Source organism: Magnolia sinica, chromosome 13 (genome assembly GCF_029962835.1).
Source record: "Magnolia sinica isolate HGM2019 chromosome 13, MsV1, whole genome shotgun sequence".
NCBI classification, from domain to species: Eukaryota; Viridiplantae; Streptophyta; class Magnoliopsida; order Magnoliales; family Magnoliaceae; genus Magnolia; species Magnolia sinica.
Window position 1 is genome coordinate 55,061,300 of NC_080585.1, and position 72,089 is coordinate 55,133,388.

Sequence of the window (72,089 nt, forward strand, 5' to 3'; positions counted from 1 at the left end):
TAGTCAAAATTCGACCACTGAAGAGAGAGTTATGAAGGTTACTATTGGACTAGGAGATGATGAAAAAATTTAGGACAGACGACTGCGATCCCACTTACAAATGAGCAAATGGTCTCGGAATACGACGACTCAAGTCAGCAATGAAAGAGCACTAAAGTACCTTTCAGATGACCCAAAATTGCCCCAATCAAGCGAGGAGTTATGAGCATCTCTAGTTGGATCGTGATTTGGAAAGAGGTTAACAATCCAAATTGCAAAATGTCGATCGAAAAGTTCCAACGTGCTTTTGGGATATCGAAAGGTCTCAGAAATTCTTGTCCTATTTGGATGCTTGTCGAGTTACCATTCCAATGAGCTCAAAATAGTCTAAATTCGACCTGAAGAGAGTTATGAAGGTTACTATTGGACAAGGAGATGAAGGAAAAATTCAGGCGGCGCGATCCTACTTACGGATGCGCAAATGGTCTCGAAATACGACGATTCAAGTCGGGAATGAAAGAGCACTAAAGTACCTTTATGATGACCAAAAATTGACCCAATCGGACATCAAAAGGGAGTTATGAGCATCTCCCTTGGATCGCGCGATTTGGAAAGATTTAACAATCCAAATTGCAAAATGGCTATTGGAGAGTTCCAACGTGCTTTTGGGATATCGAGCGGTCTCTGAATTAGGCATTTGGAAGTTTGTCGAGTTACCATTCCAATGAGCTCAAAATAGTCTAAATTCGACCACTGAAGAGAGAGTTATGAAGTTTACTATTTGATAAGGAGATGAAGGAAAAATTCAGGACCGACGACTGCGATCGCACTTACAGATGCGCAAATGGTCTCGGAATATGACGATTCAAGTCAGGAATGAAAGAGCACTAAAGTACCTTTCAGATGACTAAAAATCCACCCAATCCGACATCAATTGAGTTATTTATGAGCATCTCCATTGGATCAGGCGATTTGGAAAGATTAACAATCCAAATTACAAAACGACAATCAAAGAGTTCCAACGGGCTTTTGGGATACCGAACGGTCTCAGAATTAGACAATTCTTGTCCCATTTGAAAGCTTGTCGAGTTACCATGCCAATGAGTTCAAAATTTTCTAAATTTGACCACGGAAGAAAGAGTTATGAAGGTTACTATTAGACAAGGAGATGATGGAAAAATTCAGGACAGACGATGGCGATCCCACTTATAGATGCTCAAATGGTCTCAGAATACGATGATTCAAGTCAGGAATGAAATAGCACTAAAGTACCTTTCAGATGACCTAAAATCGCCCAAATCTGACCTCAAACAAGGGAGTTATGAGCATCTCCGTTGGATCACGCGATTTGAAAAGTTTAACAATCCAATTTGCAAAATGACGATCGAAGAGTTCCAACGGGCTTTTGGGATACCGAACGGTCTCAGAATTAGGCAATTCTAGTCTGATTTGGATGCTTGTCGAGTTACCATTCCAATGAGCTCAAAATAGTCTAAATACGACCACTAAAGAGAGAGTTATGAGGGTTACTATTGGACAAGGAGATGATGGAAAAATTCAGGATAGACGACTGTGATCCCACTTACGGATGCGCAAATGGTCTCGGAATACGATGATTTAATTCAGGAATGAAAGAACACTAAAGTAACTTTATGATGACCAAAAATAGCCCCAATCCGACATCAACGAGGGCATTATGAGCATCTCCGTTGGATCGCACGATTTGGAAAGGTTAACAATCCGAATTGCAAAATGACAATCGACAAGTTCCAACGGGCTTTTGGGATACCAAACGGTCTCAGAATTAGGCAATTCCGGTCCTATTTGGATGCTTGTCGAGTTACCATTCCAATGAGCTCAAAATAGTCTATATTCAACCACTGAAGAGAGAGTTATGAAGGTTACTATTGGAAAAGGAGATGAGGGAAAAATTCAGGACCCACGATTGCGATCCCACTTACAGATGCGCAAATGGGCTTGGAATACGACTATTCAATTCAGGAATGAAAGAGCACTAGAGTACCTTTCAGATGACCAAAAATGTCCCCAATCCAACATCAAACGAGGGAGTTATGAGCATCTCCGTTGGATCGCGCGATTTGGAAAGATTAACAATCCAAATTGCAAAATGACGATCGAAGAGTTCCAACGGGCTTTTGGGATACCAAACGATTTTAGAATTAGGCAATTCTGTCCGTTTTGGATGCTTGTTGAGTTAATAGTCTATATTTGACCACTGAAGAGAGAGCTAAGAAGGTTACTATTGGAAAAGGAGATAAGGGAAAAATTCAGGACCGACGACAGCGATCCCACTTACAGATGCGCAAATGGGCTCGGAATACAGCGATTCAAGTCAGGAATGAAAGAACACTAAAGTACCTTTCAGATGACCAAAAATAGCCCTAATCTGACATCAAACAAGGGAGTTAAGAGCATCTCCTATGGATCGCATGATTTGAAAAGATTAACAATTCAAATTGCAAAATGATTGTCGAATAGTTCCAACGGGCTTGTGGGATACCGAACGGTCTGAGAATTTGGTAATTTTGGATGCTTGTCGAGTTACCATTCCAATGAGCTCAAAATAGTCAAAATTCGACCACTGAAGAGAGAGTTATGAAGGTTACTATTGGACTAGGAGATGAGGGAAAAATTCATGACCAACAACTACGATCCCACTTACGGATGCGCAAATGGTCTCGAAATACGACGATTTAAGTCCGGAAACAAGGAGCACTAAAGTACCTTTATGATGACCAAAAATTGACCCAATCCGACATCAAATGAGGGAGTTATGAGCATCTTAGTTGGATCGCGTGATTTGGAAAGGTTAACAATCCGAATTGCAAAATGACAATCGACAAGTTCCAACGTGCTTTTGGGATACCGAACGATCTCAAAATTAGGCATTTCTAGTTCGATTTGGATGCTTGTTGGTTACCATTCCAATGAGGTCAAAATAGTCTAAATTGGACCAGTGAATAGAGAGTTAAGAAGGTTAGTATTGGACAAGGAGATGAAGGAAAAATTCAGGACCGACAACTGCGATCCCACTTACGGATGTGCAAATGAGCTCAGAATATGACGATTCAAGTCAGGAATGAGAGAGCGTTAAAGTAACTTCAATTGACCAAAAATTGCCCCAATCTGACATCAAACAAGGGAGTTATGACCATCTCCATTGGATCGCGTGATTTGGGAAGATTAACAATCCAAATTGCAAAATGACAATTGAAGAGTTCCAACGGGCTTTTGAGGTACCGAACGGTCTCAAAATTAGGCAATTCTGGTCCGATTTGGATACTTGTCGAGTTACCATTCCAATGAGCTCTAAATAGTCTAAATTTGACCACTAAAGAGAGAGTTATGAAGGTTACTATTGGACAAGGAGATCAGGGAAAAATTTAGGACCGACGATTGCAATCCTACTTACGGATGCGCAAATGGTCTCGGAATACGATGATTTGAGTTAGGAAAGAAAGAGCACTAAAGTACCTTTATGATGACCAAAAATCGACCCAATCCGACATCAAACGAGGGAGATATGAGCATCTCCGTTGGATCGCGCGATTTGGAAAGGTTAACAATCCAAATTGTAAAATGATGATTGAAGAGTTCCAACGGGCTTTTGGGATACCGAACGGTCTTAGAATTAGGCAATTCTGGTCCGATTTGGATGCTTGTCGAGTTACCATTCCAATGAGCTCTAAATAGTCTAAATTCGACCACTGAAGAAAGAGTTATGAAGGTTACTATTGGAAAAGGAGATGAGGGAAAAATTCAGGACCGACGATTACGAACCCACTTACGGATGCGCAAATGGGCTCGGAATACGACGATTCAAGTCAGGAATGAAAGAGCACTAAAGTACCCTTCAGATAACCAAAAATCGACCCAATCCGACAACAAACGAGGGAGTTATGAGCATTTCCGTTGGAGCGCGCAATTTGGAAATATTTACTGTCCAAATTGTAAAATGGCTAAATTCGACCACTTATGCGATTTGGAAAGATTAACAATCCAAATTGTAAAATGATGATTGAAGAGTTTCAACGGACTTTTGGGATACCGAACGGTCTTAGAATTAGGCAATTCTGGTCCGATTTGGATGCTTGTCGAGTTACCATTCCAATGAGCTCTAAATAGTCTAAATTCGACCACTGAAGAAAGAGTTATGAAGGTTACTATTGGAAAAGGAGATGAGGGAAAAATTTCAGGACCGACGACTGCGAACCCACTTACGGTTGCGCAAATGGGCTCGGAATACGACGATTCAAGTCAGGAATGAAAGAGCACTAAAGTACCTTTTAGATGACCAAAAACAGACCCAATCCAACATCAAACAAGGGAGTTATGAGCATCTCCTATGGATCGCACTATTTGGAAAGATTAACAATCCAAATTGTAAAATGGCGAATGAACAATTCCAACGGGCTTGTGGGATACTGAACGGTCTCAGAATTAGGCAATTCTGGTCTGATTTGGATGCTTGTCGAGTTACCATTCCAATGAGCTCAAAATAGTCAAAATTTGACAACTGAAGAGAGAGTTATGAAGGGTACTATTGGACTAGGAGATGAGGGAAAAATTCATGACCGACGACTGCGATCCCACTTACGGATGCGCAAATGGTCATGGAATATGATGACTCAAGTCAGGAATGAAAGATCACTAAAGTACCTTTCAAATAACCTAAAATCACCCCAATCCGACATCAAATGAGGGAGTTATGAGCATCTCTGTTGGATCGGGCAATTTGAAAAGATTAACAATCCAATTTGCAAAATGACGATCGAAGAGTTCCAACGGGCTTTTGGGATACCGAACGGTCTCAGAATTAGGCAATTCTAGTCCGATTTGGATGCTTGTCGAGTTACCATTCAAATGAGCTCAAAATAGTCTAAATTTGACCACTGAAGAGAGTGTTATGAAGGTTACTATTGGACAAGCAGATCAGGGAAAAATTCAGGACCGATGACTGCGATCCTACTTTTAGATGCGCAAATGGTCTCGGAATACGACGATTTAAGTCAGGAATAAAAGAGCACTAAAGTACCTTTATGATGACCAAAAATTGACCCAATCCAACATCAAACGAGGGAGTTATGACCATTTCCCTTGGATCGCGGAATTTGCAAATATTTACAATCCAAAGTGCAAAATCGCTATTTGAAGAGTTCAGACGTGCTTTTCGGATTTCGAACAGTCTCAGAATTAGCCAATTCATGTCCCATTTGGAAGCTTGTCGAGTTACCATTCCAATGAGCTCAAAATGGTCTAAAATTGAACACTGAAGAGAGAGTTACGAAGGTTACTATTGGACAAGGAGAAGAAGGAAAAATTCAGCACGGATGACTGCAATCCCACTTATGGATGCGCAAATGATCTCGGAATACGACGGTTCAAGTCAGGAATGAAAGAGCACTAAAGTGCCCTTCAGAGGACTAAAAATCAACTAAATCCGACATCAAACGATGGGGTTAAGAGCATCTCCGTTGGATCGCGCGATTTGGAAAGATTAACAATCCAAATTGCAAAATGACGATCAAAGAGCTTAGACGTGCATTTGGGATATCGAATGGTCTCAGAATTAGCCAATTTTAGTCCCATATGAAAGCTTGTCGAGTTTACATGCCAATGAGCTCAAAATTTTCTAAATTTGACCACAAAAGAAAGAGTTATGAAGGTTACTATTGGACAAGGAGAGGATGGAAAAATTCAGGACAAACGACTGCGATCCCACTTACGGATGCACAAATGGTCTCGGAATACGATGACTGAAGTCAAGAATGAAAGAGCACTAAAGTACCTTTCAGATGACTCAAAATCACCCCAATCCGACATCAAACGACGGACTTATGAGCATCTCCGTTGGATCACGTGATTTGGAAAGATTAACAATCCAAATTGCAAAATGACGATTGAAGAGTTCCAACAGGCTTTTGGGATACCCAACGGTCTTAGAATTAGGCAATTCTGGTCCGATTTGGATGCTTGTCGAGTTACCATTCCAATGAGCTCAAAATAGTCTAAATTCGACCATTGAAGAGAGAGTTATGAAGGTTACTATTGGAAAAGGAGATGAGGGAAAAATTTAGGACCGACGACTGCGATCCCACTTACGGATGCGCAAATGGGCTCGGAATATGACGATTCAAGTCAGGAATGAAAGAGCACTAAAGTACCTTTCAGATGACCAAAAATAGACCCAATCTGACATCAAACAAGGGAGTTATGAGCATCTCCTATGGATCGCACAATTTGGAAAGATTAACAATCCAAATTGCAAAATGACGGTCGAACAGTTCCAACGGGCTTGTGAGATACTGAACGGTCTCGGAATTAGGCAATTCTGGTCCGATTTGGATGCTTGTCGAGTTACCATTCCAATGAGCTCAAAATATTCTAAATTCAACCGCTGAAGAGAGAGTTATGAAGGTTACTATTGGAAAAGGAGATGAGGGAAAAATTCAGGACCGACGACTGCGATCCCACTTATAGCTGCGCAAATGGACTCGGAATATGACGATCAAGTCAGGAATGAAAGAGCACTAAAGTACCTTTATGATGACCAAAAATTGACCCAATCCGACATCAAATGAGGGAGTAATGAGCATCTCAGTTGGATCGCGCGATTTGGAAAGGTTAACAATCCGAATTACAAAATGTCGATCAAAGAGTTCCAATGGGCTTTTGGGATACCGAACGGTCTCAGAATTAGGCAATTCTCATCCGAATTGGATGCTTATCCAGTTACCATTCCAATGAGCTCAAAATAGTCTAAATTCAACCACTAAAGAGAGAGTTATGAAGGTTACTATTGGAAAAGGAGATGAGGGAAAAATTCAGGACCGACGACTACAATCCCACTTACAGATGCGCAAATGGGCTCGGAATACGACGATTCAAGTCAGGAATGAAAGAGCACTAAAGTACCTTTAAGATGACCTAAAATCGCCCCAATCCGACATCAAACGAGGAAGTTTTGAGCATCTCCATTGGATCGCGTGATTTGGAAAGATTAACAATCCAATTTGCAAAATGACGATCGAAGAGTTCCAACAGGCTTTTGGGATATTGAACCTTCTCTGAAATAGGTAATTCTGGTCCGATTTGGATGCTTGTCGAGTTACCATTCCAATGAGCTCAAAATAGTCTAAATTGGACCACTGAAGAGAGAGTTATGAAGGTTACTATTGGAGAAGGAGATGATGGAAAAATTCAGGACCGACGACTGCGATCCCAATTACGGATGCGCAAATGGTCTCGGAATACGATGATTTAATTCAAGAATGAAAGAGCACTCTGTTGAATTCGACAAAAATGAGGGCGTTATGAGCATCTCTGTTGGATCGAATTCGACATCAAATGAGGGCGTTATGAGTATCTCTGTTGGATCGCACGATTTGGAAAGGTTAACAATCCAAATTGCAAAATGACAATCGACAAGTTCCAACGGGCTTTTGGGATACCAAACGGTGTCAGAATTAGGCAATTCTAGTCCGATTTGGATGCTTATCGAGTTACCATTCCAATGAGCTCAAAATAGTCAATATTCAACTACTGAAGAGAGAGTTATGAAGGTTACTATTGGAAAAGGAGATGAGGGAAAAATTCAGGACCGACTACTACAATCCTACTTACAGATGCATAAATGGGCTTGAAATATGACGATTCAAGTCAGGAATGAAAGAGCACTAAAGTACCTTTCAAATGACCAAAAATAGCCCCAATCCGACATCAAACGAGGGAGTTATGAGCATCTCCGTTGGATCACGCGATTTGGAAAGATTAACAATCCAAATTGTAAAATGATGATCGAAGAGTTCCAACGGGCTTTTGGGATACCGAACGGTCTTTTGAATTAGGCAATTCTGGTCTGATTTGGATGCTTGTCGAGTTACCATTCCAATGAGCTCAAAATAGTCTAAATTCGACCACTGAAGAGAGAGTTAAGAAGGTTACTATTGGAAAAGGAGATGACTGTGATCCCACTTACAGATGAGCAAATGGTCTCGGAGTATGACGATTCAAGTCAGGAATGAAAGAGCACTAAAGTACCTTTCAGAAGACCAAAAATAGCCCCAATCCGACATCAAACAAGGGAATTAAGAGCATCTCCTATGGATCGTATGTTTTGGAAAGATTAACAATCCAAATTGCAAAATGATGATCGAACAGTTCAACGGGCATATGGGATACCGAACGGCCTCAGAATTAGGCAATTCTGGTCCGATTTGGATGCTTTTCGAGTTACCATTTCAATGAAGTCAAAATAGTCTAAATTCGGTCACTGAAGAGTGAGTTATGAAGGTTACTATTGGACAAGGAGATGAAGGAAAAATTCAGGATCGACGACTGCAATCCCACTTACGGATGCGCAAATGGTCTCGGAATACGACGATTTAATTACGGAATCAAAGAGCAAAAATTGACCCAATCCGACATCAAATGAGGGAGTTATGAGCATCTTAGTTGGATCGCGCAATTTAGAAAGGTTAACAATTTGAATTACAAAATGACGATCGAAAAGTTTCAACGTGCTTTTGGGATACCGAAAGGTCTCAGAATTAGGCAATTCTATTCCGATTTGGATGCTTGTCGAGTTACCATTCCAATGAGGTCAAAATAGACTAAATTGGACCAGTGAAGAGAGAGTTATGAAGGTTAGTATTGGACAAGGAGATGAAGGAAAAATTCAGGACCGACAACTGCGATCCCACTTACAGATGCGCAAATGGTCTCAAAATTCAACGATTCAAGTCAGGAATGAAAGAGCTCTAAAGTTACCTTTCAGGTGACCAAAAATCGACCCAATCCAACATCAAACGAGGGAGTTGAGCATCTTCGTTGGATCACGCAATTTGGAAGGATTAACAATCCAAATTGTAAAATGACAATCGAAGAGATCCAACGGGCTTTTGAGGTACCGAACGGTCTTAGAATTAGGCAATTCTGGTCTGATTTGGATGCTTGTCGAGTTACCATTCCAATGAACTCTAAATAGTCTAAATTTGACCACTAAAGAGAGAGTTATGAAGGTTACTATTGGACAAGGAGATCAGGGAAAAATTCAGGACCGACGACTGCGATCCTACTTACGGATGTGCAAATGGTCTCGGAATACGACGATTAGAGTCAAGAAAGAAAGAGCACTAAAGTACCTTTATGATGACCAAAAATTGACCCAATCCGACATCAAACGAGGGAGTTATGAGCATCTCCATTGGATCGCGTGATTTAGAAAGATTAACAATCCAAATTGCAAAATGACAATCAAAAAGTTCCAACGAGCTTTTTGGGATACCGAACTGTCTTAGAATTAGGCAATTCTGGTCCGATTTGGATGCTTGTCGAGTTACCATTCCAATGAGCTCAAAATAGTCTAAATTCGACCACTGAAGAGAGAGTTAAGAAGGTTACTATTGGAAAAAGGAGATGAGGGAAAAATTCTGGACCGACGACTGCGATCCCACTTGCAGTTGTGCAAATGGGCTCGGAATACGATGATTCAAGTCAGGAATGAAAGAGCACTAAATTACCTTTCAGATGACGAAAAATAGCCCAATCCGACATCAAACAAGGGAGTTATGAGCATTTCCTATGGATCGCACGATTTGGAAAGATTAACAATCCAAATTGTAAAATGACGATCGAACAGTTCCAACGTGCTTTTGGGATACCGAACGGTCTTAGAATTAGGCAATTCTAGTCCGATTTGGATGCTTGTCGAGTTACCATTCCAATGAGGTCAAAATAGTCTAAATTGGGCCACTGAAGAGCGAGTTATGAAGGTTACTATTGGACAAGGAGATGAAGGAAAAATTCAGGACCGACAACTGCGATCCCACTTATGGATGCGCAAATGGTCTCGAAATACAACGATTCAAGTCAGGAATGAAAGAGCTCTAAAGTACCTTTCAGATGACCAAAAATCGACCCAATCCGACATCAATTCTAAGACCGTTCCGTATTCCACAAGTCCGTTGGAACTCTTCGATCGTCATTTTGCAATTTGGATTGTTAATCTTTCCAAATCGCGCGATCCAACGGAGATGCTCATAACTCCCTCGTTTCATGTCAGATTGGGGCAATTTTGGGTCATCCGTTGGTACTTTAGTGCTCTTTCATTGCTAACTTGAGTTGTCGTATTCTGAGACCATTTGCTCATCCGTAAGTGGGATCGCAGTCGTCTGTCCTAAATTTTTCCATCATCTCCTTGTCCAATAATAACCTTTATAACTCTTTCTTCCATTGTCAAATTTAAACTATTTTGAGATCATTGGAATGGTAACTCGACAAGCTTTCAAATGGGACCAGAATTGGCTAATTCTAAGACCATTCGATATCCCAAAAGCACGTCTGAGCTCTTCGATCATCATTTTGCAATTTGGATTGTTAATCTTTCCAAATCGCGCGATCCAACGGAGATGCTCATAACTCCATCGTTTGATGTCGGATTGGGTCAATTTTTAGTCCTCTGAAGGGCACTTTAGTGCTCCTTCATTCCTGACTTGAACCGTCATATTACGAGATCATCTGCGCATCCATAAGTGGGATTACAGTCATCAGTGCTGAATTTTTCCTTCTTCTCCTTGTCCATAAGTAACCATCGTAACTCTCTCCACAGACCGATTTTAAATTATTTTGAGCTCATTGAAATGGTAACTCGACAAGCTTCGAAATGGGTCCCAAATTGGGAAATTCTAAGACTGTTCGATATCCCAAAATCACCTCTGAACTCTTCAATAGTCATTTTACAATTTGGATTGTAAATATTTCCAAATTGCACGATCCAACGGAAATTCTCATAACTCCCTTGTTTGATGTCGGATTGGGTTGATTTTGGGTCATCTAAAAGGAACTTTAGTGCTCTTTCATTCCTGAATTGAATCATCGTATTCCGCAACCATTCGCACATCCGTAAGTGGGATCGCAATCGTCTGTCCTAAATTTTTACTTTATCTACTTGTCCAATAATAACCTTCATAACTCTTTCTTCTGAGCTTGAATTTAGACTATTTTGAGCTATTGGAATGGTAACTCGACAAGCATCCAAATCAGACCAGAATTGCCTAATTTTGACACCGTTCGGTATCCAAAAAGCCTGTTGGAACTCTTCGATCGTCATTTTGCAAATTGGATTGTTAATCTTTCCAAATCACGTGATCCAATGGAGATGCTCAAAACTCCCTCTTTGATGTCAGATTGGGGTGATTTTTGGTCATTTGAAAGGTAGTTTAGTGCTCCTTCATTCCTGACTTGAATCGTCATATTCCGAGTCCATTTGCGCATCTATAAGTGGGATCACAGTCGTCGGTCCTGAATTTTTCCCTCATCTCCTTTTCCAATAGTAACCTTCATAACTCTCTCTTCAGCAGTTGAATTTAGACTATTTTGAGCTCATTGGAATGTTAACTTGACAAGCATCCAATTCGGAATTGCCTAATTCTGAGATCGTTCGGTATCCAAAAGCCTGTTGAAACTTTTCGATCGTCATTTTGCAATTTGGATTGTTAACTTTTCCAAATCACGCGATCCAACGGAGATGCTCATAACTCCCTCGTTTGATGTCGGATTGGGTTGATATTTTTTCATCATAAAGGTACTTTAGTGCTCTTTCATTCTTGAGTTAAATCGTCGTATTGCGAGACCATTTGCAAATCCGTAAGATCGCAGTCGTCAGTCCTGAATTTTTACCTGATCTCCTTGTCTAGTAGTAACCTTCGTAACTCTCTCTTTAGTGGTCAAATTTAGGCTATTTATAGCTCATTGGAATGGTAACTCGACAAGTATCCAAATCGGACCAGAATTGCCTAATTCTGAGACCCTTCGGTATCCCAAAAGCCCATTGGAACTCTTCTATTGTTATTTTGCAATTTGGATTGTTAATCTTTCCAAATCACGCGATCCAAGAGATGCTCATAACTCCCTCATTTGATGTCGGATTGGGGCGATTTTTGGTCATCTGAAAGGTACTTTAGTGCTCTTTCATTCCTATCTTAAATCGTCGTATTTCGAGCCCATTTGCACATCCATAAGTGGGATCGCAGTCGTCTGTCCTGAATTTTTACTTCATCTCCTTGTCTAATAGTAACCTTCATAACTATCTCTTTAGTGGTCGAATTTTGACTATTTTGAGCTCATTGGAATGGTAACTCAACAAGCATCCAAATCGGACCAGAATTGCCTAATTCTAAGACTGTTCCGTATCCCAAAAGCCCGTTGGAACTCTTCGATCGTCATTTTGCAATTTGGATTATTAATCTTTCCAAATCACGCGATCCAACGGAGATGCTCATAACTCCCTCGTTTGATGTCAGATTGGGTGATTTTTGGTCATCTGAAAGGTACTTTAGTGCTCTTTCATTCCTGACTTGAATCGTCGTATTCCGAGACCATTTGCTCATCCGTAAGTGGGATCGCAGTCATCTGTCCTGAAATTTTCCATCATCTCCTTGTCCAATAGTAACCTTCATAACTCTTTCTTCCATGGTCAAATTTAAACTATTTTGAGATCAATGGAATGGTAACTCGACAAGCTTTCAAATGGGACCAGAATTGGCTAATTTTGAGACCATTCGAGATCCCAAAACAACGTCTACGCTCTTCGATCGTCATTTTGCAATTTTGATTGTTAATCTTTCCCAATCGCGCAATCGAACGGAGATGCTCATAACTCCATCGTTTGATGTTGGATTGGGTCAATTTTTAGTCCTCTGAAGGGTACTTTAGTGCTCTTTCATTCCTGACTTGAACCGTCGTATTACGAGATCATCTGCGCATCCATAAGTGGGATTACAGTCATCAGTGCAGAATTTTTCTTCTCCTTGTTCATTAGTAACCTTCGTAACTCTCCCTTCAGTGGTCGATTTTAAATTATTTTGAGCTCATTTGAATGGTAACTCGACAAGCTTCCAAATGGTACCCCAATTGGCTAATTCTGAGACTCTTCGATATCCCAAAAGCACGTCTGAACTCTTAAATAACCATTTTACAATTTGGATTGTAAATATTTCCAAATTGCGCGATCCAACGAAAATGTGCATAACTCCCTCATTTGATATCTGATTGGGTCGATTTTGGGTCATCTGAAAGGTACTTTAGTGCTCTTTCATTCCTAACTTGAATCATCGTATTCCGCGACAATTGTGCATCCGTAAGTGGGATCGCAGTCGTCTGTCCTGAATTTTTACTTCATCTACTTGTCCAATAATAACCTTCATAACTCTTTCTTCAGAGCTCGAATTTAAACTATTTTACGCTCATTGGAATGGTAACTCGACAATCATCCAAATCGGACCAGAATTACCTAATTCTAAGACCGTTCAGTATCCCAAAAGCCCATTGGAACTTGTCGATCTTCATTTTGCAATTTGGATTGTGATCCATTCCAAATCGCAAGATCTAATGGAGATGCTCAAAACTCCCTTGTTTGATGTCGAATTGGGGCAATTTTTGGTCATCTGAAAGGTACTTTAGTGCTCTTTTATTCCTAACTTGAATCGTCGTATTCCGAGACCATTTGCGCATCCGTAAGTGGGATCGCAGTCGTCGGTCCTGAATTTTTCCCTCATCTCCTTTTCTAATAGTAACCTTCATAACTCTTTCTTCAGCGGTTGAATTTAGACTATTTTGAGCTCGTTGGAATGGTAACTCAACAAGCATCCAATTCGGACCAGAATTGCCTAATTCTGAGATCGTTCGGTATCCCAAAAGCCCGTAGGAACTTTTCGTTCGTCATTTTGCAATTTGGATTGTTAACTTTTCCAAATCACGCGATCCAACGGAGATGCTCATAACTCCCTCGTTTGATGTCGGATTGGGTCAATATTTTTTCATCATAAAGGTACTTTAGTTCTCTTTCATTCCTGAGTTAAATCGTTGTATTCCGAGACCATTTGCTCATCCGTAAGTGAGATCGCAGTCGTCGGTCTTAAATTTTTAACTGAACTCCTTGTCCAATAGTAACCTTCATAACTCTCTCTTCAGTGGTCGAATTTAGGCTTTTTTGAGCTCATTGGAATGGTAACTCGACAAGCACCCGAATCGAACCAGAATTGCCTAATTCTAACACTGTTCAGTATCCCAAAAGCCCGTTGGAACTCTTCGATCGACATTTTGGAAATTGGATTGTTAATCTTTCCAAATCACGCGATCCAATGGAGATTCTCATAACTCCCTCATTTGATGTCGGATTGGGACAATTTTTGGTCATCTGAAAGGTACTTTAGTGTTCTTTCATTCCTGACTTGAATCGTTGTATTGCGATTCCATTTGCGCATCTATAAGTGGGATCACAGTCGTTGGTCCTGAATTTTTCCCTCATCTCCTTTTCCAATAGTAACCTTCATAACTCTCTCTTCAGCGGTTGAATTTAGACTATTTTGAGCTCATTGGAATGGTAACTCGACAAGCATCCAATTTGGATCAGAATTGCCTAGTTCTGAGATCGTTCGGTATCCCGAAAGCCTATAGGAACTTTTCGATGGTCATTTTGCAATTTGGATTGTTAACTTTTCCAAATCACGCGATCCAACGGAGATGCTCATAACTCACTCGTTTGATGTCGGATTAGGTCGATATTTTCTCATCATAAAGGTACTTTAGTGCTCTTTTAAATCGTCGTACTCCGAGACCATTTGCGCGTCCGTAAGTGGGATGCAGTCGTCGGTCCAGAATTTTTACCTGATCTCCTTGTCCAATAGTAACCTTCGTAACTCCCTCTTTAGTGGTCAAATTTAGACTATTTAGAGCTCATTGGAATGGTAACTCGACAAGCATCCAAATCGGACCAGAATTGCCTAATTCTAAGACCCTTCGGTATCCCAAAAGCCCGTTGGAACTCTTCGATTGTCATTTTACAATTTGGATTGTTAATCTTTCCAAATCGCCCGATCCAATGGAGATGCTCGTAACTCCCTCGTTTGATGTCGGAGTGGGGCGATTTTTGGTCATCTGAAAGGTACTTTAGTGCTCTTTCATTCTTGGCTTGAATCAGCGTATTCCGAGCCCATTTGCGCAACCGTAAGTGGGATCGCAGTTGTCTGTCCTGAATTTTCACTTCATCTCCTTGTCCAATAGTAACCTTCATAACTCTCTCTTTAGGGGTCGAATTTAGACTATTTTGAGCTCATTGGAATGTTAACTCGACAAGCATCCAAATCGGACCAGAAATGCCTAATTCTTACACCGTTCGATATCCCAAAAGCCCGTTGGAACTCTTCGATCGTCATTTTGCAAATTGGACTGTTAATCTTTCCAAATCGCGCGATCTAACGGAGATGCTCAAAACTCCCTCGTTTGATGTCGGATTGGGGCAATTTTTGGTCATCTAAAAGGTACTTTAGTGCTCTTTCATTCCTGACTTGAATCGTCGTATTCCGAGTCCATTTGCGCATCTATAAGTGGGATCGCAGTCGTCGGTCCTGAATTTTTCCATCATCTCCTAGTCCAATAGTAACCTTCATAACTCTCTCTTTAGCGGTCGAATTTAGACTATTTTGAGCTCATTGGAATGGTAACTCGACAAGCATCCAAATCAGACCAGAATTGCCTAATTCTGACACCGTTCGGTATCCCAAAAGCCTGTTGGAACTCTTCGATCGTCATTTTGCAAATTGGATTGTTAATCTTTCCAAATCACGTGATCCAATGGAGATGCTCAAAACTCCCTCTTTTGATGTCGGATTGGGGCAATTTTTGGTCATCTGAAAGGTACTTTAGTGCTCTTTCATTCTTGACTTGAATCGTCGTATTCCGAGTCCATTTGCGCATCTATAAGTGGGATCGCAGTCGTCGGTCCTGAATTTTTCCCTCATCTCCTTTTCCAATAGTAACCTTCATAACTCTCTCTTCAGCGGTTGAATTTAGACTATTTTGAGCTCATTGGAATGGTAACTCGACAAGCATCCAATTCGGACTAGAATTGCCTAATTCTGAGATCGTTCGGTATCCCAAAAGCCTATAGGAACTTTTTGATGGTCATTTTGCAATTTGGATTGTTAACTTTTCCAAATCACGCGATCTAATGGAGATGCTCATAACTCCCTCATTTGATGTCGGATTGGGTCAATATTTTTTCATCATAAAGGTACTTTAGTGCTCTTTCATTCCTGAGTTAAATTGTCGTATTCTGAGACCATTTGCGCATCCGTAAGTGGGATCGTAGTCGTCGGTCCTGAATTTTTACCTGATCTCCTTGTCCAATAGTAACCTTCATAACTCTCTCTTTAGTGGTCAAATTTAGACTATTTAGAGCTCATTGGAATGGTAACTCGACAAGCATCCAAATCGGACCAGAATTGCCTAATTCTGAGACCCTTCGGTATCCCAAAAGCCCGTTGGAACTCTTCTATTGTTATTTTGCAATTTGGATTGTTAATCTTTCCAAATCACGCGATCCAATGGAGATGCTCATAACTCCCTCGTTTGATGTCGGATTGGGGCAATTTTTGGTCATCTGAAAGGTACTTTAGTGCTCTTTCATTCCTATCTTGAATTGTCGTATTCCGAGCCCATTTGCACATCCGTAAGTGGGATCGCAGTCGTCTGTCCTGAATTTTTACTTCATCTCCTTGTCCAATAGTAACCTTCATAACTATCTCTTTAGTGGTCGAATTTAGACTATTTTGAGCTCATTGGAATGGTAACTCGACAAGCATCCAAATCGGACCAGAATTGCCTAATTCTAAGACTGTTCCGTATCCCAAAAGCCCGTTGGAATTCTTCGATCGTCATTTTGCAATTTGGATTGTTAATCTTTCCAAATCACGCGATCCAACGGAGATGCTCATAACTCCCTCGTTTGATGTCAGATTGGGGGGATTTTGGGTCATCTGAAAGGTACTTTAGTGCTCTTTCATTACTAACTTGAGTCGTCGTATTCTGAGACCATTTTCTCATCTGTAAGTGGGATCGCAGTCATCTGTCCTGAAATTTTCCATCATCTCCTTGTCCAATAGTAACCTTCATAACTCTTTCTTCCATGGTCAACTTTAGACTATTTTGAGATCATTGGAATGGTAACTCGACAAGCTTTCAAATGGGACCAGAATTGGCTAATTCTGAGACCATTCGAGATCCCAAAACAACGTCTGCGCTCTTCGATCGTCATTTTGCAATTTGGATTGTTAATCTTTCCAAACTGCGTGATCCAACGGAGATGCTCATAACTCCATCGTTTGATGTCGGATTGGGTCAATTTTTGGTCATCTAAAAGGCACTCTAGTGCTCTTTCATTCTTGACTTGAATCATCGTATCCCAGATCATTTGCGCATCCATAAGTGGGATTATAGTCACTAGTCCTGAATTTTTCCTTCATCTCCTTTTGTCCAATAGTAACCGTCATAACTCTCTCTTTTGTGGTCAAATTGAGATTATTTTGATGTCATTGGAATGGTAACTCAATAAGCTTCCAAATGTGACCAGAATTGGCTAATTCTGAGACCATTCGATATCCCAAAAGCACGTCTGAACTCTGCGATCGTCATTTTACAATTTGGATTGTAAATATTTCCAAATTGCACGATCGAACGGAAATGTGCATAACTCCCTCATTTGATGTCTGATTGGGTCGATTTTGGGTCATCTGAAAGGTACTTTAGTGCTCTTTCATTCCTAACTTGAATCGTCGTATTCCGCGACCATTCGTGCATCCAAAAGTGGGATCACAGTTGTCTGTCCTGAATTTTTACTTCATTTACTTGTCCAATAATAACCTTCATAACTCTTTCTTCAGAGCTCGAATTTAAACTATTTTACGCTCATTGGAATGGTAACTCGACAGTCATCCAAATCAAACCAGAATTACCTAATTCTAAGACCGATCAGTATCCCAAAAGACCATTCGATCTTATCGATCGTCATTTTGCAATTTGGATTGTGAACCATTCCAAATCTCAAGATCTAACAGAGATGCTCAAAACTCCCTTATTTGTGTCGAATTGGGGCAATTTTTGGTCATCTGAAAGGTACTTTAGGGCTCTTTCATTCCAGACTTGAATCGTCGTATTCCGAGTCCATTTGCGCATCTATAAGTGGGATCGCAGTCGTCGGTCCTGAATTTTTCCCTCATCTCCTTTTCCAATAGTAACCTTCATAACTCTCTCTTCAGCGGTTGAATTTAGACTATTTTGAGCTCATTGGAATGGTAACTCGACAAGCATCCAATTCGGACCAGAATTGCCTAATTCTGAGATTGTTCGGTATCCCAAAAGCCTGTAGGAACTTTTCGATGGTCATTTTGCAATTTGGATTGTTAACTTTTCCAAATCACGCGATCCAACAGAGATGCTCATAACTCCCTCGTTTGATGTCGGATTGGGTCAATATTTTTTCATCATAAAGGTACTTTAGTTCTCTTTCATCTTGAGTTAAATCGTCGTATTCTGAGCCCATTTGCACATCCATAAGTGGGATCGCAGTCGACTGTCCTGAATTTTTACTTCATCTCCTTGTCCAATAGTAACCTTCAAAACTATCTTTTTAGTGGTCGAATTTAGACTATTTTGAGCTCATTGGAATGGTAACTCAACAAGCATCCAAATCGGACCAGAATTGCCTAATTCTGACACCGTTCGGTATCCCAAAAGCCCGTTGGAACTCTTCGATCGTCATTTTGCAAATTGGATTGTTAATCTTTCCAAATCACGCGATCCAATGGAGATGCTCATAACTCCCTCGTTTGATGTCGGATTGGGGCAATTTTTGGTCATCTGAAAGGTACTTTAGTGCTCTTTCATTCCTGACTTGAATCGTCGTATTTCGAGTCCATTTGCGCATCTATAAGTGGGATCGCAGTCGTCGGTCCTGAATTTTTCCCTCATCTCCTTTTCCAATAGTAACCTTCATAACTCTCTCTTCCGTGGTTGAATTTAGACTATTTTGAGCTCATTGGATTGTTAACTCGACAAGCATCCAATTCGGACCAGAATTGCCTAATTCTGAGATCGTTCGGTATCCCAAATGCTTGTAGGAACTTATCGATCGTCATTTTGCAATTTGGATTGTGAAGCATTCCAAATCGTGCGATCTAATGGAGATGCTCATAACTCCCTGGTTTGATGTCGGATTGGGTCAATATTTTTTCATCATAAAGGTACTTTAGTGCTCTTTTATTCCTTAGTTAAATCGTCGTACTCCCAGACCATTTGCACGTCTGTAAGTGGGACGCAGTCGTCGGTCATGAATTTTTAGCTGATCTCCTTGTCCAATAGTAACCTTCCTAACTCTCTCTTTAGTGGTCAAATTTAGACTATTTAGAGCTCATTGGAATGGTAGCTCGACAAGCATCCAAATCGGACTAGAATTGCCTAATTCTGAGACCCTTCGGTATCCCAAAAGCCCGTTGGAACTCTACGATTGTTATTTTGCAATTTGGATTGTTAATCTTACCAAATCACACGATCCAATGGAGATGCACATAACTCCCTCATTTAATGTCGGATTGTGGCAATTTCTGGTCATCTGAAAGGTACTTTAGTGCTCTTTGATTCCTATCTTTAATCATCGTATTCCGAGCCCATTTGCACATCCGTAAGTGGGATCGCAGTCGTCTGAATTTTTACTTCATCTCCTTGTCCAATAGTAACCTTCATAACTCTCTCTTTAGGGGTCAAATTTAGACTATTTTGAGCTCATTGGAATGGTAACTCAACAAGCATCCAAATCAGACCAGAATTGCCTAATTCTGACACCGTTCGGTATCCCAAAAGCCCATTGGAACTCTTCGATCGTCATTTTGCAAATTGGACGTTAATCTTTCCAAATCGCGCAATCCAACGGAGATGCTCAAAACTCCCTCATTTGATGTCGGATTGGGGCAATTTTTGGTCATCTGAAAGGTACTTTAGTGCTCTTTCATTCCTGACTTGAATCGTCGTATTCCGATTCCATTTGCGCATCTATAAGTGGGATCGCAGTCGTCAGTCCTGAATTTTCCCCTCTTCTCCTTTTCCAATAGTAACCTTCATAACTCTCTCTTTAGCGGTTGAATTTAGACTATTTTGAGCTCATTGGATTGTTAACTCGACAAGCATCCAATTCGGACCAGAATTGCCTAATTCTGAGACCGTTCGGTATCCCAAAAGCTCATTGGAACTTGTCAATCGTCATTTTACAATTTGTATTGTTAACCTTTCCAAATCGTGCGATCTAATGGAGATGCTCATAACTCCCTCGTTTGATGTCGGATTGGTGTAATTTTTGGTCATCATAAAGTTACTTTAGTGCTCTTTCATTCCTGATTAGAATCGTCGTATTCTGAAACCATTTGTGCATTCATAAGTGGGATCGCAGTCGTCGGTCCTGTATTTTTCCATCATCCCCTTGTCAAATAGTAACCTTCATAACTCTCTCTTTAGTGGTCAAATTTAGACTATTTTGAGCTCATTGGAATGGTAACTCGACAAGCATCCAAATCGGACCAGAATTGCCTAATTCTGACACCGTTCGGTATCCCAAAAGCCCGTTGGAACTCTTCAATCGTCATTTTGCAAATTGGATTGTTAATCTTTCCAAATCGCGCGATCCAATAGAGATGCTCATAATTCCCTCGTTAGATGTTGGATTGGGGCAATTTTTGGTCATCTGAAAGGTACTTTAGTGCTCTTTCATTCCTATCTTGAATCGTCGTATTCCAAGCCCATTTGCACATCCATAAGTGGGATCGCAATCGTCTGTCCTGAATTTTTACTTCATCTCCTTGTCCAATAGTAACCTTCATAACTATCTCTTTAGTGGTCGAATTTAGACTATTTTAAGCTCATTGGAATGGTAACTAGACAAGCATCCAAATCGGACCAGAATTGCCTAATTCTAAGACTGTTCCATATCCCAAAAGCCCGTTGGAACTCTTCGATCATCATGTTGCAATTTGGATTGTTAATCTTTCTAAACCGCGCGATCCAACGGAGATGCTCATAACTCCCTCGTTTGATGTCAGATTGGGGCGATTTTGGGTCATCTGAAAGGTACTTTAGTGCTCTTTCATTACTAACTTGAGTCGTCGTATTCTAAGACCATTTGCTCATCTGTAAGTGGGATCGCAGTCATCTGTCCTAAAATTTTCCATCATCTCCTTGTTCAATAGTAACCTTCATAACTCTTTCTTCCGTGGTCAACTTTAGACTATTTTGAGATCATTGGAATGGTAACTCGACAAGCTTTCAAATGGGACCAGAATTGGCTAATTCTGAGACCGTTCGATATCCCAAAAGCACATTGGAACTCTTCGATCGTCATTTTGCAATTTGGATTGTTAATCTTTCCCAATCGTGCGATCCAACGGAGAAGCTCATAACTCCCTCGTTTAAAGTTGGATTGGGTCTATTTTTGGTCATCTGAGAAGTACTTTAGTGCTTTTTCATTCCTGACTTGAACCATCATATTACGAGATCATCTGCGCATCCATAAGTGGGATTACAGTCATCAGTGCTGAATTTTTCTTCTCCTTTTTCATTAGTAACCTTCATAACTCTCTCTTTAAAGCTCAAATTTAAACTATTTTGAGCTCATTGGAATGGTAACTCGACAATCATCCAAATCGGACAAGAATTACCTAATTTTAAGACCGTTCGGTATCCCAAAAGCCCATTGGAACTTGTCAATCGTCATTTTGCAATTTGGATTGTGAACCATTCCAAATCGCGTGATCTAACGGAGATGCTCAAAACTCCCTCATTTGATGTCGAATTGGGGCAATTTTTGGTCATCTGAAAGGTACTTTGGTGCTCTTTCATTCCTGACCTGAATCGTCATATTGCGAGTCCATTTGCGCATCTATAAGTGGGATTGCAGTTGTCGGTCCTGAATTTTTCCCTCATCTCCTTTTCCAATAGTAACCTTCATAACTCTCTCTTCAATGGTTGAATTTAGACTATTTTGACCTCATTGGAATGGTAACTCGACAAGCATCCAATTCGGATCAGAATTGCCTAGTTCTGAGATCGTTCGGTATCCCAAAAGCCTGTAGGAACTTTTCGATGTTCATTTTGCAAATTGGATTGTTAACTTTTTCAAATCACGGGTTGCAACGGAGATGCTCATAACTCACTCGTTTGATGTCGGATTGGGTCGATATTTTCTCATCATAAAGGTACTTTAGTGCTCTTTTATTCCTTAGTTAAATCATCGTACTCCGAGACCATTTGCTCGTCCGTAAGTGGGACGCAGTCGTCAATCCATGATTTTTACCTGATCTCCTTGTCCAAGAGTAACCTTCGTAACTCTCTCTTTAGTAGTCAAATTTAGACTAATTAGAGCTCATTGGAATGGTAACTCGACAAGCATCCAAATCGGATCAGAATTGCCTAATTTTGAGACCCTTTGGTATCCCAAAAGCCCATTGGAACTCTTCGATTGTCATTTTGCAATTTGGATTGTTAATCTTTCCAAATCGCGCGATCCAATGGAGATGCTCATAACTCCCTCATTGACGTCGAATTGGGTTAATTTTTGGTCATCTAAAAGGTACTTTAGTGCTCTTTCATTACTGTCTTGAATCGTCGTATTCAGAGTCCATTTGCGCATCTGTAAGTGGGATCGCAGTCGTCTATCCTGAATTTTTACTTCATCTCCTTGTCCAATAGTAACCTTCATAACTATCTCTTTAGGGGTCAAATTTAGACTATTTTGAGCTCATTGGAATGGTAACTCGACAAGCATCCAAATCGGACCAGAATTGCCTAATTCTGACACCGTTCGGTATCCCAAAAGCCCGTTGGAACTCTTCGATCGTCATTTTGCAAATTGGACTGTTAATCTTTCCAAATCGCGCGATCCAACAGAGATGCTCAAAACTCCCTCGTTTGATGTCGGATTGGGGCGATTTTTGCTCATCTGAAAGATACTTTAGTGCTCTTTCATTCCTGACTTGAATCGTCGTATCCCGAGTCCATTTGTGCATCTATAAGTGGGATCGCAGTCGTCGGTCCTGAATTTTTCCCTCATCTGCTTTTCAAATAGTAACCTTCATAACTCTCTCTTCAGTGGTTGTATTTAGACTATTTTGAGCTCATTGGAATGGTAACTCGACAAGCATCCAATTCGGACCAGAATTGCCTAATTCTAAGATCGTTTGTTATCCCAAAGCCTGTAGGAACTTTTTGATCGTCATTTTGCAATTTGTATTGTTAACTTTTCCAAATCACGCGATCCAACGGAGATGCTCATAACTCCCTCGTTTGATGTCGGATTGGGTCAATATTTTTTCATCATAAAGGTACTTTAGTTCTCTTTCATTCCTGACTTAAATCTTCGTATTCCGAGACCATTTGCTCATCCGTAAGGGGGATCGCAGTCGCCGATCCTCAATTTTTACCTGATCTCCTTGTCCAATAGTAACCTTCATAACTCTCTCTTCAGCGGTCGAATTTAGGCTTTTTTGAGCTCATTGGAATGGTAACTCGAAAAGCATCCGAATCGGACCAGAATTGCCTAATTCTGACACTGGTCGGTATCCCAAAAGCCCGTTGGAACTCTTCGATCGTCATTTTGCAAATTGGATACTTACTCTTTCCAAATCACGCGATCCAATGGAGATTCTCATAACTCCCTCGTTTGATGTCAGATTGGGGCAATTTTTGGTCATCTGAAAGGTACTTTAGTGCTCTTTCATTCCGGACATGAATTGTTGTATTGCGAGTCCATTTGCGCATCTATAAGTGGGATTGCAGTCGTCGGCCATGAATTTTTCCCTCATCTCCTTTTCCAATAGTAACCTTCATAACTCTCTCTTTAGCGGTTGAATTTAGACTATTTTGAGATCATTGGAATGCTACCTCGACAAGCATCCAATTCGGATCAGAATTGCCTAGTTCTGAGATCGTTCGGTATCCCAAAAGCCTGTAGGAACTTTTCGATGGTCATTTTGCAATTTGGATTGTTAACTTTCCCAAATCACGCGATCCAACGGAGTTGCTCATAACTCACTCGTTTGATGTCGGATTGGGTCAATATTTTCTCATCATAAAAGTACTTTAGTTCTCTTTTATTCCATAGTTAAATTGTCATAGTCCGAGACCATTTGCGCGTCCGTAAGTGGGACGAAGTCGTCGGTCCAGAATTTTTACCTGATCTCCTTGTCCAATAGTAACCTTCCTGACTCTCTCTTTAGTGGTCAAATTTAGACTACTTAGAGCTCATTGGAATGGTAACTCGACAAGCATCCAAATCGGACCAGAATTGCCTAATTCTGAGACCCTTCGGTATCCCAAAAGCCCGTTGGAACTCTTCGATTGTCATTTTACAATTTGGATTGTTAATCTTTTCAAATCACGCGATCCAATGGAGATGCTCATAACTCCCTCGTTTGATGTCGCATTGGGGCGATTTCTGGTCATCTGAAAGGTACTTTAGTGCTCTTTCATTCCTGTCTTTAATCATCGTATTTCGAGCCCATTTGCGCATCCGTAAGTGGGATCGCAGTCGCCTGTCCTGAATTTTTACTTATTCTTCTTGTCCTATAGTAACCTTCATAACTCTCTCTTTAGGGGTCGACTTTAGACTATTTTGAGCTCATTGGAATGGTAACTCGACAAGCATCCAAATCGGACCAGAAATGCCTAATTCTAACACCGTTCGGTATCCCAAAAGCCCGTTGGAACTCTTCGATCGTCATTTTGCAAATTGGATCGTTAATCATTCTAAATCACGCGATCCAACGGAGATTCTCAAAATCCCTCGTTTGATGTCGGATTGGGGTGATTTTTGGTCATCTGAAAGGTATTTTAGTGCTCTTTCACTCCTGACTTGAATCGACGTATTCCGAGTCCATTTGTGCATCTATAAGTGGGATCACAGTCGTCAGTCCTAAATTTTTCCCTCTTCTCCTTTTCCAATAGTAACCTTCATAACTCTCTCTTTGGCGGTTGAATTTAGACTATTTTGAGCTCATTGGATTGTTAACTCGACGAGCACCCAATTCGGACCAGAATTGCCTAATTCTGAGATCGTTCGGTATCCCAAATGCTTGTAGGACCTTGTCAATCGTCATTTTGGAATTTGGATTGTGAACCATTCCAAATTGTGCGATCTAACGGAGATGCTCATGACTCCCTGGTTTGATGTCGGATTGGGTCAATTTTTGGTCATTTGAAAGGTACTTTAGTGCTCTTTTATTCCTGACTTGAATCGTCGTATTCCGAGACCATTTGTGCATTCATAAGTGGGATCGCGGTCGTCGGTCCTGAATTTTTCCATCATCCCCTTGTCCAATCGTAACCTTCATAACTCTCTCTTCAGCAGTCAAATTTAGACTATTTTGAGCTCATTGGAATGGTAGCTCGACAAGCATCCAAATCGGACCAGAATTGTCTAATTCTAACACCGTTCGGTGTCCCAAAAGCCCGTTGGAACTCTTCAATCGTCATTTTGCAAATTGGATTGTTAATCTTTCTAAATCGCGCGATCCAATGGAGATGCTCAAAACTCCCTCTTTTGATGTCGGATTGGGGTGATTTTTGGTCATCTGAAAGGTACTATAGTGCTCTTTCATTCCTGACTTGAATCGTCGTATTCCGAGTCCATTTGCGCATCTACAAGTGATATCGCATTTGTTGGTCCTGAATTTTTCCCTCATCTCCTTTTCCAATAGTAACCTTCATAACTCTCTCTTCAGTGGTTGAATTTAGACTATTTTGAGCTCATTGGAATGGTAACTCAACAAGCATCCAATTCGGACCAGAATTGCCTAATTCTGAGATCGTTCGGTATACCAAAAGCCCGTAGGAACTTTTCTATCGTCGTTTTGCAATTTGGATTGTTAACAATTCCAAATCGCGCGATCCAATGGAGATGCTCATAACTCCCTCGTTTGAGGTCGGATTGGGTCGATATTTTTTCATCATAAAGGTACTTTATTGCTCTTTCATTCCTGAGTTAAATGGTCGTATTCTGAGACCATTTGCGCATCCGTAAGTGGGATCGCAGTCGTCGGTCCTGAATTTTTACCTGATCTCCTAGTCCAATAGTAACCTTCATAACTCTCTCTTTAGTGGTCAAATTTAGACTATTTAGAGCTCATTGGAATGGTAACTAGACAAGCATCCAAATCGGACTAGAATTTCCTAATTCTGAGAACCTTTGCTATCCCAAATGCCCATTGAAACTCTTCGATTGTCATATTGCAATTTGGAATGTTAATATTTCCAAATCACGTGATCCAATAGAGATGCTCATAACTCCCTTGTTTGATGTCAGATTAGGGCGATTTTTGGTCATCTGAAAGGTACTTTAGTGTTCTTTCATTCCTGTCTTGAATCATCGTATTCCGAGCCCATTTACACATCTGTATGTGGGATCGCAGTCGTCTATCCTGAATTTTTACTTCATCTCCTTGTCCAATAGTAACCTTCATAACTCTCTCTTTAGTGGTCAAATTTAGACTATTTTGAGCTCATTGGAATGGTAACTCGACAAACATCCAAATCGGACTAGAATTGACTCATTCTAAGACTGTTCCGTATCCCAAAAGCCCGTTGGAACTCTTCAATCATTATTTTGCAATTTGGAATGTTAATCTTTCCAAATCGCGCGATTCAACGGAGATGCTCATAACTCCCTCGTTTGATGTCAGATTGGTGCGATTTTGGGTCATCGGAAAGGTACTTTAGTGATCTTTCATTGTTGACTTGAGTCATCGTATTCTGAGACCATTTGCTCATCCGTAAGTGGGATCGCAGTCATTTGTCCTAAAATTTTCCATCATCTCCTTGTCCAATAGTAACCTTCTTAACACTTTCTTCCGTGGTCAAATTTAGACTATTTTGAGATCATTGGAATGGCAACTCGACAAGCTTTCAAATGGGACCAGAATTGGCTAATTCTGAGACCATTCGAGATCCCAAAACAGCGTCTGAGCTCTTCGATCGTCATTTTGCAATTTGGATTGTTAATCTTTCCCAATCGCGAGATCGAACGGAGATGCTCATAACTCCATCGTTTGATATTGGATTGGGTCGATTTTTAGTCCTCTGAAGGGCAGTTTAGTGCTCTTTCATTCCTGACTTGAACCGTCATATTATGAGATCATCTGCGCGTCCATAAGTGGGATTACAGTCATCAGTGCTGAATTTTTCTTCTCCTTGTTCATTAGTAACCTTCGTAACTCTCTCTTCAGTGGTTGATTTTAAATTATTTTGAGCTCATTGGAATGGTAACTCGACAAGTTTCCAAATGGGACCCCAATTGGCTAATTCTGAGACTGTTCAATATCCCAAAAGCACGTCTGAACTCTTAAATAGCCATTTTACAATTTGGATTGTAAATATTTCTAAATTGCGCGATCCAACGGAAATGCGCATAACTCCCCCATTTGATGTCTGATTGGGTCAATTTTGGGTCATCTGAATGGTACTTTAGTGCTCTTTCATTCCTGACTTGAATCGTCGTATTCCGAGACCATTTGTGCATTCATAAGTGGGATCACGGTCGTCGGTCCTGAATTTTTCCATCATCCCCTTGTCCAATCGTAACCTTCATAACTCTCTCTTCAGCAGTCAAATTTAGACTATTTTGAGCTCATTGGAATGGTAACTCGACAAGCATTCAAATCGGACCAGAATTGTCTAATTCTAACACCGTTCGGTGTCCCAAAAGCCCGTTGGAACTCTTCAATCGTCATTTTGCAAATTGGATTGTTAATCTTTCTAAATCGCGCGATCCAATGGAGATGCTCAAAACTCCCTCTCTGGATGTCGGAATAGGGTGATTTTTGGTCATCTGAATGGTATTTTTGTGCTCTTTCATTCCTGAGTTGAATCGTCGTATTTCGAGTCCATTTGCGCATCTATAAGTGAGATCGCAGTTGTCGATCCTGAATTTTTCCCTCATCTCCTTTTCCAATAGTAACCTTCATAACTCTCTCTTCAGTAGTTGAATTTAGACTATTTCAAGCTCATTGGAATGGTAACTCGACAAGCATCCAATTCGGACTAGAATTGCCTAATTCTGAGATCGTTCGGTATCCCAAAAGCCCGTAGGAACTTTTCGAGGGTCATTTTACAATTTGGATTGTTAACTTTTCCAAATCACGCGATCCAACGGAGATGCTCATAACTCCCTCGTTTGATGTCGGATTGGGTCGATATTTTTTCATCATAAAGGTACTTTAGTGCTCTTTCATTCCTGAGTTAAATCGTCGTATTCCGAGACCATTTGCAGATCCGTAAGTTGGATCGCAGTCGTCAGTCCTGAATTTTTACCTGATCTCCTTGTCCAGTAGTAACCTTCGTAACTCTCTCTTTAGTGGTCAAATTTAGACTATTTAGAGCTCATTGGAATGGTAACTCGACAAGCATCCAAATCGGACCAGAATTGCCTAATTCTGAGACCCTTCGGTATCCCAAAAGCCCGTTGGAACTCTTCTATTGTTATTTTGCAATTTGGATTGTTAATCTTTCCAAATCACGCGATCCAATGGAGATGCTCATAACTCCCTCGTTTGATGTCGGATTGGGGCGATTTTTGGTCATCTGAAAGGTACTTTAGTGCTCTTTCATTCCTATCTTGAATCATTGTATTCCGAGCCCATTTGCACATCCGTAAGTGGGATCGCAGTCGTCTGTCCTGAATTTTTACTTCATCTCCTTGTCCAATAATAACCTTCATAACTATCTCTTTAGTGGTCGAATTTAGACTATTTTGAGCCCATTGGAATGGTAACTAGACAAGCATCCAAATCGGACCAGAATTGCCTAATTCTAAGACTGTTCTGTATCCCAAAAGCCCGTTGGAACTCTTCGATCATCATTTTGCAATTTGGATTGTTAATCTTTCCAAATCGCGCGATCCAACGGAGATGCTCATAACTCCCTCATTTGATGTCTGATTGGGGCGATTTTGGGTCATCTGAAAGGTACTTTTGTGCTCTTTCATTGTTGACTTGAGTCATCGTATTCTGAGACCATTTGCTCATCCGTAAGTGGGATCGCAGTCATTTGTCCTAAAATTTTCCATCATCTCCTTGTCCAATAGTAACCTTCTTAACACTTTCTTCCGTGGTCAAATTTAGACTATTTTGAGATCATTGGAATGGTAACTCGACAAGCTTTCAAATGGGACCAGAATTGGCTAATTCTGAGACCATTCGATATCCCAAAAGCACGTCTGAGCTCTTCGATCGTCATTTTACAATTTGGATTGTTAATCTTTCCAAATCACGTGATCCAACGAAATGCTCATAACTCCATCATTTGATATTGGATTGGGTCGATTTTTAGTCCTCTGAAGGGCACTTTAGTGCTCTTTCATTCCTGACTTGAACCGTCATATTACGAGATCATCTGTGCATCCATAAGTGGGATTGCAGTCATCAGTGCTGAATTTTTCCTTCTTCTCCTTGTCCATTAGTAACCTTCGTAACTCTCTCTTCAGTGGTCGATTTTAAATTATTTTGAGCTCATTGGAATGGTAACTCGACAAGCTTCCAAATGGGACCCCAATTGGCTAATTCTGAGACTGTTCGATATCCCAAAATCACGTCTGAACTCTTCAATAGCCATTTTACACTTTCGATTGTAAATATTCCCAAATTGCGCGATCCAACGGAAATGCTCATAACTCCCTCGTTTGATGTCGGATTGGGTCAATTTTGGGTCATCTGAAAGGTACTTTAGTGCTCTTTCATTCCTGACTTGAATCGTCGTATTCCGCGACCATTCGTGCATCCGTAAGTGGGATCGCAGTCGTCTGTCCTGAATTTTTACTTCATCTACTTGTCCAATAATAACCTTCATTACTCCTTCTTCAAAGCTCAAATTTTAACTATTTTGAGCTCATTGGAATGTTAACTCGACAATCATCCAAATCGGACCAGAATTACCTAATTCTAAGACCGTTCGGTATCGTAAAAGCCCATTGGAACTTGTCAATCGTCATTTTGCAATTTGGATTGTGAACCATTCCAAATCGCGTGATCTAACGGAGATGCTCAAAACCCCCTCGTTTGATGTCTTCTAAAAGGTACTTTATTGCTCTTTCATTCCTGACCTGAATCGCCGTATTCCGAGTCCATTTGCGCATCTATAAGTGGGATCGCAGTCGTCGGTCCTGAATTTTTCCCTCATCTCCTTTTCCAATTGTAACCTTCATAACTCTCTCTTCAGCGGTTGAATTTAGACTATTTTGAGCTCATTGGAATGGTAACTCGACAAGCATCCAATTCGGACCAGAATTGCCTAATTCTGAGATCGTTCGGTATCCCAAAAGCCTGTAGGAACTTTTCGTTTGTCATTTTACAATTTGGATTGTTAACTTTTCCAAATCACGCGATCCAACGGAGATGCTCATAACTCCCTCGTTTGATGCCGGATTGGGTCAATATTTTTTCATCATAAAGTACTTTAGTTCTCTTTCATTCCTGAGTTAAATCCTCATATTCCGAGACCATTTGCTCATCCGTAAGTGGGATCACAGTCGCCGGTCCTGAATTTTTACCTGATCTCCTTGTCCAATTGTAACCTTCATAACTCTCTCTTCAGCGGTCGAATTTAGGCTTTTTTGAGGTCATTGGAATGGTAACTCGACAAGCATCCGAATCGGACCAAATTTGCCTAATTCTGGCACTGTTCGGTATCCCAAAACCCCGTTGGAACTCTTCGATCGTCACTTTGCAAATTGGATTGTTAATCTTTCCAAATCACGCGATCCAATGGAGATTCTCATAACTCCCTCGTTTGATGTCGGCTTAGGGCAATTTTTGGTCATCTGAAAGGTACTTTAGTGCTCTTTCATTCCTGACTTGAATCGTCGTATTCCGAGTCCATTTGTGCATTTATAAGTGGGATCGCAGTCGTCGGTCATGAATTTTTCCCTCATCTCCTTTTCCAATAGTAACCTTCATAACTCTCTCTTCAGCGGTTGAATTTAGACTATTTTGAGCTCATTGGAATGGTAACTCGACAAGCATCCAATTCGGATCAGAATTGCCTAGTTCTGAGATCGTTCGGTATCCCAAAAGCCTGTAAGAACTTTTCGATGGTCATTTTGCAATTTGGATTGTTAACTTTTCGATGGTCACGCGATCCAATGGAGATGCTCATAACTCACTCGTTTGATGTCGGATTGGGTCGATATTTTCCCATCATAAATGTACTTTAGTGCTCTTTTATTCCTTAGTTAAATCGTCGTACTCCGAGACCATTTGATCCTCCATAAGTGGGACGCAGTCGTCGGTCCAGAATTTTTACCTGATCTCCTGGTCCATTAGAAACCTTCGTAACTCTCTCTTTAGTGGTCAAATTTAGACTATTTAGAGCTCATTGGAATGGTAACTCGACAAGCATCCAAATCAAACCAGAATTACCTAATTCTGAGACCCTTCGGTATCCCAAAAGCTCATTGGAACTCTTTGATTGTCATTTTGCAATTTGGATTGTTAATCTTTCCAAATCGCGCGATCCAATGGAGATGCTCTTAACTCCCTCATTTGATATCGAATTGGGTTAATTTTTAGACATCAGAAAGGTACTTTAGTGCTCTTTCATTCCTGTCTTGAATCGTCGTATTCCGAGTCCATTTGCGCATCTGTAAGTGGGATCGCAGACGTCAGTCCTGAATTTTTACTTCATCTCCTTGTCCAATAGTAACCTTCATAACTCTCTCTTTAGGGGTCAAATTTAAACTATTTTGAGCTCATTGGAATGGTAACTCGACAAGCATCCAAATCGGAACAGAATTGCCTAATTCTGACACCATTCGGTATCCCAAAAGCCTGTTGGAACTCTTCGATCGTCATTTTGCAAATTGGACTGTTAATCTTTCCAAATCGCGTGATCCAACAGAGATGCTCAAAACTCCCTCGTTTGATGTCGGATTGGGACGATTTTTGGTCATCTGAAAGGTACTTTAGTGCTCTTTCATTCCAATCTTGAATCGTCGTATTCCGAGCCCATTTGCACATCTATAAGTGGGATCGCAGTCGTCGGTCCTGAATTTTTCCCTCATCTCCTTTTCCAATAGTAACCTTCATAACTCTCTCTTCAGCGGTTGAATTTAGACTATTTTGAGCTCATTGGAATGGTAACTCGACAAGCATCCAATTCGGACTAGAATTGCCTAATTCTGAGATCGTTCGGTATCCCAAAAGCCTGTAGGAACTTTTCGATGGTCATTTTGCAATTTGGATTGTTAACTTTTCCAAATCACGCGATCCAACGGAGATGCTCATAACTCCCTCATTTGATGTCGAATTGGGTCGATATTTTTTTATCATAAAGATACTTTAGTGCTCTTTCATTCCTGAGTTAAATCGTTGTATTGTGAGACCATTTGCAGATCCGTAAGTTGGATCGCAGTCGTCAGTCCTGAATTTTTACCTGATCTCCTTGTCCAGTAGTAACCTTCGTAACTCTCTCTTTAGTGGTCAAATTTAGACTATTTAGAGCTCATTGGAATGGTAACTCGACAAGCATCCAAATCGGACCAGAATTGCCTAATTCTGAGACCCTTCGGTATCCCAAAAGCCCGTTGGAACTCTTCGATTGTCATTTTGCAATTTGGATTGTTAATCTTTCCAAATCATGTGATCCAATGGAGATGCTCATAACTCCCTTGTTTGATGTCGGATTGGGGCGATTTTTGGTCATCTGAAAGGTACTTTAGTGCTCTTTCATTCCTATCTTGAATCGTCGTATTCCGAGCACATTTGCACATCCCTAAGTTGGATCGCAGTCGTCTGTCCTGAATTTTTACTTCATCTCTTTATCCAATAGTAACCTTCATAACTATCCCTTTAGTGGTCCAATTTAGACTATTTTGAGCTCATTGGAATGGTAACTCGACAAGCATCCAAATCGGACTAGAATTGCCTAATTCTGACACCGTTCGATATCCCAAAAGCCCGTTGGAACTTGTCGATCCTCATTTTACAATTTGGATTGTGCACCATTCCAAATCGCGCAATCTAACGGAGATGCTCAAAACTCCCTTGTTTGATGTCGAATTAGGGTGATTTATGGTCATCTGAAAGGTACTTTAGTGCTCTTTCATTCCTGACTTGAATCGTCGTATTCCGAGTCCATTTGCGCATCTATAAGTGGGATCGCAGTCGTCGGTCCTGAATTTTTCCCTCATCTCCTTTTCCAATAGTAACCTTCATAACTCTCTCTTTAGTGGTTGAATTTAGACTATTTTGAGCTCATTGGAATGGTAACTCGACAAGCATCCAATTCGGACCAGAATTGCCTAATTCTGAGATCGTTCGGTATCCCAAAAGCCTGTAGGAACTTTTTGATCGTCATTTTGCAATTTGGATTATTAACTTTTCCAAATCACGCAATCCAACGGAGATGCTCATAACTCACTCATTTGATGTCGGATTGGGTCGATATTTTCTCAAGATAAAGCTACTTTAGTACTCTTTTATTCCTTAGTTAAATCGTCGTACTCCGAGACCATTTGCGCGTCCGTAAGTGGGACGCAGTCGTCGGTCCAGAATTTTTACCTGATCTCCTTGTCCAATAGTAACCTTCATAACTCTCTCTTTAGTGGTCAAATTTAGACTATTAGAGCTCATTGGAATGGTAACTCGACAAGCATCCAAATCGGACTAGAATTGCCTAATTCTGAGACCCTTAGGTATCCCAAAAGCCTGTTGGAACTCTTCGATTGTCATTTTGCAATTTGGATTGTTAATCTTTCCAAATCGCGTGATCTAATGGAGATACTCAAACTCCCTCGTTTGATGTCGGATTGGGGCGATTTTTGGTCATCTGAAAGGTACTTTAGTGCTCTTTCATTCCTGAGTTGAATCATCGTATTCCAAGCCCATTTGCACATCTGTAAGTGGGATCGCAGTCGTCTGTCCTGAATTTTTACTTCATCTCCTTGTCCAATAGTAACCTTCATAACTCTCTCTTTAGGGGTTGAATTTAGACTATTTTGAGCTCATTGGAATGGTAACTCGACAAGCATCCAAATCGGACCAGAATTGCCTAATTCTGACACCGTTCGGTATCCCAAAAGCCCGTTGGAACTCTTCGATCGTCATTTTGCAAATTGGATTGTTAATCTTTCCAAATCGCGTGATCCAACGGAGATGCTCAAAACTCCCTCGTTTGATGTCGGATTGGGGCGATTTTTGGTCATCTGAAAGGTACTTTAGTGCTCTTTCATTCCTGACTTGAATCATCGTATTCCGAGTCCATTTGCGCATCTATAAGTGGGATCGCAGTCGTCGGTCCTGAATTTTTCCCTCATCTCCTTTTCCAATAGTAACCTTCATAACTCTCTCTTCAGCGGTTGAATTTAGACTATTTTGAGCTCATTGGAATGGTAACTCAACAAGCATCCAATTCGGACCAGAATTGCCTAATTCTGAGATCGTTCGGTATCCCAAAAGCCCGTAGGAACTTTTCGATGGTCATTTTACAATTTGGATTGTTAACCTTTCCAAATCACGCGATCCAACGGAGATGCTCATAACTCCCTGGTTTGATGTCGGATTGGGTCAATTTTTGGTCATCTGAAAGGTACTTTAGTGCTCTTTTATTCCTAACTTGAATCGTCGTATTCCGAGACTATTTGTGCATTCCTAAGTGGGATCGCGGTCGTCGGTCGTGAATTTTTCCCTCCTCTCCTTTTCCAATAGTAACCTTCATAACTCTCTCCTCAGTGGTTGAATTTAGACTATTTTGAGCTCTTTGGAATGGTAACTCGACAAGCATCCAATTCGGATCAGAATTGCCTAGTTCTAAGATTGTTCGGTATCCCAAATGCCTGTAAGAACTTTTCGATGGTCATTTTGCAATTTGGATTGTTAACTTTTCCAAATCACGCGATCCAACGGAGATGCTCATAACTCCCTCGTTTGATGTCGGATTAGGTCAATATTTTTTTTATCATAAAGGTACTTTAGTTCTCTTTCATTCCTGAGTTAAATCGTCGTATTCCGAGACCATTTGCTCATCCATAAGTGGGATCACAGTCGTCGGTCCTGAATTTTTACCTGATCTGCTTGTCCAATTGTAACCTTCATAACTCTCTCTTCAGCGGTCGAATTTAGGCTTTTTTGAGCTCATTGGAATGGTAACTTGACAAGCATCCGAATCGGACCATAATTGCCTAATTTTGGCATGTTCAGTATCCCAAAAGCCCGTTGGAACTCTTCGATCGTCATTTTACAAATTGGATTGTTAATCTTTCCAAATCGCGCGATCCAATGGAGATGCTCATAACTCCCTCATTTGATGTCGGATTGGGGCAATTTTTGGTCATCTGAAAGGTACTTTAGTGCTCTTTCATTCTTGTCTTGAATCGTCATATTCCGAGTCCATTTGTGCATCTGTAAGTGGGATCGCAGTCGTCTGTCCTGAATTTTTACTTCATCTCCTTGTCCAATAGTAACGTTCATAACTCTCTCTTTAGCGGTTGAATTTAGACTATTTTGAGCTCATTGGAATGGTAACTCAACAAGCATCCAAATTGGACCATAATTGCCTAATTCTAACACCGTTTGGTATCCCAAAAGCCCGTTGGAACTCTTCGATCGTCATTTTGCAAATTGGACAGTTAATCTTTCAAAATCGCGCGATCCAACAGAGATGCTCAAAACTCCCTCATTTGATGTCGGATTGGGGCAATTTTTGGTCATCTGAAAGGTATTTTAGTGCTCTTTCATTCCTTACTTGAATCGTTGTATTCTGAGTCCATTTACGCATCTATAAGTGGGATCACAGTCGTCGGTCCTGAATTTTTCTCTCATCTCCTTTTCCAGTAGTAACCTTCATAAGTCTCTCTTCAGCGGTTGAATTTAGACTATTTTGAGCTCATTGGAATGGTAACATGACAAGCATCCAATTCGGACTAGAATTGCCTAATTCTAAGATCGTTTGGCATCCTAAAAGCCTGTAGGAACTTTTTGATCGTCATTTTGCAATTTGGATTGTTAACTTTTTCAAATCACGCGATCCAACGTAGATGCTCATAGCTCCCTCGTTTGATGTCGGATTGGGTCGATATTTTTTCATCATAAAGGTAATTTAGTGCTCTTTCATTCCTGAGTTAAATCTTCGTATTCCGAGACCATTTGCTCATCCGTAAGTGGGATCGCAGTTGCCGGTCCTGAATTTTTACCTGATCTCCTTGTCCAATAGTAACCTTCATAACTCTCTCTTCAGCGGTCGAATTTAGACTATTTTAAGCTCATTGGAATGGTAACTCGACAAGCATCCAAATCGGACCTGAATTGCCTAATTCTGAGACCCTTCGGTATCCCAAAAGCCCGTTGGAGTTCTTCGATTGTCATTTTGCAATTTGGATTGTTAATCTTTCGAAATCACGCGATCCAATGGATATGCTCATAACTCCCTCGTTTGATGTAGGATTGGGGCGATTTTTAGTCATCTGAAAGGTACTTTAGTGCTCCTTCGTTCCAAACTTGAATCGTCGTATTCCGAGCCCATTTGCGCATCCGTAAGTGGGATCTCAGTCGTCTGTCCTGAATTTTTACTTCATCTCCTTGTCCAATAGTAACCTTCATAACTCTCTCTTTAGTGGTCGAATTTAGACTATTTTGAGCCCATTAGAATGGTAACTCGAGAAGCATCCAAATCGGACCTGAATTACCTAATTATGTGACCCTTTGGTATCCCAAAAGCCCGTTGGAGCTCTTCAATTGTCATTTTGCAATTTGGATTGTTAATATTTTGAAATCGTGCGATCTAATGGAGATGCTCATAACTCCCTCGTTTGATGTCGAATTGGGGCGAATTTTGTTCATCTGAAAGGTACTTTAGTGCTCTTTCATTCCTGTCTTGAATCGTGGTGCTCCGAGCCCATTTGCACATCCTTAAGTGGGATCGCAGTTGCCGGTCCTAAATTTTTACCTGATCTCCTTGTCCAATAGTAACCTTCATAACTCTCTCTTCAGCGGTCGAATTTAGACTATTTTGAGCTCATTGGAATGGTAACTCGACAAGCATCCAAATCGGACTAGAATTGCCTAATTCTGACACTGTTCGGTATCCCTAAGCTCGTTGGAACTCTTCGATCGTCATTTTTCAAATTGGATTGTTAATCTTTCCAAATCGAGCGATCCAGAGGAGATGCTCATAACTCCCTCATTTGATGTAGGATTGGTGTGATTTTTGGCCATCAGAAAGGTATAGCACTCTTTCATTCTTGACTTGAATCGTCATATTCCGAGTCCATTTGCGCATCTATAAGTGGGATCACAGTCGTCGGTCCTAAATTTTTTACTCATCTCCTTTTCCAATAGTAACCTTCATAATGAAAAGGCCAAGCTATATGTCCTAGAGGGGGGGTGAATAGGACAATGCCAAATAAAAACTTATAACAGCGGAATAATAAAGAAAATGATAGCCAAATTAAATAACAATGCAGGAAAGAAAAACAACCTCAAAATTCAGATCTTGAGAGGTTGATACAAACGTTATTCTAAGGACAACCTTACAACAAAAACAGAGTTTATGGTAGGATAATCTTATTTCTAGAAAGGTCTTTGTATCAAGTCTCAAATCGAAGAGGAATACAAAAATAAATATAAATTGAATTGAAATAACTTGTAATTAAAGATGTATTGTTCTAGGGACAGCCATACACCATAAAAATGGCAGGGCAACCTTGCTGGAACAACTTTCAAATGAAATTGAAAATCAAGCTTATAAAGGAATAGCAGAAAGTAAATTCTAAGCTATTACAACATTCTCACAAAGCTTGAAATAATTACAACATTCACCACCATACATACATCCCACAAGAGGAATAAAATATTAGAAGAATAAAATAATCAACCACAACTCAAGGGATTATAGTGGTTCGCCTGTGTGTTCACCAACTGTTAAACAACAGCCACACAAAATGCCACTCCACTCCTAATATCCTCACACAGGGGATATTAGCGTTCACTAAAAATAGGTTTTCCTAGGTTCACCCAAAACCCTTACAATTGTGTCTTTGAATGTGGGCTTACACAATTAAAAAAAACCCCACTTCTGAGTTTTCCTGGCTTTCCTCAGATAACCAAAATAACAAGATTTTTCTGGCAAATCTTGAAAGAAACCAAAATAATAGAAAGGAATTTACAATATGTAAAATACCTGAAAATCTCTTTCGTTGTAGCAGCCCGGTAGAACCAAATCAAAGTAGATGATTGAATGTCCAAGTTCAATGTCCAGTACTTGATTACAATGGTTCTAGTTCTAATAGATTTTAAATTAAACCAAATAGGGCTTGCCTTAATTGATTTTGATTCCAAAGAAAGGGAATAATAATTCCTCTTTATCAAATCAGATTGGAATATAAGAAACAAAATCAATTAAAATAAAGCTAAGGAAAGAGAATATTAAATAAGCACACTTAGCTTAGATGGAGCACAGAATTATCTCTCAGAAGTTCGACGAAGATTGGCTTGAATACTTTAATTAAATCGATAATTTCTTCTGAGATTCGTGCACTATTTACAGGTGAGAAGATCGGGTCTTCGACTGGTCTAGAATGCTCTTTGACTAGTCGAAGCCATAACAGATATTTAAAAAATCCGGCGGGATATACTTTGACCGTTTTACGACTGGTCGTAGGTTTCCTTCGACTGGTCGTAGGTCACCTACGACTGGTCGTAGGTTTCCTTCGACTGGTCGTAGGTCCAGAAAATCTTTACTGGACTTCGAGTCGAAGATTGTACGACTGGTCGAAGATCAGTCGACACTGTTCCTACGACTGGTCGAACAGATTCCAGGACTAGTCGAAGGCTAACAGATTTTATTCGGAATTTATAACAAACTTACGACTGGTCGAGGAATTTCTTAGACTGGTCGAAGCAAGTCTAGGACTAGTCGAAGAAGGCCTAGGACTAGTCGAAGAACAGACCAATCACATGAAAAATAACATTCGACTTATGTATCCGAAATGACCTACTTCTAAGGTCAACCTATGGTCAAACAAACCTCAATCATGAAGTATGGACATTGAAGCATTAGGAACAAGTGACCTTGAAGTATCAGTCTTGAAGTCTTGATGTAGTTGAACTCTTCATGTAACTCAATCTTGAAAGTGGCTTGAGTTTCAGCTTGAGTCTTGAGTTCAGCTTGAGTCTTGAGTTCAGCTTGAGTCTTGTCTTGTGAGCAGTTCTTTCATTCAAGATCTTGAGTCTTGTACTTGAGAGCTTTGCTTGTTGTGAGCTTAGCTTGTTTATGAATGTTGATCCTTGAGAGAGCTTCACTTATGCAAGTTATATATAACAGAGTATAATAGTGATTTTGGCACTACAAATTTGACAACAAAGAGGGATAGAAACTATAGCACTTACAATCTCCCCCTTTGTCAAATTAGTGACAAAACACATAATCAAGATAAACAAGAGTAAAACAACTGGTTAATACCTGTAAATCAATATTCAACATTCAACATTCAACCAGTTTCAACATTCAACCATTATCATTCAACAAGATCAAACATATATTCAAGATCAAACATATATTCCCCTTGACACCCCACTCCCCCTGAGTAACATAACCAATGCTACTCCTCTCACAATCATATTAACAACAAACCATTCTCCCCCTTTTTGTCACAATATGACAAAGGAGAACTAAATAAAGGAATGAGAGTAAACAGAAGGAGGAAATAGAGTATAGCAAAAGAGTCATAGAGATACTCAAGATAGCATCACATATATCCAGCATAAATATTACATCAAGAACAAATATCCAGCATTAAACATAGATAGAATCCAAATCAAAATCAGCCAAGTGCTAAGTAAGAAAGTTATTACATACAAAAAGTCTCATAGAAACTAGTCAGAACTAGAACTTGAAGATGGAGCAGGAATAGAAGGATCAAGTTGGTGCATGCCTTTGTTCAAGCGCCTAAGATATTTACGCATATACTTGAATTGCAAATCATGAGCAACAGACATGTTTTCCAACTTAACATTTATATCCTCAACTTTACCTTCTAATGCACTCAGACGTGCATCAACATCAGATGGTACAAAATCTGGATCATTAGCTGAGTCAGAATCTAGTTCCTCAAAAATGTCATCCATATTAATGTCAACACCAGCTTCTTCAGGACCACCACCACCACCACCACCTTGTTCAGGAAGCAGATCCAACTTCATCTTATTAATATTTGTATTGTTGAAGATCAGATGATGGATTGGTGCTTCATCAACAGGCATATCGACTAACATATGAGTAGCCAATACAGTCATAAAGTATGCAAATGGAATGTCACTATGACCAGGATGGAGTCGAAACTGAAGAATGAAATGACAGATTAAGGATGGCAAACAAATCTGAGTACCATTTGAGATAGCATGGATAACACGAACCATAAATGAAGTCAGGTCAGATTTATTACCCGAACGAGGATACAGATTAGACACAAAGATTCTGTGGAGAATTCTGTATTTGGGTAACAAATACCTTGCGGGGAGCGCATTCCCTTTTTGAGTCCATTGAACATCCATATTGCACAAGTCTCTAGTGAGCATGCGTTTTTCAGCCATTGAGGGTTTATCAGTTAAATTATGAATTGGAATACCCTCATCATTCACAGGAATTTCCATAAGGGCTGAAATTAAATGACGATCAACGTCAAATGGCCCTTCTCTAGTAGAAATTTGAAAAGTTAAATTATCCTGTGAAAATGCACTAATACATGAAAACATGGATTGGGCAATGGACCGGTATGCAGGCCCACCCCAATGCAATAAGTTAGTCCAACCTACAGCTTCAAGCATAGGAAGGATGTCAAATGGAGCAATGTGATTGACATCAACAGGATGTTCAACGATAACCTTACGAGATCTAATGTCCCTAACAAATGATGGATCATCATTGGGAACAAGAAGATGACGTTTAGAGATAGGGGTTGATCTGGAGGAAGAAGGACCACGTGAAGTAGTTTTTCTTCCTCTAGAAGCCATTTGCAACAAGGAATTAAAGGAATAAAGAAGTTGTAAAGGATTGAGAAGTGGGTTTGCTCAAAACAGATTTTTCACAACCCAAACCCCAAAAATTCAATATACTTGCAAATTTTACAAAAATTGGAATTCAATCTAGCAAATATATACAATATTATACAAGAAGGCATAAATTATCAATTTAAAATGTACATGCCAAGATCAAATTTCATCTTTTTGAACCTGCTTTTATCAAGAGGTTTTGTGAAAATATCAGCACGTTGATCTTCAGTAGGAATATATTCTAGAGATATAACATTTTCTTCTACTAATTCCCTTATATAATGAAATCTAATGTCAATATTCTTAGTACGAGAATGCTGAATAGGATTTTTTAAAATATTTATCGCACTAGAATTATCATAATGTAATAACATAGAATCCTGTTTAATTCCATAATCACTTAGCATTCGTTGCATCCAAACAAGCTGTGTACATGCATTACTCAGCTTCAGCTGTTGAAAGTGATATAGAATTTTGTTTCTTACTAAACCAGGAAACTAGACAATTTCCAATGAAAAAACAACCACCACTGGTTGATTTTCTATCATCTAGATTACCAGCCCAGTCAGCATCCGAGTACCCAGCTAATTGAACATTGGTTTCATGAGGATATCAGAGACCGAGATTTACAGTACTTGCGACATATCTAATAATTCGCTTGACAGCAATCAAGTGAGATTCTTTTGGATCAGATTGATATCTTGCGCAAATACCAACACTTAGAGAAATATCAGGTCTACTAGCAGTTAAATATAACAAACTACCAATCATACTCCGATAAAGTTTTGAGTCAACATTTTTACCATTAGAGTCTTTTGATAGTTTCAGGGTAGTACTCATAGGAGTATCAAAATTTTTGCCATTTTCAAATCCAAATCTCTTGATTAGGTTCAAGGCATACTTAGATTGAGAAATGAATATTCCTTCAGGTTGTTGCTTTACTTGCAATCCAAGGAAATAAGTCAATTCCCCAACCATGCTCATTTCGAACTGTGATTTCATCAAATCTGCAAACTCAGTAGTCAAGTCAGTACAAGTTGATCCATAAATGATATCATCAACATAAATCTGTACCATTAAGATATGATCATTATGTTTCTTAACAAACAGAGTTTTATCAACAGATCCCATTTGAAAATTATGAGTTAAAAGAAATTTTGTTAGTTTCTCATACCATGCCCTAGGTGCTTGTTTTAATCCATAAAGTGCCTTTTTAAGCCGATATACATGATCAATATTTTTGGAATCTTCAAATCCCATTGGCTGTTCAACATAGACTTCTTCATGTAAATCGCCATTTAGAAAAGCACTTTTCACATCCATCTGATAGATCTTTATCTTTCTAAAACATGCAATGGATATAAATAGTCTGATAGATTCAAGACGTGCTACTGGTGCAAAGGTTTCATCGAAATCAATCCCTTCAATTTGAGTATAACCTTGTACCACCAGTCTAGCCTTGTTTCTAATTATATTTCCACATTCATCAGACTTATTTTTGAAAATCCATTTTGTTCCAATGATGTGTTTATCTTTAGGTCTTGGTACGAGATACCAAACATCATTTCTTACGAATTGGTTGAGTTCATCTTGCATCGCAACAATCCAGTTTTCATCAGCCAGAGCTTCTTTTACGTTAGATGGTTCAATTTGGGATGTAAAACATACATAATTACATATATCCTCAAGTTGTCTACGGGTGCGAACACCGGTGAGAGGGTTTCCAAGAATTTGTGTGGTTGGATGATCTTTAACAGTCCTTAACTCAGAATCAGTCTGATTCGATGAAGTATCGGGTTTATCAATGATTAGTACTTCATCATTATCTGAATTAGAGATTGGTGTGTTTAAGTGATCATCAATGACAACATTAATGGATTCTTGAATCACACCAGTCCTTTTATTCAGGACCCTATAAGCTCGACTGTTTAAAGAATATCCTAGAAAAATACCTTCATCACTCTTCGTATCGAACTTTCCCAAATTTTCACGATCACGTAAAATATAGCACTTGCTGCCAAAAACTCAAAAGTATTTAACAGTAGGCTTTTTATTGAACCACAATTCGTAAGCCGTTTTATTATTATCTTTGCTAGTGTATACTCGGTTAATAATATAGCAAGCTGTGTTGACTGCTTCAGCCCAAAGATTTTTAGAGAGCTTCATGCTATTCAACATGACATTAGCCATTTCTTGAAGCACCCTATTCTTTCTTTCTACAACTCCATTTTGTTGTGGAGTTTTGGGAGCAGAGAATTCATGTAATATTCCTTGGTCGGTATAGAACTTCTCAAAATTGCTATTCTCAAATTCAGATCCATGATCACTACGAATTTTACTGATTTGAGAGGATTTTTCAGTTTGAATCCTTTTGAGAACTTTTCTTACTTCTTCAAGGGTTTCAGATTTATCCCTTAAGAAGACTACCCAAGTGAATCTGGTAAAGTCATCAACTATTACCAAGATATACTTTTTACCACCATGACTTTCCATTCTGGTAGGTCCTATCAGGTCCATGTGGAGAAGTTCGAGTGGTCTTGATGTGGTATTTGAATTCACCTTTTTGTGTGAGTTCTTTGTTTGTTTGCCTATCTGGCACTCACCACATATTTTATCTAATTTTTGAAGTTTGGGTAAACCTCTTACAAGTTCTCGTTTGCTCAATCGATATAAATTTCGATAATGTACATGTCCAAGACGTTTGTGCCATAAATCAGTCTTGTCTGTATGGACCATGTAACATGTTTGATTAGATGAGCTGGATTCATTAATAATATAGCAATTTTCAGACGTTCTACGTCCAGTTAATATTACAGAACCCTGATTGTTTAGTATTTCACAACTTTGATTAGAAAACCGTACATTATGGTTATTATCACATATTTGTGATATACTAAGCAAGTTGTGCTTTAGGCCTTCAACGTATAAAACATTTTTAAACACGGGAAGATTAAAAAGTTGAACCGTACCTTGGCCTATAATCTTGCAGTTGCTACCATCACCAAATGTGACTGAACCATCAATCATATCTTTCAGATCGGTGAATAAGGCTTTGTCACCTGTCATATGCCTGGAGCATCCACTGTCTAGGTACCACTTTGAATGACTTGTTGCTTTGAAAGCAGTGTGAGCAACCAAGCAGGTGACTTTAGGAACCCATTTCATAACTGTTTTGGGTTTAGGAACATAGTTGGTCTTCTTTTATGTATATTTGTAGGAATGACCTGTAGAGTTAGATTTTAAGAGCTCCTTGAGTAAATCAACTATCTTTTCAGCTAGTGGATTTCGTTTCTGATTAAAGTTGACATGGCTGTTTCTAGGTTTTTGAAAAGTTTTTGAATTTTTAGAAAAATCTTGATAAGTACTTTTCCCTTTTGAGTTTGAGGACTCTCCTTTAACAAACATAGGAGGAGTATACTTTTGTTTAGGAGGTAGATTTTTATCATAGCCCAACCCGGATCGATCGCCACATTTTCTAGATCTGGATAAAAGTTTTTCTAACTTTGGATCACCTTGGGCATATTTCCATGTGTCCTTTAAACTCAGAAGAGAAGATACTTCAGTTTTAAGTTTCTCAATTTCAGATTTTAAATCAACAATTAGGGAGTTTTTGAATTCCAAATCGCATTTCGATTTTTCAAAACAATCTGAAATTTGTGATTTTTCTAAAACAAGCGATTCAAAACAATTTTTGAGTTTAGAAAACTTTTCTTTTTGAAGTTTAAGTTTGACAGCAATTTTACAACTTTCCTTATATAGGGCATTGTAAGCGTCTTGAAGATCATCTTCATTTTCACATTCACTATTCAGATTTTCTTCACTTGTAGAGTCATTATCAGAAAATGTGAATTTGGCTAGAGTCATAAGAGCTTTGACCTCATTGCCCGACTCAGTTTTAGAATCTTCTGATTCAGAAGAACCTTCAGGATCAGATGATTCATCCCATGTAGCCAACATACCCTTCTTCCTGGATTTGTCCCTTTTAGGACATATATTTGCTAAGTGCCCATATTCTTGACAGTTGTAACATTGACTATCTTTCAAAGATTTTCGATATTTGGGTCTAAACTTCTTTTTGTCATTTGATTTTTGAAAATTAACCATTTTCTTGCTTTTGAAAATTTTGTAAAATTTTTTAGCTAAAAGAGCCATATCATCTTCTGAATCAGAATTTTCTTCTGAATTACATTTAGAAGATTTTAGCGCGATAGATTTACCTTTAGGAGCTTTAAAGTTTAACTCGTAGGTTTGTAGAGAACCAACTAGTTCTTCAACCCTCATATTATCCGTATCACGAAGTTCCTGGATTGCGGTTACTTTAGAATTGAACCGTTCAGGAAGTGAGCGTAGTATTTTTGTACACACTTTACTTTCTGGGATTTTATCGCCAAGACCCCACATTGAGTTTACAATGTCATTCAATCTAGTGTAGAAGTCCATAAACATTTCATTTTCCTCCATATGAATTTCTTCAAATCTGGTTATGAGGAGTTGGACTTTAGATTTTTTGACAATTGTAGTACCCTCGTGTGTCATTTCTAATATATCCCAAGCTTGCTTTGCAGTATCACAAGAAATGATTCTTTTAAACTCATCCGGTGATAGTGCGCAAGTAATTGCATTTAGTGCTTTAGCATTTGCACTACTCTCACTTTTCTGAAGGGTGGTCCATTGGTAATATGGTGTGGCTTTCATTGATTTTGAACCATCAACCCCAGTAACTTCCATGATAGGAGGATTCCATTTAGTTACTGTGGCTTGCCACACATTTTCATCCATTGATTTGAGGAAGATCCTCATTCTGGCTTTCCAATAAGCATAGTTGGAGCCATCAAAGGGTGGAGGCCTAGTGACTGAAAGGCTATCAAAATTTGACATCTTAAATAGCTTAAATCGTTAGCTCAGGAATTAAATCCAAAAAACGAGCTATTAGGCTCTGATACCACTTGAAAAGGCCAAGCTATATGTTCTAGAGGGGGGGTGAATAGGACAATGCCAAATAAAAACTTATAACAGTGGAATAATAAAGAAAATATTAGCCAAATTAAATAACAATGCAGGAAAGAAAAACAACCTCAAAATTCAGATCTTGAGAGGTTGATACAAACGTTATTCTAAGGATAACCTTACACCAAAAACAGAGTTTATGGTAGGACAACCTTATTTCTAGAAAGGTCTTTGTATCAAGTCTCAAATCGAAGAGGAATACAAAAATAAATATAAACTGAATTGAAATAACTTGTAATTAAAGATGTATCGTTCTAGGGACAGCCATACACCATAAAAATGGCAGGGCAACCTTGCTGGAACAACTTTCAAATGAAATTGAAAATCAAGCTCATAAAGGAATAACAGAAAGTAAATCTAAGCTATTACAACATTCTCACAAAGCTTGAAATAATTACAACATTCACCACCATACATACATCCCACAAGAAGAATAAAAAATTAGAAGAATAAAACAATCAACCACAACTCAAGGGATTATAGTGGTTCGCCTGTGTGCTCACCAACTGTTAAACAACAGCCACACAAAATGCCACTCCACTCCTAATATCCTCACACAGGGGATATTAGCGTTCACTAAAAATAGGTTTTCCCAGGTTCACCCAAAACCCTTACAATTGTGTCTTTGAATGTGGGCTTACACAATTAAAAAAAACCCCACTTCTGAGTTTTCTGGCTCTACTCAGATAACCAATATAACAAGATTTTTCTGGCAAATCTTGAAAGAAACCAAAATAATAGAAAGGAATTTACAATATGTAAAATACCTGAAAATCTCCTTCGTTGTAGCAGCCCGGTAGAACCAAATCAAAGTAGATGATTGAATGTCCAAGTTCAATGTCCAGTACTCGATTACAATGGTTCTAGTTCTAATAGATTTTAAATTAAACCAAATAGGGCTTGCCTTAATTGATTTTGATTCCAAAGAAAGGGAATAATAATTCCTCTTTATCAAATCAGATTGGAATATAAGAAACAAAATCAATTAAAATAAAGTTAAGGAAAGAGAATATTAAATAAGCACACTTAGCTTAGATGGAGCACAGAATTATCTCTCAGAAGTTCGACGAAGATTGGCTTGAATACTTTAATTAAATCGATAATTTCTTCTGAGATTCGTGCACTATTTATAGGTGAGAAGATCGGGTCTTCGACTGGTCTAGAGTGCTCTTCGACTAGTCGAAGCCATAACAGATATTTAAAAAATCCGGCGGGATATACTTTGACCGTTCTACGACTGGTCGTAGCCCTCCTACGACTGGTCGTAGGTCACCACGACTAGTCGTAGGTCCAGAAAATCTTTGCTGGACTTCGAGTCGAAGATTGTACGACTGGTCGAAGATCAGTCGACACTGTTCCTACGACTGGTCGAACAGATTCCAGGACTAGTCGAAGGCTAATAGATTTTATCCGGAATTTGTAACAAACTTACGACTGGTCGAGGAATTTCTTAGACTGGTCGAAGTAAGTCTAGGACTAGTCGAAGAAGGCCTAGGACTAGTCGAAGAACAGACCAATCACATGAAAAATAACATTCGACTTATGTATCCGAAATGACCTACTTCTAAGGTCAACCTATGGTCAAACAAACCTCAATCATGAAGTATGGACATTGAAGCATTAGGAACAAGTGACCTTGAAGTATCAGTCTTGAAGTCTTGATGTAGTTGAACTCTTCATGTAACTCAATCTTGAAAGTGGCTTGAGTTTCAGCTTGAGTCTTGAGTTCAGCTTGAGTCTTATCTTGTGAGCAGTTCTTTCATTCAAGAGTCTTGTCTTGTGAGCAGTTCTTTCATTCAAGATCTTGAGTCTTGTACTTGAGAGCTTTGCTTGTTGTGAGCTTAGCTTGTTTATGAATGTTGATCCTTGAGAGAGCTTCACTTATGCAAGTTATATATAACAGAGTATAATAGTGATTTTGGCACTACAAATTTGACAACAAAGAGGGATAGAAACTATAACACTTACACTTCTACATTGAACTTCTACTCCGATTTGGTTATTCTGGGCTGGAATGGTACCTCGACAAGCATCCAATTCGGACCAGAATTACCTAATTCTGAGACCGTTCGGTATCCCAAAAGCCTGTTGGAACTTGTCGATTATCATTTTGCAATTTGGATTGTGAACCATTCCAAATCGCACGATCCAACGGACATGCTCATAACTCTCTCATTTGATGTCGGATTGGGTCAATTTTTGGTCATCTGAAAGGTACTTTAGTGCTCTTTTATTCCTGACTTGAATCGTCGTATTCTGACACCTTTTAGGCATCCATAAGTGGGATCGCAGTCGTCGGTCCTGAATTTTTTCATCATCCCCTTGTCCAATAGTAACCTTCATAACTCTCTCTTCAGCGGTCGAATTTACACTATTTTGACCTCATTGGAATGGTAACTCGACAAGCATCCAAATCGGACCAGAATTGCTTAATTTTGAGATCGTTCGGTCTCCCAAAAGCCCGTAGGAACTTTTCGATCGTCATTTTGCAATTTGGATTGTTAACTTTTCCAAATCGCGCGATCCAACGGAGATGCTCGTAACTCCCTCGTTTGATGTCGGATTGGGTTGATATTTTTTCATCATAAAGGTGCTTTAGTGCTCTTTCATTCCTGAGTTAAATCGTCATATTCTGAGACCATTTGCGCATCCGTAAGTGGGATCGCAGTCGTCGATCCTGAATTTTTCCCCAATCTCCTTCTCCAATAGTAACGTTCATAACTCTCTCTTCAGTGGTCGAATTTAGACTATTTTGATTTCATTGGAATGGTAACTCGACAAGCTTCTAAATCAAAACAGAATTGCCTAATTCTAACACCGTTCGGTATCCCAAAAGCCCGTTAGAACTCTTCGATCGTCATTTTGCAAATTGGATTGTTTATCTTTCCAAATCATGCGATCCAATGGAGATGCTCATAACTCCCTCGTTTGATGTTGGATTGGGGCGATTTTTGGTCATCTGAAAGGTACTTTAGTGCTCTTTCATTCCTGACTTGAATCGTCGTATTCCGAGCCCATTTGCGCATCTGTAAGTGGGATCGTAGTCGTCGGTCCTGAATTTTTCCCTCATCTCCTTTTCCAATAGTAACCTTCATAACTCTCTCTTCAGCGGTTGAATTTAGACTATTTTGAGCTCATTGGAATGGTAACTCGACAAGCATCCAATTCGGACCAGAATTGCCTAATTCTGAGATCGTTCGGTATCCCAAAAGCCCGTAGGAACTTTTCGATCGTCATTTTACAATTTGGATTGTTAACTTTTCCAAATCATGCGATCCAACGGAGATGCTCATAACTCCCTCGTTTGATGTCGGATTGGGTCGATATTTTTTCATCATAAAGGTAATTTAGTGCTCTTTCATTCCTGAGTTAAATCGTCGTATTCCGAGACCATTTGCGCATCCGTAAGTGGGATCGCAGTCGTCGGTCCTGAATTTTTACCTGATCTCCTTGTCCAATAGTAACCTTCATAACTCTCTCTTTAGTGGTCAAATTTAGACTATTTAGAGCTCATTGGAATGGTAACTCGACAAGCATCCAAATCGGACCAGAATTGCCTAATTCTGAGACCCTTCGGTATCCCAAAAGCCCGTTGGAACTCTTTGATTGTCATTTTGCAATTTGGATTGTTAATATTTCCAAATCGCGCGATCCAATGGAGATGCTCATAACTCCCTCGTTTGATGTCGGATTGGGGTGATTTTTGGTCATCTGAAAGGTACTTTAGTGCTCTTTCATTCCTTTCTTGAATCATCGTATTCCGAGTCCATTTGCACATCTATTAGTGGGTTCGCAGTTGTCGGTCCTGAATTTTTTCCTCATCTCCTTTTCCAATAGTAACCTTCATAACTCTCTCTTCAGCGGTTGAATTTAGACTATTTTGAGCTCATTGGAATGGTAACTCGACAAGAATCCAAATCGGACCAGAATTACCTAATTCTAAGACCGTTCGGTATCCCAAAAGCCCGTAGGAACTTGTCAATTGTCATTTTGCAATTTGGATTGTGAACCATTCCAAATCGCGCGATCCAACGGAGATGCTCATAACTCCCAATTTTGATGTCGGATTGGGTTGATTTTTGGTCATCTGAAAGGTATTTTAGTGCTCTTTTATTCCTGACTTGAATCATCGTATTCCGAGATCATTTACGCATTCACAAGTGGGATCGCAGTTGTCGGTCCTGAATTTTTCCATCATCCCCTTGTCCAATAGTAACCTTCATAACTCTCTCTTCAGCAGTTGAATTTAGACTATTTTGAGCTCATTGGAATGGTCACTGGACAAGAATCCAATTCGGACCAGAATTACCTAATTCTAAGACCGTTCGGTATCCCAAAAGCATGTTGGAACTCTTCGATCGTCCTTTCATAATATGGAGTGTTAATCTTTCCAAATCACGTGTTCCAGCGAAGATGCCTATAACTCCATCATTTAATGTCGGATTGGGTTAATTTTTGGTCATTTGAAAGGTACTTTAGTGCTCTTTTATTCCTGACTTGAATCATCGTATTCCGAGATCATTTGTGCATCCACTAGTGGGATCGCAGTCGTCGGTCCTGAATTTTTCCCTCATCCCCTTATCCAATAGTAACCTTCATAACTCTCTTTTTAGCGGTTGAATTTAGACTATTTTGAGCTCATTGGAATGGAAACTCGAAAAGCATCCAATTCCGACCAGAATTACCTAATTCTGAGACCATTCGGTATCCCAAAAGCCTGTAGGAACTTGTCAATCGTCATTTTACAATTTGGTTTGTGAACCATTCCAAATCGCGCGACCCAACGGAGATGCTCATAACTCCCTCGTTTGATGTCGGATTGGGTCGATTTTTAGTCATCTGAAAGGTACTTTAGTGCTCTTTTATTCCTGACTTGAATCGTCTTATTCCGAGATCATTTCCGCATCCACAAGTGGGATCGCAGTCGTCGGTCCTGAATTTTTCCATCATCCCCTTGTCCAATAGTAACCTTCATAACTCTCTCTTCAACGGTTGAATTTAGACTATTTTGAGCTCATTACAATGGTAACACGACAAGCATCCAATTCAGACTAGAATTACCTAATTCTGAGACCGTTCGGTATCCCAAAAGCCTGTACGAACTTGTCGATCATCATTTGGCAATTTGGATTGTGAACCATTCCAAATCGCGCGATCCAACGGAGATGCTCATAACTCTCTCGTTTGATGTCGGATTGGGTCAATTTTTGGTCATCTGAAAGGTACTTTAGTGCTCTTTTATTCTTGACTTGAATCGTCGTATTCCGAGATCATTTGCGCATCTACGAGTGGGATCGCAATCGTTGGTCCTGAATTTTTCCATCATCCCCTTGTCCAATAGTAACCTTCATAACTCTCTCTTCAGCGGTTGAATTTAGACTAATTTGAGCTCATTGGAATGGTAACTCGACATGCATCCAAATCGGACTAGAATTGCCTAATTCTGACACCGTTCGGTATCCCAAAATCCCTTTGGAACTCTTCGATTGTCATTTTGCAAATTGGATTGTTAATCTTTCCAAATCGCACGATCCAACGGAGATGCTCAAAACTCCCTCGTTTGATATTGGATTGTGGCAATTTTTGGTCATCTGAAAGGTACTTTACTGCTCTTTCATTCCTGACTTGAATCGTTGTATTCCGAGTACATTTACGCATATATAAGTGGGATCATAGTCGTCGGTCCTGAATTTTTCACTCATCTCCTTTTCCAATAGTAACCTTTATAACTCTCTCTTAAGCGGTTGAATTTAGACTGTTTTGAGCTCATTGGATTGGTAACTCGACAAGCATCCAATTCGGACCAGAATTACCTAATTCTTAGACCGTTCGGTATCCCAAAAGCCTGGATGAACTTGTCGATCATCATTTTGCAATTTGGATTGTGAACCATTCCAAATTGTGCGATCCAGCGGAGATGCTAATAACTCCATCGTTTGATGTCGGATTGGGTCAATTTTTGGTCATCTGAAAGGTATTTTAGTGCTCTTTCATTCCTAACTTGAATCGTCGTATTCTGAGATCATTTGTGCATCCACAAGTGGGATCACAGTCGTCTGTCCTAAATTTTTACTTCATCTACTTGTCCAAATAGTAAACTTCATAACTCTCTCTTCAGTGGTCAAATTTAGACTATTTTGAGTTCATTGGAATGGTAACTCGACAAGCATCCAAATTGGACCAGAATTGCATAATTCTGAGACCCTTCGGTATCCCAAAAGCCCGTTGGAACTCTTCGATTGTCATTTTACAATTTGGATTGTTAATCTTTCCAAATCATGCTATCCAATGGAGATGCTCATAACTCCCTCGTTTGATGTCGGATTGGGGCTATTTTTGGAATCTGAAAGGTACTTTAGTGCTCTTTCATTCCTAACTTGAATCATCGTATTCCGAGTCCATTTGCGCATCTATAAGTGGGATCGTAGTCGTCGGTCCTGAATTTTTCCCTCATCTCCTTTTCCAATAGTAACCTTCATAACTCTCTCTTCAGCGGTTGAATTTAGACTATTTTGAGCTCATTGGAAGGGTAACTCGACAAGCATCCAATTCGGACTAGAATTGCATAATTCTGAGATCGTTCGGTATCCCAAAAGCCTGTAGGAACTTTTCGATCGTCATTTTGCAATTTGGATTGTTAACTTTTCCAAATCACGTGATCCAATGGAGATGCTCATAACTAACTCGTTTGATGTCGGATTGGGTCGATAATTTTTCATCATAAAGGTACTTTAGTGTTCTTTTATTCCTAAGTTAAATCATCGTACTCTGAGACCATTTGCGCGTCCGTAAGTGGGATCGCAGTCGTCGGTCCTAAATTTTTACCTAATCTCCTTGTTCGATAGTAACCTTCCTAACTCTCTCTTTAGTGGTCAAATTTAGACTATTTAGAGCTCATTGGAATGGTAACTCGACAAGCATCCAAATCGGACCAGAATTGCCTAATTCTAAGACCGTTCGGTCTCTCAAAAGCCCGTTGGAACTTGTCGATCGTCATTTTGCAATTTAGATTGTTAACCTTTCCAAATCGTGCAATCCAACGGAGATGCTCATAACTCCCTCGTTTGATGTCGGATTGGGTCAATTTTTGGTCATCTAAAAGGTACTTTAGTGCTCTTTCATTCCTGACTCTAATCATCGTATTCCGAGTCCATTTGCGCATCTATAAGTGGGATCGCAGTCGTCGGTCCTGAATTTTTCCCTCATCTCCTTTTCCAATAGTAACCTTCATAACTCTCTCTTCAGCGGTCGAATTTAGACTATTTTGAGCTCATTGGAATGGTAACTCGACAACCATCCAATTTGGACCAGAATTGCCTAATTCTAAGACTGTTCTGTATCCCAAAATCCCATTCGAACTCTTCGATCATCATTTTGCAATTTGGATTGTTAATCTTTCCAAATCGCCCGATCCAACGGAGATGCTCATAACTCCCTCGTTTGATGTCAGATTGGGGCGATTTTGGGTCATCTGAAAGGTACTTTAGTGCTCTTTCATTGCTGACTTGAGTCGTCGTATTCTGAGACCATTTGCTCATCCGTAAGTGGGATCGCAGTCATCTGTCCTGAAATTTTCCATCATCTCCTTGTCCAATAGTAACCTTCATAACTCTTTCTTCCATGGTCAAATTTAGACTATTTTGAGACCATTGGAATGGTAACTCGACAACTTTCAAATGGGACCATAATTGGCTAATCTGAGACCATTCGAGATCCCAAAACAATGTCTGAGCTCTTTGATCGTCATTTTGCAATTCGGATTGTTAATCTTTCCCAATCGCGCGATCGAACGGAGATGCTCATAACTCCATCATTTGATGTTGGATTAGGTCAATTTTTAGTCCTCTGAAGGGCAGTTTAGTGCTCTTTCATTCCTGACTTGAACCGTCATATTACGAGATCATCTGCACATCCATAAGTGGGATTGCAGTCATCAGTGCTGAATTTTTCCTTCTTCTCCTTGTCCATTAGTAACCTTCGTAACTCTCTCTTCAGTGGTCGATTTTAAATTATTTTGAGCTCATTGGAATGGTAACTCGACAAGCTTCCAAATGGGACCCCAATTGGCTAATTCTGAGACTGTTCGATATCCCAAAAGCACATCTGAACTCTTAAATAGCCATTTTACAATTTGGATTGTAAATATTTCCAAATTGTGCGATCTAACAAAAATGCGCATAACTCTCTCATTTGATGTCTGATTGGGTCGATTTTGGGTCATCTGAAAGGTACTTTAGCGCCCTTTCATTCCTGACTCATCGTCGTATTCCGCAATAATTCGTGCATCCATAAGTGGGATTGCAGTCGTCTGTCCTAAATTTTTACTTCATCTACCTGTCCAATAATAACCTTCATAACCCTTTTTTCAGAGCTCGAATTTAAACTATTTTGAGCTCATTGGAATGGTAACTCGACAATCATCCAAATCGGACCAGAATTACCTAATTCTAAGACCGTTCGGTATCCCAAGAGCCCATTGGAACTTGTCGATCGTCATTTTGCAATTTGGATTGTGAACCATTCCAAATCGCGCGATCTAACGGAGATGCTCAAAACTCCCTCGTTTGATGTCGAATTGGGGCAATTTTTGGTCATCTGAAAGGTACTTTAGTGCTCTTTCATTCCTGACTTGAATCGTCGTATTCCGAGTCCATTTGCGCATCTATAAGTGGGATCGCAGTCGTCGGTCCTAAATTTTTTCCTCATCTCCTTTTCCAATAGTAACCTTCATAACTCTCTCTTCAGCGGTTGAATTTAGACTATTTTGAGCTCATTGGAATGGTAACTCGACAAGCATCCAATTCGGACCAGAATTGCCTAATTCTGAGATCGTTCGGTATCCCAAAAGCCTGTAGGAACTTTTTCATCGTCATTTTGCAATTTGGATTGTTAACTTTTCCAAATCACACGATCCAACGGAGATGCTCATAACTCCCTCGTTTGATGTCGGATTGGGTCAATTTTTAGTCATCTGAAAGGTACTTTAGTGCTCTTTCATTCCTGACTTGAATCGTCGTATTCCGAGACCATTTGCGCATCCGTAAGTGGGATCGCAGTCGTCAGTCCTGAAATTTTCCATCATCCCCTTGTCTAATAGTAACCTTCATAACTCTCTCTTCAGCAGTCGAATTTAGACTATTTTGAGCTCATTGGAATGGTAACTCGACAAGCATCCAAATCGGACCAGAATTGCCTAATTCTGACACCGTTCGGTATCCCAAAAGCCCGTTGGAACTCTTCGATCGTCATTTTGCAAATTGGATTGTTAATCTTTCCAAATCGCGCGATCCAACGGAGATGCTCAAAACTCCCTCGTTTGATGTCGGATTGGGGCGATTTTTGGTCATCTGAAAGGTACTTTAGTGCTCTTTCATTCCTGACTTGAATCGTCATATTCCGAGTCCATTTGCGCATCTATAAGTGGGATCGCAGTCGTCGATCCTGAATTTTTCCCTCATCTTCTTTTCCAATAGTAACCTTCGTAACTCTCTATTCAGCGGCTGAATTTACACTATTTTGAGCTCATTGGAATGGTAACTCGACAAGCATCCAATTCGGACCACAATTGCCTAATTCTGAGATCGTTCGGTCTCCCAAAAGCCCGTAGGAACTTTTCGATCGTCGTTTTGCAATTTGGATTGTTAACTTTTCCAAATCACGCGATCCAACAGAGATGCTCATAACTCCCTCATTTGATGTCGGATTTGGTTGATATTTTTTTCATCAAGTTCTCTTTCTTTCCTAAGTTAAATCATCGTATTCCGAGACCATTTGCGCATCCATAGGTGGGATCGCAATCGTCGGTCCTGAATTTTTCCCTAATCTCCTTCTCCAATAGTAACGTTCATAACTCTCTCTTCAGCGGTCGAATTTAGACTATTTTGATCTCATTGGAATGGTAACTCGACAAGCTTCCAAATTGGACCAGAATTGCCTAATTCTGACACCGTTCGGTGTCCCAAAAGCCCGTTGGAACTCTTCGATCGTCATTTTGCAAATTGGATTGTTTATCTTTCCAAATCACGCGATCCAATGGAGATGCTCATAACTCCCTCGTTTGTTGTCGGATTGGGGCGATTTTTGGTCATCTGAAAAGTACTTTAGTGCTCTTTCATTCTTGACTTGAATCGTCGTATTCCAAGGCCATTTGCCCATCTATAAGTGGGATCGCAGTCGTCAGTCTTAAAGTTTTCCCTCATCTCCTTTTCCAATAGTAACCTTCATAACTCTCTCTTCAGCGGTTGAATTTACACTATTTTGAGCTCATTGGAATGGTAACTCGACAAGCATCCAATTCGGACCAAAATTCCCTAATTCTGAGATCGTTTGGTTGCCCAAAAGCCTGTAGGAACTTTTCGATCATCATTTTACAATTTGGATTGTTAACTTTTCCAAATCACACGATCCAACAGAGATGCTCATAACTCCCTCGTTTGATGTCGGATTGGGTCGATATTTTTTCATCATAAAGGTACTTTAGTGCTCTTTCATTCCTGAGTTAAATCGTCGTATTCCGAGACCATTTGCGCATCCGTAAGTGGGATCGCAGTCGTCGGTCCTGAATTTTTACCTGATCTCCTTGTCCAATAGTAACCTTCATAACTCTCTCTTTAGTGGTCAAATTTAGACTATTTAGAGCTCATTGGAATGGTAACTCGACAAGCATCCAAATCGGACCAGAATTGCCTAATTCTGAGACCCTTCGGTATCCCAAAAGCCCGTTGGAACTCTTCGATTGTCATTTTGCAATTTGGATTGTTAATCTTTCCAAATCGTGCGATCCAATGGAGATGCTCATAACTCCCTCGTTTGATGTCGGATTGGGGCGATTTTTGGTCATCTGAAAGGTACTTTAGTGCTCTTTCATTCCTGACTTGAATCGTCATATTCCGAGTCCATTTGCGCATCTATAAGTGGGATCACAGTCGTCGGTCCTGAATTTTTCCCTCATCTCCTTTTCCAATAGTAACCTTCATAACTCTCTCTTCAGCGGTTGAATTTAGACTATTTTGAGCTCATTGGAATGGTAACTCGACAATCATCCAAATCGGACCAGAATTACCTAATTCTGAGATCGTTCGGTATCCCAAAAGCCCGTAGGAACTTGTCGATCTTCCTTTTGCAATTTGGATTGTGAACCATCTGAAATCGTGCGATCCAACGGAGATGCTCATAACTACCTCGTTTGATGTCGGATTGGGTCGATGTTTGGTCATCTGAAAGGTACTTTAGTGCTCTCTCATTCCTGACTTGAACTGTCGCATTCTGAGTCCATTTGGGCATCTATAAGTGGGATCGCAGTCGTTGGTCCAGAATTTTTCCCTCGTCTCCTTTTCCAATAGTAACCTTCATAAATTTCTCTTCAGTGGTTGAATTTAGACTATTTTGAGCTCAATGGAATGGTAACTCGACAAGCATCCAATTCAGACTAGAATTACCTACTTCTGAGACCGTTCGGTATCCCAAAAGCCTGTAGGAACTTGCCGATCGTCATTATACAATTTGGATTGTGAACCATTCCAAATCGCGTGATCCAACGGAGATGCTCATAACTCCCTCGTTTGAAGTCGGATTGGGTCGATTTTTGGTCATCTGAAAGGTACTTTAGTGCTCTTTTATTCCTGACTTGAATGGTCGTATTCTGAGATCATTTGCCCATCCACAAGTGGGATCACAGTCGTCGGTCCTAAATTTTTCCATCATCCCCTTGTCCAATAGTAACCTTCATAACTCTCTCTTCAGCGGTCGAATTAAGACTAATTTAAGCTCATTGGAATGATAACTCGACAAGCATCTAAATCGGACCAGAATTGCCTAATTCTGACACCGTTCGGTATCCCAAAATCCCATTGGAACTCTTCGAGTGTCATTTTGCAAATTGGATTGTTAATCTTTCCAAATTGCACGATCCAATGGAGATGCTCAAAACTCCCTCGTTTGATGTCGGATTGGAGCGATTTTTGGTCATCTGAAAGGTACTTTACTGCTCTTTCATTCCTGACTTGAATCATCGTATTCTGAGTCCATTTACACATATATAAGTGGGATGGCAGTCGTTGGTCCTGAATTTTTCACACATCTCCTTTTCCAATAGTAACCTTCATAACTCTCTCTTCAGCGGTCGAATTTAGACTATTTGGAGCTCATTGGAATGGTATCTCGAGAAGCTTCCAAATGGGACCAGAGATGGCTATTTCTGAGACCATTCGATATCCCAAAAGCACGTCTGAACTCTTTGATCATCATTTCGCAATTTGGAATGTGAATCTTTCCAAATCACGCGATCTAATGGAAATGCTCATAACTCCCTTGTTTGATTTCGGATTGGGTAGATATTTGGTCATTTGAATGGTACTTTATTACCCTTTCATTCCTGACTTGAATCGTCATATTCCGGATCATTTGCGCATCCGTAAGTGGGATTGCAGTGGTCGGTCCTGAATTTTTCCTTCTTCTCCTTGTCCATTAGTAACTTTCATAACTCTCTCTTTAGTAGTCGATTTTAAATTATTTTGAGCTCATTGGAATGGTAGCTCGACAAGCTTCCAAATGGGATCAGAATTACTTAATTCTGAGACCGTTCGGCATCCCAAAAGCACATCTGAACTTTTCCATCATCATTTTACAATTTGGATTGTAAGTATTTTCAAATAGTGCAATCCAACGGAAATGCTCATAACTCCCTCGTTTGATGTCGGATTGGGTCGATTTTGGGTCATTTGAAAGGTACTTTAGTGCTCTTTCATTCCTGACTTGAATCGTCGTATTCCGAGACCATTTGCGAATCCGCAAGTGGGATCGCAGTCGTCTGTCTTGAATTTTTACTTCATCTACTTGTCCAATAGTAAACTTCATAACTCTCTCTTTAGTGGTCGAATTTAGACTATTTTGGGCTCATTGGAATGATAACTCGACAAGCATTCAAATCAGACCAGAATTGCCTAATTTTAAGACCGTTCCGTATCCCAAAAGCCCGTTGGAACTCTTCGATCGTCATTTTGCAATTTGGATTGTTAATCTTTCTAAATCGCGTGATCCAATGATGATGCTCATAACTCCCTCATTTGATGTTAGATTGTGGCGATTTTTGGTCATCTGAAAAGTACTTTAGTGCTCTTTGATTCCTGACTTGAATCGTCGTATTCTGAGATCATTTGTGCATCCGTAAGTAGGATCGCAGTCGTCGGTCCTTAATTTTTCCTTCATCTCCTTGTCCAATTATAACCTTCATAACTCTCTCTTCAGCGGTCGAATTTAGACTATTTTGAGCTCATTGGAATGGTAACTGGACAGGCATCCAATTCAGACCAAAATTGCCTAATTCTGACACCGTTCGGTATCCCAAAAGCCCATTGGAACTCTTTGATCGTCATTTTGCAATTTGGATTGTTAATCCTTCTAAATCACGCGATCCAACGGAGATGCTCATAACTACCTTGTTTGATGTTGGATTGGGGCAATTTTTGGTCATCTGAAAGGTACTTTACTGCTCTTTCATTCCTGACTTGTATCGTCATATTCTGAGCCCATTTACGCATCCGTAAGTGGGATTGCCATTGTCGGTCTTGAATTTTTTACTTCATCTCCTTGTCCAATAGTAACCTTCATAACTCTCTCTTTAGTGGTCGAATTTAGACTATTTTGAGCTCATTGGAATGGTATCTCGAGAAGCTTCCAAATGGGACCAGAGTTGGCTAATTTTGAGACCATTCGATATCCCAAAAGCACGTCTGAACTCTTCGATCATCATTTCGCAATTTGGAATGTTAATCTTTCCAAATCGCGCGATCCAACGGAAATGCTCATAACTCCCTTGTTTGATTTCGGATTGGGTCGATATTTGGTCATTTGAATGGTACTTTATTGCTCTTTCATTCCTGACTTGAATCGTCATATTCCGGATCATTTGCGCATCCGTAAGTGGGATCGCAGTGGTCGGTCCTGAATTTTTCCTTCTTCTCCTTGTCCATTAGTAACTTTCGTAACTCTCTCTTTAGTGGTCGATTTTAAATTATTTTGAGCTCATTGGAATGGTAACTCGACAAGCTTCCAAATGGGATCAGAATTACCTAATTCTGAGACCGTTCGGTATCCCAAAAGCACGTCTGAACTTTTCCATCGTCATTTTACAATTTGGATTGTTAATCTTTCCAAATTGCGCGATCCAACGGAAATGCTCATAACTCCCTCGTTTGATGTCGGATTGGGTTGATTTTGGGGCATCTGAAAGGTACTTTAGTGCTCTTTCATTCCTGACTTGAATCGTCGTATTTCGAGACCATTTGCGCATCCGTAAGTGGGATCACAGTCGTCTGTCCTGAATTTTTACTTCATCTACTTGTCCAATAGTAAACTTCATAACTCTCTCTTTAGTGGTCGAATTTAGACTATTTTGTGCTCATTGGAATGGTAACTCGACAAGCATCCAAATCGGTACACAATTACCTAATTCTAATACCGTTCCGTATCCCAAAAGCCCGTTGGAACTCTACGATCGTCATTTTGCAATTTAGATTATTAATCTTTCCAAATCGTGCGATCCAACGAAGATGCTCATAACTCCCTCTTTTGATGTTAGATTGGGGCAATTTTGGGTCTTCTGAAAGGTACTTTAGTGCTCTTTCATTGCTGACTTGAGTCGTCGTATTCCGAGACCATTTGCTTATCTATAAGTGGGATCGCAGTCGTCTGTCCTGAATTTTTCCATCATCTCCTTGTCCAATAGTAACCTTCATAACTCTTTCTCCCATAGTCAAATTAAGACTATTTTGAGATCATTGGAATGGTAACTCGATAAGCAAAAAGTACTTTAGTGCTCTTTAATTCCTGACTTGAATCGTCGTATTCCGAGATCATTTGTGCATCTGTAAGTGGGATCGCAGTCGTCGGTCCTTAATTTTTCCTTCATCTCCTTGTCCAATTGTAACCTTCATAACTCTCTCTTCACCGGTCAAATTTAGACTATTTTGAGCTAATTGAAATGGTAACTGGACAAGCATTAAATTCGGACCAAAATTGCCTAATTCTGACACCGTTCGGTATCCCAAAAGCCCATTGGAACTCTTCGATCGTCATTTTGCAATTTGGATTGTTAATCCTTCCAAATCGCGTGATCCAACGGAGATGCTCATAACTCCCTCGTTTGATGTCGGATTAGGGTGATTTTTGGCCATCTGAAAGGTACTTTAGTGCTCTTTCATTCCTGACTTGTATCGTCATAGTCCAAGCCCATTTACGCATCCGTAAGTGGGATCGCCGTTGTCGGTCTTGAATTTTTTACGTCATCTCCTTGTCCAATAGTAACCTTCATAACTCTCTCTTTAGTGGTCGAATTTAAACTATTTTGAGCTCATTGGAATGGTATCTCGAGAAGCTTCCAAATGGGACCAGAGTTGGCTAATTTTGAGACCATTTGATATCCCAAAAGCATGTCTGAACTCTTCGATCATCATTTTGCAAATTGGATAGTTAATCTTTCCAAATCACGCGATCCAATGGAGATGCTCATAACTCCCTCATTTTAAGTCATATTGGGGCAATTTTGGGTCCTCTGAAGGGCACTTTAGTGCTCTTTCATTCCTAACTTGAACCGTTGTATTACGAGATCATCTGCGCATCCATAAGTGGGATTGCAGTCATCAGTGCTGAATTTTTCCTTCTTCTCATTGTCCATTAGTAACCTTCGTAACTCTCTCTTCAGTGGTCGATTTTAAATTATTTTGAGCTCATTGGAATGGTAACTCGACAAGCTTCCAAATGGGATAAGAATTTCCTAATTCTGAGACCGTTCGGTATCCCAAAAGCACGTCTGAACTTTTCCATCGTCATTTTACAATTTGGATTGCAAGTATTTTCAAATTGCGTAATCCAACGGAAATGCTCATAACTACCTCGTTTGATGTCGGATCGGGTCAATTTTGGGGCATCTGAAAGGTACTTTAGTGCTCTTTCATTCCTATCTTGAATCGTCGTATTCCGAGACCATTTGCGCATCCATAAGTGGGATTGCAATCGTCTGTCCTGAATTTTTACTTCATCTACTTGTCCAATAGTAAACTTCATAACTCTCTCTCTAGTGGTCGAATTTAGACTATTTTGTGCTCATTGGAATGGTAACTCGACAAGCATCCAAATCGGACCAGAATTGCCTAATTCTAAGACCGTTCCGTATCCCAAAAGCCCGTTGGAACTCTTTGATCGTCATTTTGCAATTTGGATTGCTAATATTTCCAAATCACGTGATCCAACAGAGATGCTCATAACTCCCTCTTTTGATGTTAGATTGGGGCAATTTTGGGTCATCTGAAAGGTACTTTAGTGCTCTTTCATTGCTGACTTGAGTCGTCGTATTCCGAGACCATTTGCTCATCTATAAGTGGGATCGCAGTCGTCTGTCCTGAATTTTTTCATCATCTCCTTGTCCAATAGTAACCTTCATAACTCTTTCTCCCATAGTCAAATTTAGACTATTTTGAGATCATTGGAATGGTAACTCGATAAGCTTTCAAATGGGACCAGAATTGGCTAATTCTGAGACCATTCGATATCCCAACAGCACCTCTGAGCACTTCGATCGTCATTTTGCAATTTAGATTGCTAATCTTTCCAAATTGCGCGATCCAATGGAGATGATCATAACTCCCTCATTTGATGTCAGATTGGACCGATTTTTGGTCATCTGAAAAGTACTTTAGTCCTCTTTCATTCCTGACTTGAATCATCATATTCCGAGAACATTTGCGCTTCCGTAAGTGGGATTGTAGTCGTCGGTCCTTAATTTTTCCTTCATCTCCTTGTCCAATTGTAACCTTCATAACTCTCTCTTTAGTGGTCAAATTTAGACTATTTAGAGCTCATTGGAATGGTAACTGGACAAGCATCCAAATCGGACCAGAATTGCCTAATTCTGAGACCGTTCGGTATCCCAAAAGCCCATTGGAACTCTTCGATCGTCATTTTGCAATTTGGATTGTTAATCCTTCCAAATCGCGCGATCCAACCGAGATGCTCATAACTCCCTCGTTTGATGTCGGATTGGGGCAATTTTTGGTCATCTGAAAGGTACTTTAGTGCTCTTTCATTCCTGACTTGTATCGTCATATTCCGAGCCCATTTACGCATCCGTAAGTGGGATCGCCGTTGTTGGTCTTGAATTTTTTACTTCATCTCCTTGTCCAATAGTAACCTTCATAACTCTCTCTTTAGTGGTCGAATTTAGACTATTTTGAGCTCATTGGAATGGTATCTCGAGAAGCTTCCAAATGGGACCAGAGTTGGCTAATTTTGAGACCATTCGATATCCCAAAAGCACGTCTGAACTCTTCGATCATCATTTCACAATTTGGAATGTTAATCTTTCGAAATCGTGCGATCCAACGGAAATGCTCATAACTCCCTTGCTTGATTTCGGATTGGGTCGATATTTGGTCATTTGAATGGTACTTTTTTGCTCTTTAATTCCTGACTTGAATCGTCATATTCCGGATCATTAGCGCATCCGTAAGTGGGATCGCAGTGGTCGGTCCTGAATTTTTCCTTCTTCTCCTTGTCCATTAGTAACTTTCGTAACTCTCTCTTTAGTGGTCGATTTTAAATTATTTTGAGCTCATTGGAATGGTAACTCGACAAGCTTCCAAATGGGATCAGAATTACCTAATTCTTAGACCGTTTGGTATACCAAAATCACGTCTGAACTTTTCCATTGTCATTTTACAATTTGGATTGTAAGTATTTTCAAATTGTGCAATCTAACGGAAATGCTCATAACTACCTCGTTTGATGTCGGATCGAGTCGACGTTGGGGCATCTGAAAGGTACTTTAGAGCTCTTTCATTCCTGACTTGAATCGTCGTATTCCGAGACCTTTTGCGCATCCGTAAGTGGGATCACTATTGTCGGTCCTGAATTTTTTACTTCATCTACTTGTCCAATAGTAAACTTCATAACTCTCTCTCTCTAGTTGCCGAATTTAGACTATTTTGTGCTCATTGGGATGGTAACTTGACAAGCATCCAAATTTGACCAGAATTGCCTAATTCTAAGACCGTTCCGTATCCCAAAAGCCCGTTAGAACTCTTCGATCGTCATTTTGAAATTTGGATTGTTAATCTTTCCAAATCGCGCGATCCAACGGAGATGCTCATAACTCCCTCTTTTGATGTTAGATTGGGGAAATTTTAGGTCATCTGAAAGGTACTTTAGTGCTCTTTCATTGCTGACTTGAGTCGTCGTATTCCGAGACCATTTGCTCATCTATAAGTGGGATCGCAGTCGTCTGTCCTGAATTTTTCCACCATCTCCTTGTCCAATAGTAACCTTCATAACTCTTTCTTCCGTAGTCAAATTTAGACTATTTTGAGATCATTGGAATGGTAACTCGATAAGCTTTCAAATGGGACCAGAATTGGCTAATTCTAAGACCATTCGATATCCCAACAGCACGTCTGAGCACTTCGATCGTCATTTTGCAATTTGGATTGCTAATCTTTCCAAATCGCGCGATCCAACGGAGATGCTCATAACTCCCTCATTCGACGTCAGATTGGGGCAATTTTTGGTCATCTGAAAAGTACTTTAGTGCTCTTTCATTCCTGACTTGAATCGTCGTATTCCGAGATCATTTGCGCATCCGTAAGTGGGATCGCAGTCGTCGGTCCTTAATTTTTCCTTCATCTCCTTGTCCAATTGTAACCTTCATAACTCTCTCTTTAGTGGTCAAATTTAGACTATTTAGAGCTCATTGGAATGGTAACTGGACAAGCATCCAAATCGGACCAGAATTGCCTAATTCTGAGACCGTTCGGTATCCCAAAAGCCCATTGGAACTCTTCGATCGTCATTTTGCAATTTGGATTGTTAATCCTTCCAAATTGCGTGATCCAACGGAGATGCTCATAACTCCCTCGTTTGATGTTGGATTGGGGCAATTTTTGGTCATCTAAAAGTTACTTTAGTGCTCTTTCATTCCTAAGTTGAATCGTCGGATTCCGAGTCCATTTGCGCATCTATAAGTTGGATCGCTGTCGTCGGTCTTGAATTTTTTACTTAATCTCCTTGTCCAATAGTAACCTTCATAACTCTCTCTTTAGTGGTCAAATTTAGACTATTTTGAGCTCATTGGAATGGTATCTTGAGAAGCTTCCAAATGGGACCAGAGTTGGCTAATTTTAAGACCATTCGATATCCCAAAAGCACGCCTGAACTCTTGGATCATCATTTTGCAATTTGGAATGTTAATCTTTCCAAATCGCGTGATCCAACGGAAATGCTCATAACTCCCTTGTTTGATTTCGGATTGGGTCCATATTTGGTCATTTGAATGGTACTTTATTGCACTTTCATTCCTGACTTGAATCGTCATATTCCGGATCATTTGCGCATCCGTAAGTGGGATCGCAGTGGTCGGTCCTGAATTTTTCCTTCTTCTCCTTGTCCATTAGTAACTTTCGTAACTCTCTCTTTAGTGGTCAATTTTAAATTATTTTGAGCTCATTGGAATGGTAACTCGACAAGCTTCCAAATGGGATCAGAATTACCTAATTCTGAGACCGTTCGGTATCCCAAAAGCACGTCTGAACTTTTCCATCGTCATTTTACAATTTGGATTGTAAGTATTTTCAAATTGCACAATCCAACGGAAATGCTCATAACTACCTCGTTTGATGTCGGATCGGGTCGATTTTGGGGCATCTGAAAGGTACTTTAGTGCTCTTTCATTCCTGACTTGAATCATCGTATTCTGAGACCAATTGCGCATCCGTAAGTGGGATCCCTGTTGTCGGCCCTGAATTTTTTACTTCATCTACTTGTCCAATATTAAACTTCATAACTCTCTCTGTAGTGGTCGAATTTAGACTATTTTGAGCTCATTGGAATGGTAACTCGACAAGCATCCAATTCGGACCAGAATTGCCTAACTCTGAGATCGTTCGGTAGTTGTTAATCTTTCCAAATCGCGCGATCCAACGGAGATGCTCATAACTCCCTCGTTTGATGTTGAATTGGGGATATTTTTGGTCGAATTTAGACTATTTTGTTCTCATTGGAATGGTAACTCGACAAGCATCCAAATCGGACCAGAATTGCCTAATTCTAAGACCGTTCCGTATCCCAAAAGCCCGTTGGAACTCTTCGATCGTCATTTTGCAATTTGGATTGTTAATCTTTCCAAATCGCGCGATCCAACGGAGATGCTCATAACTCCCTCGTTTGATGTCGGATTGGGTCGGTTTTTGGTCATCTGAAAGGTACTTTAGTGCTCTTTCATTCCAGACTTGAATCGTCGTATTCCGAGAGCATTTGCGCATCCGTAAGTGGGATCGCAGTCGTCGGTCCTGAATTTTTCATTCAGCTCCTTGTCCAATAGTAACCTTTATAACTCTCTCTTCAGTGGTCGAATTTAGACTATTTTGAGCTCATTGGAATGGTAACTCGACAAGCTTCCAAATCGGACCAGAATTGCCTAATTCTGAGACCGTTCGGTATCCCAAAAGCCCGTTGGAACTCTTCGATCGTCATTTTGCAATTTGGATTGTTAATCTTTCCAAATCACGCGATCCAATGGAGATGCTCATAACTCCCTCGTTTGATGTCGGATTGGGTCGATTTTTGGTCATCTGAAAGGTACTTTAGTGCTCTTTCATTCCTGACTTGAATCGTCGTATTCCGAGACCATTTGCGCATCCGTAAGTGGGATCGCAGTCGTCGGTCCTGAATTTTTCCTTCATCTCCTTGTCCAATAGTAACCTTCATAACTCTCTCTTCAGTGGTCAAATTTAGAATATTTTGAGCTCATTGGAATGGTAACTCGACAAGCTTCCAAATGGGACCAGAATTATGTAATTCTGAGACCGTTCGGTATCCCAAAAGCCCGTTGGAACTCTTCGATCGTCATTTTGCAATTTGGATTGTTAATCTTTCCAAATCACGCGATCCGATGGAGATGCGCATAACTCCCTCGTTTGATGTCGGATTGGGTCAATTTTTTGTCATCTGAAAGGTAATTCAGTGGTCTTTCATTCCTGACTTGAATCCTTGTATTCCGAGATCATTTGCGCATCACCATTTGTGCATCCATAAGTGGGATCGCCGTCGTCGGTCTTGAATTTTTTATTTATCTCCTTGTCCAATAGTAACCTTCATAACTCTTTCTTCCATGGTCGAATTTAGACTATTTTGAGCTCATTGGAATGGTATCTCGAGAAGCTTCCAAATGGGACCAGAGTTGGCTAATTTTGAGAGCATTCGATATCCCAAAAGCACGTCTGAACTCTTCGATCATCATTTTGCAATTTGGAATGTTAATCTTTCCAAATCATGCGATCCAATGAAAATGCTCATAACTCCCTTGTTCGATTTTGGATTGGGTCGATATTTGGTCATTTGAATGGTACTTTATTGCTCTTTCATTCCTGACTTAAATCATCATATTCCAGATCATTTGTGCATCCGTAAGTGGGATCGCAGTGGTCGGTCCTGAATTATTCCTTCTTCTCCTTGTCCATTAGTAACTTTCGTAACTCTCTCTTTAGTGGTCAATTTTAAATTATTTTGAGCTCATTGGAATGGTAACTCGACAAGCTTCCAAATGGGATCGGAAGTACCTAATTCTAAGACCGTTCGGTATCCCAAAAGCACATCTGAACTTTTCCATCGTCATTTTACAATTTGGATTGTAAGTATTTTCAAATTGTGTAATCCAACGGAAATGCTCATAACTACCTCATTTGATGTCGGATCAGGTCGATTTTGGGGCATCTGAAAGGTACTTTAGTGCTCTTTCATTCCTGACTTGAATCGTCCTATTCCGAGACCATTTGCGCATCCGTAAGTGGGATCGCAGTCGTCTGTCCTGAATTTTTACTTCATCTACTTGTCCAATAGTAAACTTCATAACTCTCTCTTTAGTGGTCGAATTTAGACTATTTTGTGCTCAATGGAATGGTAACTCGACAAGTATCCAAATTAGACTAGAATTGCCTAATTTTAAGACCGTTCCATATCTCAAAAGCCCGTTGGAAGTCTTCGATCGTCATTTTGCAATTTGGATTGTCACTCTTTCCAAATCGCGTGATCCAACGGAGATGCTCATAACTCCTTCTTTTGATGTTAGATTGGGGCAATTTTGGGTCATCTGAAAGGTACTTTAGTGCTCTTTCATTGCTGACTTGAGTCGTCGTATTCCAAGACCATTTGCTCATCTATAAGTGGGATCGCAGTCATCTTTCCTGAATTTTTCCATCATCTCCTTGTCCAATAGTAGCCTTCATAACTCTTTCTTCCGTAGTCAAATTTAGACTATTTTGAGATCATTGGAATGGTAACTCGATAAGCTTTCAAATGGGACAAGAATTGGCTAATTCTGAGACCATTCGATATCTCAACAGCACGTCTGAGCACTTCGATCGTCATTTTGCAATTTGGATTGCTAATCTTTCCAAATCACGCGATCCAACGGAGATGCTCATAACTCCCTCATTCGACGTCAGATTGGGGCTATTTTTGGTCATTTGAAAAGTACTTTAGCGTTCTTTCATTCCTGACTTGAATCGTCGTATTCCGAGATCATTTGTGCATCCCTAAGTGGGATCACAGTCATCGGTCCTTAATTTTTCCTTCATCTCCTTCTCCAATTGTAACCTTCATAACTCTCTCTTTAGTGGTCAAGTTTAGACTATTTAGAGCTCATTGGAATGGTAACTCGACAAGCATCCAAATGGGACCAGAATTGCCTAATTCTGAGACCGTTCTATATCCCAAAAGCCCGTTGGAACTCTTCGGTTATCATTTTACAATTTGGATTGTTAATCTTCCCTAATCGCGCGATCCAACGGAGATGGTCATAACTCCCTTGTTTGAAGTCGGATTGGGTGGAATTTTGGTCATCTGAAAGGCACTTTAGTCCTCTTTCATTCCTCACTTGAATCGTCGTATTCCGAGACCATTTGCCATCCAAAAGTGGGATCGCAGTCGTCGGTTCTGAATTTTTCCTTCATCTCCTTGTCCAATAGTAACCATCATAACTCTCTCTTCAACGGTTAAATTTAGACTATTTTGAGCTCATTAGAATGGTAACTCGACAAGCTTCCTAATGGGACCAGAATTGTCTAATTCTGAGACCGTTCAGTATCCCAACAGCCCGTTGGAACTCTTCGATCGTCATTTTGCAATTTGGATTGTTAATCTTTCCAAATCTCGCGATCCAACGGAGATGCTCATAACTCCCTCGTTTGATGTCGGATTGGGTCAATTTTGGTCATCTGAAAGGTACTTTAGTGCTCTTTCATTCCTGACTTGAATCGTCGTATTCCAAGACCATTTGCGCATTCGTAAGTGGGATCGCAGTCGTCGGTCCTGAATTTTTCCTTCATCTCCTTGTCCAATAGTAACCTTCATAACTCTCTCTTTAGTGGTCGAATTTAGACTATTTTTAGCTCATTGGAATGGTAACTCGACAAGCATCCAAATGGGACCAGAATTATGTAATTCTGAGACCGTTCGATATCCCTTCGGTATCCCGAAAGCCCGTTGGAACACTTTGATCGTCATTTTGCAATTTGGATTGTTAATCTTTCCAAATCGCGCGATCCAACGAAGATGCTCATAACTCCCTCGTTTGATGTCAGATTGGGGCAATTTTGGGTCATCTGAAAGGTACTTTAGTGCTCTTTCATTGCTGAGTTAAATCGTCGTATTTCGAGACCATTTGGGCATCCGTAAGTGGGATCGCAGTCGTCGGTCCTGATTTTTACATGATCTCCTTGTCCAATAGTAACCTTCATAACTCTTTCTTCCATGGTCAAATTTAGACTATTTTAGGCTCATTGGAATGGTAACTCGACAAGCTTCCAAATGGGACCAGAATTATGTAATTCTGAGACCGTTCGATATCACAAAAGCCCATTAGAACACTTAAATCGTTATTTTGAATTTGGATTGTTAATCTTTCTAAATTGTGCGATCCAACGAAGACGCTCATAACTCCCTCGTTTGATGTCGGATTGGGTCAATTTTTGGTCATCTGAAGGGTACTTTAGTGCTCCTTCATTCCTAACTTGAATCGTCGTATTCCGAGACCATTTGCGCATTCGTAAGTGGGATCGCAATCATCGGTCCTGAATTTTTCCTTCATCTCCTTGTCCAATAGTAACCTTCATAACTCTCTCTTCAGTGGTCAAATTTAGACTATTTTGAGCTCATTGGAATGGTAACTTGACAAGCTTCCAAATGGGACCGAAATTGGCTAATTTTGAGACCATTCGATATCCCAAAAGCACGTTGGAACTCTTCGATCGTCATTTTGCAATTTGGATTGTTAATCTTTCCAAATCGCGCGATCCAACGGAGATGCTCATAACTCCCTCGTTTGATGTCGGATTGGGTCGATTTTTGGTCATCATAAAGGTACTTTAGTGCTCTTTCATTCCTGACTTGAATCGTCGTATTCTGAGACCATTTGGGCATCCATAAGTGGGATCGCAATCGTCGGTCCTGAATTTTTCCTTCATCTCCTTGTCCAATAGTAACCTTCATAACTCTCTCTTTAGTGGTCAAATTTAGACTATTTTGAGCTCATTGGAATGGTAACTCGACAAGCATCCAAATCGGACCAGAATTGCCTAATTCTGAGACCGTTCGGTATCCCAAAAGCCCATTGGAACTCTTCGATCGTCATTTTGCAATTTGGATTGTTAATCTTTCCAAATCGCGTGATCCAACGGAGATGCTCATAACTCCCATGTTTGATGTCGAATTGGGTCGATTTTTGGTCATCTGAAAGGTACTTTAGTGCTCTTTCATTCCTTACTTGAATCATCGTATTTCGAGACCATTTGCGAATCCGTAAGTGGGATCGCAGTCGTCAGTCCTGAATTTTTCCATCATCTCCTTGTCCAATAGTAATGTTCATAACTCCCTCTTCAGTAGTTGAAATTGGACTACTTTGAGCTCATTAGACTGGTAACTCGACAAGTTCCAAATGGGACCAGAATTGCCTAATTTTGAGACTGATTGATATCTCAAAAGCATGTTGGAACTCTTCGATCGTCATTTGCAATTTGGATTGTTAATCATTCGAAATCACACGATCCAACAGAGATGCTCATAACTCCCTCGTTTGATGTTGGATTGGGTTGATTTTGGTCATCTGAAAGGTAATTTAGCGCTCTTTCATTCCTGACTTGAATCGTCATATTCCGAGACCAATTGAGCATTCTTAAGTGGGATTGCAATCGTTATTCCAGAATTTTTCCTTCATCTCCTTGTCCAATACTAAACCTCTTAACTCTCTCTTCAGTGATCGAATTTAGACTATTTTGAGCCCATTGGAATGGTAACTCGACAAGCTTCCAAATGGGCCCAGAATTGTCTAATTCTGAGACCGTTCGATATACCAAAAGCCCGTTGGAACTCCTTGATCGTAATTTAGCAATTTGGATTGCTAATTTTCCAAATCCCGCAATCCAACGGAGATGCTCATAACTCCCTCGTTTGATGTCAGATTGCTTCAATTTTTGGTCATTTGAAAGGTACTTTAGTGCCCTTTCATTCCTAACTTGAATCGTCGCATTCCGAGACCATTTGCTCATCCGTAAGTGGGATCGAAGTCGTCGGTCCTCAATTTTTCCTTCATCTCCTTGTCCAGTAGTAACCTTCATAACCCTCGCTTCAGAGGTCGAATTTAGACTATTTTGAGCTCATTGGAATGGTAACTCGACTTGCTTCCAAATGGGACTAGAATTGGCTAATTCTGAGACCGTTCGATATCCCAAAAGCCCGTTGGAACTCTTCGATCGTCATTTTGCAATTTGGATTGTTAATCTTTCCAAATCGCGCGATCCAACAGAGATGCTCATAACTCCCTCGTTTGATGTCGGATTGAGTCGATTTTTGGTCATCTGAAAGGTACTTTAGTGCTCTTTCATTCCTGACTTGAATCGTCGTATTCTGAGACCATTTGCGCATCCATAAGTGGGATCGCAGGCGTCAGTCCTGAATTTTTCATTCATCACCTTGTCCAATTGTAACCTTCATAACTCTCTCTTTAGTGGTCTAATTTAGTCTATTTTGAGCTCATTAGATTGGTAACTCGACAAGCATCCAAATGGGACCAGAATTGTCTAATTTTAAGACCGTTCGGTATCCCAAACCCTGTTGGAACTCTTCGATCGTCATTTT